Raw genomic sequence first — 72,089 nt, 5'->3', positions numbered from 1 at the left:
TGTAGTGACAAGCGAAAACCTATCGTATATGCAATAGAAGAAATGGTAAGATGATTATAAACAGGGATATTCAGACAGACTTTCTAAACTGGCATACCTGCTGCACTGAGGGGTTTCTCCATATCAATCTAGAAAAGTGTCCAAAAGCCAAGTGTCAGCACCTGGATTTAACTAAGCAAATAGGAGAGTTTCCCCACTCAGTTATGGATGATTACATTTCAGCTGGCAACAGGTTATTTAACCCCAACTGATGTGGTGAACAGCAGTTTCATTTTCCGTCCCCAATGGCACGAACATATTCCAAGATAACGCACAAAGTCTTCTCCCTCACTGAGGTTAAGGTCTGGACTATCCATGCAACAGCTCGACTCTCACGTCATCAGTATGGGATCTTGATGAAGCATTAATGCAAGTCTGGACCAAAGTAAATGTTGGGCCATTGCAGAAACCCATCAGAGCAATGCCACAGCCAATGTATGCCATAATTAAAGCTAAAGGCCGCCCAAGGAAATATCAGTGTTTGTGACGTTTTTCGACAGGCGTATCTAGCTTTGTGCATGATTATAAGACTACGTTCACACTGAGGTTTCCAAGTGACCCAAATCCGATTTTTTGCTCATATGTGACTCAGATCTGATTTGTTTATGACAGTGTGAACAGCACAAGTCACATGGAATCTGATCTTTTCAAATCAGATTCAGGTCGCTTCCATATGTGGTTCTAAATCAGATACAGGTCTGATGTTTTGCAATGCGACCTCAGTGTGAACAGCCAGGTCGGAATTAATGCGACTTTGACGTCACTTGAGAGCGACCGTTGTCATAATACTGCGCTGGCGGGGGCGGGAGTCACTCGGAAGAGATCGGAAAAGGTCAAGACAAACATGGAGGATAGCGGATAACATCTCTGTAAAGATGTTCATCACATCATGATCCCACCACTCCTGACTCCGAGTCCGCATCCACACCCACACACACACACACCTCTCTACAGACGAGGCAACCATCGCTCCACCAAAAAAGCCATTATTAAAAATGCGGCTTTCTTTCTCCTCCTTCTCCTCTTCATTAACACTTGCTCACAGTTTCGTCGGCTTCCACCACACAACAACTTCAAAATATCCCCATGTACGCTCACTTCTGTTGCCTGCATGTTTACCGCCGTACGACGGCGTGCTGCGTGTGACGTCTTTGTTATTGTTCCTCTGCGCATACGGGTCAGTTCAGGGCCGCGATGCGTTCACACTCCAGTCTGATATAGGACACATTTTAAAATATAATGTGAACAGCCACACAAAAATATCGGATATGGGAAAAAAAAAAATGGAATTGAGCATTAAGGCCTGCAGTGTGGACGTAGTCTAAGTGGCTTTAATGATCTCTGCATCTGCTGCTCTTGAACCCATGAGCCCTTGTTAGTGTTCACTCAAACTGTTGCTATCAATGCGTTAAAACATCCAAGTTAATGTACGTTTCCCAATTGGTACTTTATATATAAAGTACAGTTTATTTATATATAAACTGATCAGTGAAACTAAGCTTCTCTGGAGTTAGTGTTGATTGCACAAAGCAGCTATAAGTTATAACGAGGAGGTGATCATGTGACCATGCTTGCTCACATTCCTCAGCTTGCACTAGCGACGTCTCCAGCTTTCTCATATTAGTTTGCCAACACGTCAGCAGTGAATAGGCATATTTTCCTGCGTATCAAATAGACTTGGCTGGCCATTGATTTACATCAATTCAATCCAAGGAACCTCTTTATTGTGCAGCTCTCTTTAGTCAACTCACCCCCTACATCCGGTGGGCGGTCGCAGACACACACAAGTTCTTCTCAAATATCTCTGTGTGCTGCTGAGGAGCCTATCAAAATGTGAAACAACTCTAAAGCCCAGCATTAACGCTTGTAGGCATCATTCTATCGATGCTGCCGACCTACAGTACAGCTCAGGGACAAGCTCACAACATCTAGAAACCATGAGGTCCCATTTGACAACTTCAAAAAGGGATTTCTGATCATAATTTTGAATAGGGCTGGGGATCGATTCAAATGTCAAGAATCGATTCCGATTCAGAATCGATTATCAAGATTTGATTCGGATATTGATTTGGGTTAGTGTTATTAAAACTGTTTTTTGAGCTGTTGCATGAATTATATGACTGTAGTTCTGCAACATGTTAATACTAGTATTATATTGAGATTCAACAGCAAGTATTGCAGCTAATGATGCTGTAAGGACCAATCAGCTCCCAGAATGCTGATAGAACTGCTTTCAGAAACATCATGTGGGTCAGAATTACCAAACAGATCCAGGGAGGAAACAGAGACGGAGGAAATCGCTTTTATTTTTTCCCACATTCCGTTTTTATTTGTCCCATTTTCGGTCTATTTTGGTTTTTAATTTTTGGGCATTTGGTTTTTATCATTTTTTGCAAATGTAACCCCAAGACAGTATATAAAGTAATGAAATATAGACAATTTATGCAATTATAACTAGGGATGTTAACAATTAATCGATTTTCGATTAATTGCCGTTATCAAATTACCCGATTAAAAGTAACGATTACAATTAATCTATTTATTTATTTATTTATTTCTTTCGTTTAATTTCACCAGCTGGTATTACGCCCGGACCACATTTAATGCGACACAACGCGCTGCGCCGCGCACATAAAGTAAGAAGAAAGAGACGGCGGATATGTTTGGTTTTAGTAACATGCTCAGTCAATGAGTCTGCAATGGCCCAGACGGGAGACACATGTAGCTCAGTGCTTAACTTTTATTTTTAATCCACTCTATATTCTTCTGGTTGTTCTCCGATATGTTCCCCCTCTGAAGCCTGAATTATGGTTCCGCATTAAATCGACGCAGAGCCGCCGCCGTAGCCTACGGCGTAGGCTCTGCGTTGTTGTAACGCGGAACCATAAATCAGCCTTCACCCGGTACATACATAGGTTTCTCTAAACATCTGTCCCCGCTACAGTTTTAACTAAAAGAAAATGTGCTCCAATACAGCAGGTCTCATAATTTTATTTTGAACACTGCCAAAACTCTAACTTAAAACGTAACTAGAACTTAAAATTTGCTTGACACAAATGACACTATTATGGCTGCTGCTACTACTAATAGCCTTGAAGTGCACTTTATATTATATTCCTTGTGGTACAAAAATGTCTTTTTGTTACTTTTGTATCAAATAAATATTTGATTAAGGAATACATTAAAATGTCCTTTGTATTTTATATAAGCAAAAAAATTATGTTTGTATCTCAGATGCGGAAAAAAACGCCGCTTATCAACTAATCGATGATCGATCGATAAGGTTATCAACTATCAATTATGAAATAATCGATAATTTGCATCCCTAATTGTAACTTAACACTTTAATGTTTTCATATCTTTAACATATTTAAAGGCAAAAACATGGCACCAGTCATTATCGTGTCCAACAAAACATTACTTTTTTGGGGATATACAAAAAAATAACCAAAAGTTGTAATGTAATGATGAAAAAGAAAAAAAATAAATAAATAAATAAATGAAAAAGAAAAAAAAAAAAAAAAAAAAAAAAAAAAAAAAAAAAAAAATCGATCTTTAGACATATGAATAGATTTTTAGGAATTAATATGAGAATCGATTTAGAATCGGAAAATCGATTTTTCTCAACACAGGCCTAATTTTGAAATGAGATGATTAAAATGGAATAATAATGTCTCAGTTTGTCCTTTTACACTGATCTATTACAAAGTGCACGAGGAGGTTAGTGGGACTCTGCAGCTTTAATTAAAAAGTATTGGAAATGTGAACTACTCAATCATAGCCCGGCTATCCAGTCATGGGTTATCTGAGAGCAACAAGCCAACGGTTTACAGCGGGCAGCATTTACAGATCCTCCACTACTGGACTCAGGCAGTCGGGTAAAAATAAGTGGCACGCAAACAGAATTATGCTGAAGTTAGAAGTTGGCAGATTAAATGTCAACCATCCACAGGGCCGTGTGCACGTGTGAACACAGATTACACGTCAAGCCCCAGCTCTTCCAAACGCCCATTTCATCCGTTCACACGGTTCTGGGAGAACTCCAACAGCACTCCTCATCCTCAGATATATCTGTCTGGACAAATGAATACCTAAATAAACAGAAATGCAGAGGAGTGTCCCGCAGGAAACAACTGACTCCATTATCAATGTGTTTGCATAAAAACCTTCTTTACGAGTCACGACAGATCACATCTAAAGGCAAGGCAAGTTTATTTGTATAGCGCAATTTAACACAAGGTAATTCAAAGTAGTGGTGGGGGAGGAAAAAAAAAAAAGATATTGCAATATATTGTTGCGCTCTCTGTTGCAATAAATAATCGATAACCTGTTGGCAAATATCAATATTTTATTACAACACACATAATAGATTTACGCAGTTGTCACCGCACTATTGTTCATGCACTTTAATTTGTCCAGCGTTTACATTTACAAGACTAGGAGGCAGTGAGGAAATATAATATACTTTCTTTGTACATTGTATGAAGTTTTGGCATTGAATAAATGCATAACTACAGACGTTTTCCTTTTTATGGGTATTTCTTCTTTTTCAGTCACATATATCGTTGATGAAATTTCTTACAATATATCAAATATCGTAGATATCGTGTATCGTGATATTATCGTTATCGTGGGCCACACATATCGCCACAGTATTGAATCGTGAATGGAATAGACTTTATTGTCATTGTGCTCAGATTACAACGAGATTGGTTAGGATGTTCCCGCCAAAGTGCAAAGGAAGCAATCAAAATAAGAGGAATAAATAAAGTATAAAAAGCACAGTATAAAAACATAAAAGCAATAAAAACAATGAATGGATAAAGTGCAACAAACTGTGACCCAAACATAACTCCCACATCATTCAGAAAATACACATGTTCTGTAATGTTATATATGTTACCCGTATCGTCCCACCCCTAATTCAAAGTGCTTTACATCAACATTAAAAAGCAGCAAGACACAATTGAACAGTAAATAACAAATTAAATGATAAAAAAGGAGGCAATATAAAAAGCACCAGTTGTTAAAAAGTAAGGGCAGTAGATCCAGCAGGTACATCTCATTCTTAAAATGGCAAACATTACGTTTCTATACGGTCAAAACGTTCAAAGCCGTGGAAACAGGAAGCGTTCAGGTCGTGCTCGGTGTTGAGGTTAAGGGGAGTGAATGAGTGAAGTAAATGTTTCACCACAGCCAGGTAACCGGTTTATTCCCTCACCTGGCGGGGAGCCAGCAGACATGCAGGAGAAACGGGAATGTTCTGATTCAGCAGGGATGACTCGTGCAGGGAGTCCAGCAAGATCCTACAGGACTGTCTCAGAAAATCAGAATATTGTGATTGTCTGTAATGCAATTACAAAAACCTCATACATTCTGGATTCATTACAAATCAACTGAAATATTGCAAGCCTTTTATTATTTTAATATTGCTGATCATGGCTTACAGTTTAAGAAAACTCAAATATCCTATCTCAAAAAATTTGAATATTCTGGGAATCTTAACCCTTGTGCTGTTTTTGGGTCAAGGGAGGGAAAAGAAGGAATGAAGGAAGGGAGAAAAGATGGAAGGAAGGGGGAAAGGAAGGAAAGAAGGGAGAAAAGGAAAGAAGGGAGGGAGGGAAGAAAGAAGGAATGGAGAAAAGGAAAGAAGGTAATAAAGGAATGAATGACGAAAGGGAGGAAGGAAGAAAAAGGAGTAAAGGAAGGTAAAAAAGGAGGAGAAGAGGAAAGGAAGAAGGAAGGAGAGAGCATGGCAGGAGGAAAGAAGGAGAGAAGAATTGGGTCATTTTGACCCAAAGACAGCACAAGGGTTAAGCTGTAAGACATAATCAGCAATAAAAGGCTTGCAATATTTCAGTTGATTTGTAATGAATCCAGAATGTGTGACATTTTTGTAATTGCATTACAGAAAATAAAAGAACTTTATCACAATATTGTAATTTTCTGAGACAGTCCTGTAGAATAGATGGTGAGAGAGGCTGCTGTCAGCCCGCACACGGGGCTGATCCCCGGATCCCCCGGGACCAGCAGCTCCCCTGATCCGGCCAGCAGCTCCTCAGCCCCGGCCAGCAGCTCCACCAGCAGCCGCTAACAACAAACCTCCCCCGCAGGTGAGCAGCTCCACCAACCCCCGGGACAACAGCCCCCCAAACCCCCCCAGGACCCTCCTGCCGTCCCTGCTGCTCCAGTGCCCGGTCCCCCCGCTGTGAGGAGGAGAACCTGCACATTCACAGCAGGAGCGGAACGATGAGGGATGCGATTATTCAACAAAGCGAGGAGCCTGCACAGTCATTTAACAGCGTTTACCGCCTATACAGCAGAAACAAACCCTGGACTGGCAACACCGACCCGAACACGGCCCCCTGCCTTGGATCCCGCCGGTAACATCCCTGTGTGTGGCCGTGCTGCTGCTACCTTCTCTGGAGAATCTGTTGTTCGGCCGCCGCTGCTTCAACCTGCTCTCCTCCGCCGCCATCTTTCCCGACCTGCTGCTGTGACGTCACCCACCGCGCAGCCTCCGCGGCGCTTAAAACGCTGGGCAAGCCCCGCCCCCTCCCTCGGCAAGCCCCGCCCCCTACACTCAACAAACCCCGCCCCCTCCACTCAAACCACTCAGCAAGCCCCGCCCCCTCCAATCACCCATTTACCCCCTGGATTTCAGTCCTCATGCTTTTACTTTTATGAGTGTTTACTTCTGGTGAGAAGAAACTATCAGGTCCAGGAGGAGAAGCATCGCTTTGAAGGATTAAACAACAATGCTTTATATCACTTTTTCCATTTTTTTTTTCATTTTATTCTTTATTTCATTCAAAAAATAAAACAAACAATTCAATACAAATACAAATCTTCATAAATTGTGAATGAAAAGGGAGCAGAAAGAAGAAGAATCTATAATAATAATAAATTCACAAATAACATAAATTAAAACTTAAAAAAACAACAACTAAGTGAATAAATCACGATCACTGTTAGTTTCAGAATAATAATAATCAAAGTATATGCCATAATCGCCTGAACAATATGTGAATGTCTTCATTACTGTTTTTTTTTTTACCCCGCAATACTTTTTCCCGGCCTATATTTGCAATATTTCACCACATGTGTAGTTATGTTATTACCTGTAGATAGGATCTCAGGTCTTGATTTCACCATTCAAAACGCACTTTAACCTTTTATAATTTTTTTTATAACCTTTTTATATTTTTATATAATTTATATTTCTTATACTTCTTATCTGTTTGCACTGTCTTGCACTGGAGAGGTGATGCTGCTTTTAATCTCACTGTACCCGTGTATAATGACAATAAAAGTATTTATCTATTCTATTCTAATGATCAAAATAACATCTACTTACCCAAATGCATGTATACTATTATTTATCTGAAGAACCAATTATTTGACTGTATGTCTTGTTTTTATTATTTTTTTAAATTAAAGGAGCTTGAGGCTCCTTTTAAGAAATGAGACTCTCTAGCGCCACCCTTCACCAAGACGGCCGTCGGGGGTACTGCAGCCAACAGTGAAGCCAGCACGGGAGAACGGGGAGAACGTGCATGCAGCGTCATGTGACGTCACATCCGCAGGGCAGCGCGGGAAATTCCGGCCCGGAATTGCAGCATATTTTGCAGCACACAGCCTGTTCAAGGCAACGGAGAGATACACTAGAGGGCTCATTCTTTTTGGTATGGAACGCTTCATCTGACATTATTACTAGAAAACTTGAAACATTTACGAATTATTTTCATAAATCCTGCCTCAATCCTGCCTCATGCTCCTTTAATGAATAAGAATTATAAAAAACAAAAAAGACACATACACATACTGTCAAACTTGGTGCATTGGAAGGAAGAAAAACTTGTCTCGTGGTCTAATAATATAAGTAGATACTACACCGTGTGTCTGCGTGTGAGTGTAACTTGGGTGAATTGTGGTGTGCTTTTGTCTGTCTGTGTGTGTGGGGAGGTTTGTATTTGTTTTATGTAAAGCACTTTGTGCTGCATTCTATGCATGAAAGGTGCTTTATAAATAAAGTTTGATTTGATTTGATTTAGATGTCTGATGATGCACAATCACGTTTTTTGCAGGTCAAATTACAAAGAATGTCTCTTACAATGAATGCTTTATTATTTTCCTTAAGATAATTAAACACACACACACATTCTGAACTTATTACAACAGCTTTCACACATTCCAACTGTTCTTCAAAGCTGCTCAGATTAAGTAAAACATTTAGTTCACCACTGACCTTCTCAAATCATTTCAGAGGAAAGTGAGTCCAGTTCTGGACAACTTGAAGAGTTTGAAAATCCAAACCGGAGCAAATCTAGCCTGAATGCCAGCTCTTGATTCTGAAGACATGGGACTTCAGCAGAAAACACGTGTTGTCAGCTGATTCCCTCTTGCCTCTTGTTTAATGTTTATGTGACCCCTGTCACTGAAATAAATCCATCTTGACTTGGGACAATGTTCATACTTTTGAAAACAGAAGAAGCCATTGTTTTAGGCACAGGCAACTGCAAACTCTGGCTCTGATTTCTGCTGATCTCTTTTCCCATGTTTGTTGTCACAGGGCATCTGCAGCCAGTTTGGCTCTGATAAGAATCTGTAAGAGCACCTGAGGTTACCTGAGAGCAGTCCGGTCAGCCTTTTTGCTTGCATTCCATCATATTTGAAGCCGAACAAGCTGATAATATCCATAGTTGTCATACCTGCAGCTGGAGTTGAACCACACCACAAACCACACTGTTAACTGTCACTTTACTGTAGTACAACTGGAGTTTTAGAGATAGGCTGTGTTTTGTCTCTGTTATCTGCTAATTTCACCAACACACAGACCTGGGTAGTAACGAGTTACATTTACTCCGTTACATTTACTTGAGTAAGTTTTGGGAAATGTTGTACTTTTAGGAGTAGTTTTGAATCACTATACTTTTTACTTTTACTTGAGTAGATTTGTGAAGAAGAAACTGTTCCTCTTACTCCGCTACATTAGGCTACGTTGAGCTGTTACTTTTCTTTTATCCCTTTTATCCGCGTACGCGTCAATCTCATGACATCACTGGGTGATTCTTTGGGAAAAATGTTTGTTTTTACATGTTTTGTCACATTTACACAGACTCAAACACACACAGAGTTTCTATGAGTTCATGTTTGTTCTAGTTCTGCCTGGTTAAAAAAGTACAAACGCTTGACATTTTGTGCTACTTTTGCTTAATAAAATTTTTTTATTCTGTTATTATTTTATTTATTTTATTATTTATTAAAGTACTTGAATTATTAAGATTATTTTAATTTAAAATATTTTTTATTTTTTATTAGTTTTAATGTATTTTATTGATCTAATTTGATTGATCTAAGATGATTATTTTGTACTTTTGTCTGTTTGAATGGTTGTGTTAAAAAAAATAATTCAGACGTTACTCAACAGTTACTCAGTACTTGAGTAGTTTTTTCACCAAGTACTTTTTTACTTTTACTCAAGTAATTATTTGGATGACTACTTTTTACTTCTACTTGAGTCATATTATTCTGAAGTAACAGTACTTTTACTTGAGTACAATTTTTGGCTCCTCTACCCAGCTCTGCCAACGCAGCACATAAAAAGTAAGAGACCTTTTACAAATTTAGAATAGAACTCTGCGACAACTTAAAATGGATTTATACTGCAGGAATGTAACAGTATAGGCTTTGGAGCCGGTCTGAAAGCATTTAGGCTGCATATTATCATTACCAGCGAGCAAGCTGCAGAGTCATGCATGAGCAGCGATGAAGACTAGTCACCGTCCTGCAGCCTGGAGCCCAGAGAACCAGGCAGTAATATAACCCAACACAAGTGCCAGCACTTTAAAATTATAGAACAAGCAATGTTGTTACACGCAGTTTCATCCACAATGCATCACCATCCATCTCCCTAGCTTCAGATTGTGTAATACATAAAACTGTGAGTACTATAAGTATAACTATGTGCAACCGTGGGAGGTTGTGTTCGTGTTTCAAGGACATTTGATGTCTTTTCCATTTTATACAGTACATTAGCACTGGAAATATAACAACAGTGAACACAAACAGTACTGAAGTGAGACCGGTGGAAGGAACAGGCTGAGACTGCTGGAGGAGGACATTGCTAAAGCTCATTTCAAAGAAAGAAAAAGACCTAGTTTCAATAAATTAGAAGACTATTTTAGACTTTTTTCATAGTTTTAAAAATTATCCTCAAGAAAAATGTTCTTTCACCATTTGAAGAGATATGTTTGTCTAAAATAAGACAGTTTTGACAAGCTTTAGGAACATTCAGCTTATTTGTATCGTCCGGCTTGATGCTCGTATGAATGTGTGACTGGTGGTAAAGAAGGATCAGCAAAGGCAAACTATAGATAAACTCTGTTCATTTTTTCTTTGAGAACTTTAGTTTGTCAATATACTTTCTTTCAGATTACAGATAAGTATTTAGAGTAAACAACTACTTGTCAATATACACAACATGATGCCCAATATTTACCTCCTACTGTATTTCAAATTAAATTCCAATCTTTTTTCATCTTTATTTGAACAGATGCAGTACAGTATGTACAACTGATGCACTCCTAGCACCATTAGCTCATTCATTCACTATTGCAGTAGGACATTTGTGGAGAGACAGGAGATTAGCATGCAGCACATACAAGACTGTCTCAGAAAATTAGAATATTGTGATAAAGTTCTTTATTTTCTGTAATGCAATTAAAAAAACAAAAATGTCATACATTCTGGATTCATTACAAATCAACTGAAATATTGCAAGCCTTTTATTATTTTAATATTGCTGATTATGATTTACAGATTAAGATTAAGATTCCCAGAATATTCTAATTTTTTGAGATAGGATATTTGAGTTTATTAAACTGTAAGCCATGATCAGCAATATTAAAATAATAAAAGGCTTGCAATATTTCAGTAAATTTGTAATGAATCCAGAATTGTATGACATTTTTGTTTTTGTAATTGAATTACAGAAAATCACAATGTTCTAATTTTCTGAGACAGTCCTATAGACCTATCTGTGTGTCTCTGGCTGAGACCTGAGGATTTTGCAGGTAAGATCCAGACCTTCCGTCTGTCTAACATGCCTCATGTAAAAGGTTCAGTCAGAACAGTTTATTCTCAGCTCAACGGAACAGGGTTTGTATCTATTTCCTGCTCCTGAGTAGCTGCAGGGTTGCTGAATACAACGTACCCAGTGAGTGGTAAAGGTTCTCTCCTCATCCCCAGAAGACACAAAAGCACATATTGATCTCTGGGTGTGATACGGGTCGTCCAACAGGAATGCCGTCCAATTATCACAGGTCTTAGAATTTGATATACAGAACTAATGATGTTCCTCTCAACTTAAGTTGTATTAAACAAACTGTGCCATTTAACTAATAATAGCTTTCTAATGATAAATGTATATATTCAGCAAGATTATAATTATACATATATGGTAGTATTATTGATTGTGGATGTTTGACTGCAGATGCTGCTTATTTACTAACCCAGCAAACATGCATCTTCATATAAACCAGATGAAAGGATCTAAACACATGAGTTCCCCCCTTTGGCATGTGGCATATTTGTTATATACAGCGGACACTGTTTTTGAAATCTAATATTATCCTACAAATATCTTGTTTTGACAATATCTTATTTTGACAAATGTAATATGCAGTATGTTTTCGTAGGACATACTACATACCACATAGGACAACCCATACTACGTACTCAGGACGACCGCTTTACCAGTTTGCAGTACATACTGTACTGTATCCTGCTCGTGTATGCAAAACATAATATGCAGTTGTTTATTTCAATTCAATTCAATTTTATTCACAGGACTGTCTCAGAAAATTAGAATATTGTGATTTTCTGTAATGCAATTACAAAAACAAAAATGTCATACATTCTGGATTCATTACAAATCAACTGAAATATTGCAAGCCTTTTATTATTTTAATATTGCTGATCATGGTTTACAGCTTAAGAAAACTCAAATATCCTATCTAAAAAAATTCGAATATTCTGGGAATCTTAATCTTAAACTGTAAGCCATAATCAGCAATATTAAAATAATAAAAGGCTTGCAATATTTCAGTTGATTTGTAATGAATCCAGAATGTATGACATTTTTGTTTTTTTAATTGCATTACAGAAAATAAAGAACTTTATCACAATATTCAAATTTTCTGAGTCAGTCCTGTACATATAGCTTCTATTACAACAGAAGTCGTCTCTAGGATCTTTCCAGAGACCAGAACATAAACCCCCGAGCAATTATTACATAAACATAACATAAACTGTTATGTTTGGCAAGTAAAAAAACTCCCCTAGCGTGCATTTTACAGATATGAACATTAGTTAATGACGACGGGAGTGAATACTAAATTAAGGGTGTGTCATGGCTGAATGCCACAACCTGCTGTTGTGTGTGGTTATCCATTATTCATTTCAAGGGACTCATTAAGGGAACTTATTCATCATTAATGTCATTTAATTAGACCTGCACTTTCCATGCTGTCAAAAACTCTATAACACCAACTCAGTAATATAAGCTGTAGCTGACAGCTGGCCCTCGCTGGTGGGTCGGCTGAAGGACTGAAATAATTCAATAAGGTAGAAAAAACAAGCAGAAAACCAACAGGCAAATCTTAAAACTCAAACATTTCATCATTGAATCTTTTATTGGATAATGAACACATGACATTCTCAGTCTTTTTACACTGAGACATGCAAGAAAAAATACTATGCAAATCTATTACAATAATTTGAGTGATGATTGTCTTTATGGTGTCTATTTGAATTATGTAAGAAGACACCTGAAATACAGCTCCGTCTCCACCCGTCTGCTGGTTTCAGTGAATGTAGTTTAAGCAGCAGAGGTAACGGTAAGTCTTCTAAAATTCAAATGTGTTTTACCTAATATCTGTTAAGAGTTCAAAATAAACAGATAGATCCCATCAAAAATGTACAATTTGCATCTTAATCATCTGTGATTATAATAAACTTGAAGACCTAACATGATCTATTCTCTCCTGATCTAGATGTTGCTATTACATGTTCAATGTCTGTGGAATAAAACGGACTCCAGTGGCAGTTTTCAGTGGCCACCAGAACTCTTCCTTTTATGTCAAGTCCATGCTATTAGCATGTCGTTTCTATAAAGCAGTGCAGTCAAAGCACATCTGCATTAAGACAGGTTAAAATAGCTGATTTGAGGGGATTCTCTACGTTTAGATTTTGCATCATCTTAGCTACTGAGTCATACACATTTTTTTATATCAGTATAAAAGATTTGTGGCCACTAGTTGGGAGCAGGAACACGTGACATTTGGTTTCACCCTTCAGAGCAGTTGCAGCAAACCGGTTGTCGACCAGCAGACTGATTTTAAATCAGTGTTTTCAGACCTGTGGCCCGTTTGTTCCGATTCAGGGGCTAAATCGATAGTTGTTTCTTTTTTCGTTTGTGGCGTTTCTGTTCACAAGGCAACCATCTGTAGCGGTTCAAAGCTGTTAACAAATGCCATGCACGAACCAACTAGGGTTGCCACCTTTCAGAAATAGAAATAAGGGATGCCCTGATTTCAGCAGCGCAAGAGCAAAAAAAAAAAGCCCCAAAACTTTTAAACTGCATAAAAATGTGTTTATTTTATATGAAAAAACAAAATGCTTTGATTTAAAGTTTAAAGTACTTTAATAGCATTGAACTTGCATACCATATAGCAACTGAAATATCCTCCTATGATATGTATGTCCACATCAGCCAAGATGTATAATATAGCCTACAGGTGAAGAATATGGTGTAAAAGTTAATTTATTTCAATAATTCAACTAGAATATGTTGTAAAAGTTAATTTATTTCAATAATTGAAATAGAATATGGTGTAAAAGTTAATTTATTTCAATAATTCAACTTAAAAGGTGAAACTAATATATTACCTAGTCTTATTACATGCAAAGCAAGATATGTTAAACCTTTATTTGTTATAAATAAATATATATATATATATATATATATATATATATATATATATGTTTTGATGATGGAATTGTTTATTGATTTCACAAAATATTCTCTAATTAATTTTTTATTTGGGGTTTTCATAAACTGTGAGCCATAATCACCAAAATCATAACAAATAAAGGCTTGAAATATTTCACTTTGCATGTAGTGGGATATAATATGTTTGTTTCACCTTTAGTTGAATTTACTACGAATGACGTTTGGCAATATATTCAAATTTTCCGACCTTCACCTGTATATTAAGACATCAATAAATAAGAGCATAATGTGTATGGGGCGTTAATGAAAATACGGGACAAATCGCGTCCCGTATTAGTTCAATACGGGAGAGAGAAGGGAGAAGAGAGAGAGTTGTGTCCAATAGGAGAGAAGGGGGAAGAGAGAGAGTTGCGTCCAATAGGAGAGAAGGGGGAAGAGAGAGAGTTGTGTCCAATAGGAGAGAAGGTGGTGGAGGCTGCACCGACTCTTCTTGCGCCGCAGTCGCACATACACATGAATGGAGTTGTGTCGGTTACTGTGTGGATTATGTTCTCACTGCAAACGAACCGCTCCAGGTCTGGAATGGCTCGCTTGTTTTGTGCCGCATCCGAGCGCGATTGCTGTGTTCACATGTACCAAACCAATCGATCTTTAGGGAAACGCTCCCTGTTTCGGAACAACTGCTCCAAACGGGACAGAGGTGGAAGCACCCTTAGACTAAGATTCTGACTTGTTTACCCCTATCTTCCCTAGCTTAGCGATAACATCTCTGCCTTATCATGTTGGGGGTTAGAGGGGAATGGCTGCAGGAAGGTCTACCCTGTGACCCTGGCTGAAGGATGGGTAATACCCTGGACAGGCTGTCAGTCCATAACGGGGAGGAAACAGACCACCACACAATTATGCATGGTTACGTTACTTACAATCACCCAGAAACTTAACAAATAAACTCCACACAAGACAGTGGGAGGACGCCAGTGGTCCTGAAGAACACCCAACCAGCAGCTGCTTTAAAAATACCTTCCCAGTTAGCACACAAATGACTTAATAACCTTGCTGGTGTCAGGCCCAGACTCAAAGCAGAGATATTAGATTACAAAAGGCTTTTATTGAATTCACCGGAGACCTCGGACCGTGTTACAAATGGCTATAAACAAAACTAGACACTCTACTCTTGACTGTAGAGAGAACAATAAACACTCCAAGGAGGGAAAAATAACTAATAAAAAGAAAAAAACAAACACAAAACACTCCGTATGGAGGAAAAACCTGCCTATATAAAATAATTTGGCTACAAAACACAAATCACTCTAACAGCCTGTCCTAACTGCATGCGAGCGTTCGACTGTCGCGTTGCACTGCGTGGCATCGGACACTCTCTGTCCACACTGAACGCGTTATCGGCCCCCAAGTTCTACCACGTTCTTTTGATTGACAGCTGAGACTCGCCTTTTAAAAGGCTGATTTATGGTTCTGCGTTACACCAACGCAGACCTTACGGCGTAGGCAGGGGTTAATTTGTGCCGGATCCTGCCGGAACAAGATCCGGCACCTCTCGATTTTGGCCTCCCTGCGTTCCGGGACTTATTTGGGCAGATCCGGCACCTCTCGTATATATAAAACAATAATAATATTAAAAAAAAAAATGTAATGTATAAAAAATAATAATATGCATAAATTCATTTACAGAACAAATCCCAAGCATTTCATGTTGTTTATAAAGATTTAACGTCATTTGAAAGAGTCGGAGATTTGTTGATGCAATGAAAAGATGGGCCAGCAAACCACGCCCCTGACCAAAAAAACTTTGGAAATTTGCTGGATCTGGGGAGCAAGCAGCGAGCAACGCAAACATGTCAAAAAGACAGCTGAATTTACTGTCTTTTTTCAAAAAGAACGAAGAGTTGCATGATTCTTCAAAACGAATCAGAAAAGCAACAAGCGGCGATGAGGGCAGCTGCAGCACAATCAATGTGGTCCTTGCGCCGTGGAGCACATACACATGAATGGATTTGTGTCGGTTGCTGTGGATTATGTTCTCACTACAAATAAAAAAATGGGCTGAAGCCCCCCCAAATTTGATCTCAGCCCCCCCAAAATTAAGAGGACATTTTTCCCTTTCCAACGATACCAATATTGTGTTTGTACAATTTAAAACGGCGTTATTTTGGGGTTGATGCAGCCGCATCTCTGCCTGCAGTCACTGCACTGCAGCAATGTCCCGCCCACAGCACCATCTGATTGGTTACATACAGAGACAGGCACGGGAAACAGCCAATCAGCGGTGAAGGCTGTGCATGCTCTGTGCTCACACAAACAGAGGGGAGAATAAGTTTAGCCAGGTAGAGAAGCTCCGGAGAGGATATGTTTCCAAGGTAAGTTAAGGCATCAGACACCCTATTATTGTTATTCTAGCTTTCCAAAGTGCACCAGATTGATGCATTTAAATGCATTATGCTCAAAAAATTTCCAGGGGGGGGGGGGGGGGGGGCATCCCCCTCCCCGCCCCCCCCCCCGAAACCCCCCCCCCCCCCAGTACCCCCTCGATGTTCCGGGACCTCTTCATGGACAAATTAAGCACTGGCCGTAGGGTACGCGGCGCACTCACCGAACAGTGCGCGTCGCCGCGTACCCTACGCCGTAGGCTACGCCGTCGATTTTACGCGGAACCATAAATCTGCCTTTATTCACCCGTCCGTGCGCTCCTGAAAGAAACTCCTAAAATTACTCCTAAAAGAGTAAAGGGACAAGTAAAAGACGGGTGATTACTTGTAATCTTCCTATGTTTGTACTTTCTAAACAGAAAACAAGCTTATTGGACTTCCGGTTGAGGGCGCATGGAGTGAAGACGTGTTAATCTCTAGCTCCCGCTTTAATTACCTTTATATACACCCCACCTGTATTTATTGAACTGGAAACCACTGGTATTTTTCTTTATTACTACCTCGATATACACTGACACGATTTAGGACCGAAAATGCCTCCCAAACCCGCTAAATCGCAAGAGAAGTCGGAGCCTGACGCAGCTGCCGTTGGCAAAGCTGAATTGATCGCCATATTGTCGGACCACAGATCAGCCTTGCTGGCTGAGCTCAAAACGTCATTTAAAGAGCTGAGTGAGAAACTGGACGGACTCCAGGAAACGGTCAACTGCCACGACACCAGACTGACATCTCTGGAGGATAATGCTGAGTCCCTTCACCAGCGGTTGGAGACGGTGGAGACTCTTTGCGACACATTGCAGTCCGATAACCAGAAGCTAAAGGCTAAGCTAACGGACCTGGAGGGGAGGAGCAGGCGGAGTAACGCGCGGCTCGTCGGCTTACCAGAAGGGATTGAAGGCCCGCAACCCACCAACTTTTTCTCCCGGTTGCTGAAGGAAGTTCTTGGTGAAGATGTCTTCCCTTCTGCACCGGAGCTGGACCGGGCTCACCGCAGCCTGGCTCCCAAGCCGGGTCGCGGGGACAAACCCCGGCCCGTCCTGATATGTTTTCACCGCTTCCAGAATAAAGAGCTGCTGATCCGGGAGGCCAGGAAGAGAGGCACGCTGCAATACCAGGGACACGCTTTCCGAGTCTACGAGGACTACTCTGCAGAGGTGGTGACCCAGCGGAGGGCTTACACGGCGGCGATGGCGTCTTTATACAAGATGGGACTCAAACCCGCTCTCCTGTACCCGGCCAGGCTCCGCATAACGCAGACGGACGGCACCCGCGTTTGGCTTGGATCAGTGGCCGAGGCAGATAAGTTCATCCAGGCGTTTAAAGACTCCTCATAACGGTGTAATCTACAGTGATTTTGTAAGCCACGGACTTTTTGTTTTTTTATTTATTTATTTATTTTTTTTAATTTAAGGTTTTTCATTGCACAGGTAAAATTTTTACAACCGTGAATTTTTTTTTTTTTTTTTTTTTTACTACTGGTGAGGTTTCTGTGCATTTATAATATAACGCAGTCAGTTTACAAATGATTGTTGTTGGTTTCTTTTTTTTTTTTTTTTTTTTTTGAGGGGGGGGGGGGTTGCTTTCCATGTCTTTTCATTTATACATTTGTAGATGAGTAAGTTTTACTAGTTTTTTCTCTTTTATAGCTTGTCTTCTTATATTTGTTCAGGTCAGTTTGATACCCAGAGCATTTGCACTACCTCATTTCATTTACATATGTATGAGGGTTCTTTTTCTTCTTTTTTCTTTTTATTTATATTTTATTTTTTATTTTCTTTTATTTTTATTTTTTATTTCCCATTTTATCTATATTTTTGAAAATGAGCGAGCTCCACTGGTTTACTACCCTGTTCTATGGGTCTTTATATTGAGGCCGTTTTATTTACACTCCCTTTATCTGGTTTACAAGTAACAGGCTGGGCTGAGCTTGGAAGGTTTTTAAAGCACCATAGTTATTTCAACTTTTAATGCCGGGGATATTATGCAGTTCCAATTGCTTTACTTATGTCTGGAATATGCACAAAGGGAATTATGTATCGGTATGTATCCTTTTTTTTTTTTTTTTTTTTTTTAAGTATTATTCTTTTTTATTTATATAGTATTATTATTATATATATATATATATATATATATATATATATATATATATATATATATATATTCTTTTTTTTTTTTTTTTTTAAGTATTATTCTTTTTTATTTATATAGTATTATTATTATTATATATATATATATATATTCTTTTTTTTTTTTTTTTTTTTTTTTAAGTATTATTCTTTTTTTATTTATATAGTATTATTATTATTATTATTATATATATATATATATATATATATATATATATATATATTTTTTTTTTTTTTTTTTTTTTTTTAAATATTCTATTTACACTCATCTACCTCTCACCACGTTCAGCTCTCCCCTCTGTATCAGGTGGGGAACTTAACGTATTAATCAAAAGGCGGAATAGAGAGCTTTTTTTATTGTATTTTATTTTTTTATTTTTCATTAGACAAGATAGGTAATCTGGAAGTCTGGAAGTTAGTTAGGGAAGGTGTGTTGTTTGTTCTAACAGCTGAAGTCACCTTAGGGTTGGGGGGAGGTTGTTTTTATTTTACTGTCACTCAGGGTATAATGGTTGTTCATTCTTACCACTTAAGTATCTGGTTTAAACTTTATCGGCGCTGTATCACTTGCCTGATGTATAAATGCCTATTCATAATATATTTCACGCAGAAGCAGCATGACCGGAGACATTAACTTTGTCAGCTGGAATGTCAAGGGCCTGAATCATCCGGTAAAGAGGAAAAAAGCACTAGTACATCTTAAGCATATGAGGACGGGAATTGCTTTTCTGCAGGAGACTCACCTTCGATGGTCGGACCACTCCCGTTTAAAATGTGGGTGGGTGGGGCAGCTCTTCCACTCCACTTTTCAGGCTAAGGCGAGAGGCGTTGCCATATTGGTGAATAAGGACATATCTTTTACCCCCTCTGATACCATTGTAGATTCAAACGGTCGTTACATTATAGTTACAGGCAAACTCTATAACACCAAGGTCATACTGGCTAATATATATGCTCCGAATTTTGACGACGCTCAGTTTTTCGAGCGTCTCATCAAATCACTCCCGGATCTAAATTCTCACCTGCTCATTATGGGAGGGGACTTTAATTTTTGTTTAGATCCTGGGATGGATAGATCATCAACTAGACGTGGTTATCCAGCATTCAAATCAGTTTCCCGGATGCAATCTTTTCTCTCAGAATTTGGTATGTCTGATATATGGCGTTTTCTGCATCCTAAAAGCAGGGAGTACTCCTTTTTCTCCCATGTACACCACACTTATAGTAGAATTGATTATTTTTTCACTGACAATAAACTAACCCCATACATACGTTCTTGTGAATATCAAACTATAATAATATCTGACCATGCTCCCCTTTTGTTGAAACTGAACTTGCCTGAATCCAGAACAACTAGAAGAAACTGGAGGTTCAACTCTTTACTATTAGCAGATGAGAATTTTGTAAATTTTTTATCGGAACAAATTTCTCTATTTTTAGAAATTAACATGACCTCAGATGTTTCCGTTTCCACTGTTTGGGAAGCCCTTAAGGCGTATTTAAGAGGGCAAATAATATCTTTCATGGCCAATAAGAGAAAGAACTCAGGAGCAAAACTATTAAAACTTGACGAACAAATAGCTGAAATTGATAGGAGATATGCACATCTCCCAACTCCTGACCTATATAAAGAGCGCCTGAAACTTAAGGCAGAATATGACCTTGTTTCGTCATCCATTATAGAAAATCTACTGCTCAGGAGCAGAAGTGCTACATATGAGCATGGTGAGAAGGCAGGGGAAATTTTAGCCAGACAATTGAAGGGGGCAAGAGCTAAACAAACTATCAATGGGGTGCTTTCTCAGGACGGGGTGGTCACGGTAGACCAACAGGATATAAACAACATTTTTAAAAACTATTACAGTAAGCTGTACACCTCCAGCAGCCCCTCAGATCCCAACGCCATGCAGAACTTTTTTAAGGATCTAAACACCCCATCATTGTCTCAAGATCAGGTCTCAGATTTAGATAAACCGTTAACACAACAAGAAATAGTGGACGCCATTAAGTCCCTACAAACCAAAAAATCACCAGGTCCGGATGGCCTGCCGTGTGAATTTTATGTGAAATTCTCCACACAGTTAGCTCCCATTTTGACGGCCATGTATTTGGAATCATTGGAATCAGGATCCCTCCCACCCACCCTGAACCAGGCATGTATAACATTACTGGCAAAGAAAAATAAAGATCCCTTGGACTGCGGATCCTATAGACCCGTTTCATTGTTAAACACAGATTACAAAATATTAGCCAAAGCACTGGCTCGTCGGTTGGAGAACCCTTTACCCAGTGTGATATCTCCAGACCAGACAGGTTTTGTCAAGCATAGACGCTCCTTTTTTAATATTCGACGCCTGTTTAACATTATGTACACTCCTTGCCAAGCTGCCTCAGAATGCCTTCTTTCCATGGATGCTGAGAAGGCATTTGATAGAGTACAATGGGACTACCTCTTTGAAACGCTGAAGAAATTTGGATTCAGTGCCACGTTCATCGCTTGGATCAAACTGCTATACTCCAAACCCTCGGCTATGATTCTGACCAATAATTTATACTCAAGGCCATTTGATCTACACCGTGGAACTCGCCAGGGATGCCCCCTCAGTCCTCTTCTTTTTGTCTTGGCTATCGAGCCCCTGGCTGTAGCCATTAGATCTAACCCCTCTATGATGGGAATAAATAGAGGGAATATAGAACATAAACTGTCCCTTTATGCTGACGACCTTCTCCTTTATGTGTCTAATGCAGAGACTGTAATTCCATTCATACTTAATTTGTTACAACAGTTTGGTGAGATCTCGGGTTATAAACTAAATTTGAATAAAAGTGAGCTGCTGCCTCTAAATGTGGACGTCTCATCACTAGAGAAAATTAGGTTACCCTTTAAAGTCACAACGGACAGTTTCAGTTATTTAGGAGTTACAGTAACAAAACATTTTAAAGACCTTTTTAGGCAAAATTATGGAAAACTGTTCACACAAACCAAGCAGGATCTGGCTAACTGGACCCCCATGTACACCTCACTTATAGGCAGAGTCAATGCAATTAAGATGACTGTGCTCCCAAAATATTTGTACTTGTTTCAATGCCTGCCTGTATTTATTCCTGGCACTTTTTTCAAAAAAATTGACTCAATGGTGTCATCATACATTTGGAATGGCAAACAGCCGCGCTTGCGCAAGGAGTTTTTGCAAAGAGCAAGACATGATGGAGGCATGGCCCTTCCAAATTTACGGTTTTACTACTGGGCTGCCAATTTGTATTGCATGTCACACTGGACATATTACCATCTAGATCAGGAAAGTCCTACCTGGGTGAAATTGGAGACACATTCTTGTGGCTCTGTTTCCTTACCAGCCCTAATGGGTGCAGCACAGCCTTTATCAATAAACATAACCAATACTAACCCTGTAGTCAGCCACTCGCTCAAAATCTACTCTCAATTTAGAAAACGTTTTAATCTGCAGGATATGAGCCTTTCCAGCCCAGTGGCCTCGAATCACTGCTTCCCACCCTCAAAGCTTGACACAGCTTTTAATTTGTGGCATCGAAAGGGTCTGAAATGCTTTAATGATCTCTTTATCGACAATATATTCGCCTCTTTTTCGGATCTGTCCAAGAAGTTTAATATACCCAGCTCCCATCTATTTAGATACTTCCAGATAAGGGATTATGTTAAGAGTGTTCTTCCACAGTTCCCAAATAAACCCTCTAAATCAATCACAGATGACATCATATCATTTAACCCAACGAAGAAGGGAGCAATCTCACAGATTCTCGGGTTATTCTCAGAATTAGACTCCCCCTCCTTGGCTAGAATTAGGACTGCATGGGAAGAAGACCTCCAAACAGCAATAGATGACGGAACCTGGTCAAAAATTGTGAAAAGAGTTCACTCTTCTTCGATGTGTGCACGACACTCACTAGTTCAATTTAAGGTGATACACAGGGTGCACCTCTCAAAAGCAAAACTGGCTACAATATATCCACAAATTAATCCCATATGTGACAGATGTAAATTGGACGACGCAACATTAATTCACATGTTCTGGCTCTGTCCGAGGTTACAGGGGTATTGGAAGGCTATTTTTGAAGCTCTCTCCACGGTGTTAGCGGTTAAGATCGACCCAAACCCTCTGATGTCTTTATTTGGGATTATTCCTGATGGAATGAAGCTACCTGTAGGGGGACACAAAGTGATCGCTTTTACCACCCTTCTGGCACGCCGCCTGATACTTTTGAGGTGGAAGGAGGCTGTCCCACCCTCAGTTTCCCACTGGATAAGGGATGTGCTGTCAAATTTGAAACTGGAGAAAATCAGGTATACACTACGGGGCTCTGAAAAGAAGTTTTTTAGAGTATGGAGACCTTTTTTGATAAACCCTCCACACAAGTGCAGTAATTAATCTTAGTCAGATACCCGTATGGGGTTGCTGGCGTCTCAGGTCTTGTCATGCTGCTTCTGCAATATGTTTTAGTCTTTAATTATACTGTGTTTCACTAAGCGCCTTGTATTAATGGGTTACTCAGTCTTGAGAAGTCTTTGTTATAAGAACATATGTTGTAAAATCTCACTAAGTAAAATAAGCCTAAAATCATTGAGTGACAGTAGGGGTAAGGGAAGTTCGTTGTGGGGAGGGAATGTTTAGTGTTTTGTTTATGTGCAAGTAAAAATCAATAAAAAGAACTATGAAAGAAAGAAAACAAGCTTATTGTTCGGTGGAATAAGTGGGGAAAAAACCGAACAGTGACGCAATCAAACAGCGAACAGGGTGAGTGAGCGGTGTGTGGTGTTAACGCAGCAAACATGTCAGCATGTCAGATCATTACTGGGATGTGGGGAAAAAGCAGAGGAATCCGGCAGGATCCGGCACAAATTAAGCCCTAATAAGATTAAGATAAGATTCTTATTATATCTTATTATCTTATCAGAACCTTCCAGCTCCCTGGCGTTCTCCCTCCAGCAGCTGCCACTTTATTGAGGTTCTTGTATTGAAATGACTGTTTCCTACAGCGCTTTCAACTTTTTTATTCAACTTTCAACTGGCTTTCAACGCGAGCGACAGGAAGAAAATAGAAGCAGGGCGTGCGACAAAAGTCCAGCTCAAAACGGCGCGCCACGCCGCGCCGCATCGCGCCGCATCGCACCGCTTCGCTCGCAACCAGTGTAGACACTGCAATAAAAAATAAAGCAATGGAACTGTTTTTGACGCTCGCTCGCGTCCCATGCAGTTAGGACAAGGTGTTAAAGAGGAAAAAACCAAGAACTACGAATCTAAGCTAGGATATAAACCAAAACAAAAAAAAAATCACTCTTGAACGAGGAAACAAAGGGCTATGAAATTCAGATAAGGAAAAAATTACAAAAAAAAAAAAAAAAAATCATTTGTCACGAGGAACAAACGGTTACTATGGCGATTGCTAGGCTGTGGACGTGGACCAAGGCTCTGGTGCAGGACAAGACGAAGACACTCTGGCACAAGACAAGGGGAACAGACTATTAAAACACATGGGGGGAAATAGAGGACAGGTGGAAACACGAGGACAATTACTTACCAAAATAAAACAGGAAAAGACAGGACAAAGCAAACCCAAGACAAGACAACCTCACCACGGCGTGACGGCTGTTACGACGTCAGAGTAGCCAATGTTCCCAAGAGAGGCCTTTGTTTGAAGGACAGTTGGAGCCAGACACCTCATCAATCAGGCTTTTTACTTTAAGCCAATAAAAGATGTCTCCTATAAACCATCTCGCTGGTTGAACTGCCCCCGCACAGAGGAGTCTTCAGTATTCACATTCATTACTCAGGTAGAAGTATAGATACTAGAGTTTAAAAATACTCCTGTAGAAGTTGAAGTATCAAATCAAGTTTTTTACTCAAGTAAAAGTATAAAAGTACTGGTTTCAAAACTACTTAAAGTATAAAAGTAAAAGTAATGTAAGGGGGAAAAAGCCATTGAAAATGAATGCATCTTAGTATAATGCAAATATATTAAAGAAGCATATATGTGTACTATTGAGCATTAACATGTGTTTCAGAGAGCAGCAGATATGATGACTAGTTGCCTATAAGTATTGTAATGGTGCAAAAAGTCAAACTTCAGAGGCATGTTATCATTTATCCTAACCTTTATTGGAATGTACATCCAAGTTTAGTTGCAGAATGTAAGAACAAAACTGGACAAGAACATCTGAAACAACCACAACCAAATTCACTCTATCCGGATGGAGCAATTTAACTGGATAGTTTTGTTTTAAAGGCTGAAATGAAATAGAGTAACAAGGCTGTTTTTAAAATGTAAGGAGTAAAAAGTTCAGATAATTGCGTGAAAATGTAAGGAGTAAAAGTAAAAAGTCGTCTGAAAAAGAATTACTCCAGTGAAGTATAGATAACAAAGATTTCTACTTAAGTAAGGTAACGAAGTATTTGTACTTCGTTACTTGACACCTATGCATCATTGTTCTATGCTGCCATGCTGAAGGCCCAGACTCCACCTCCCTCCCTGCACCTCCACTCTTTCTTTTTCAGTCTTTCTGCATATTTTTCATGAACTGGACTGAGTCTCTCTCCCACAGCTTCCTTTCTGCTTGCATGTTTCTGTTGGCGTGTGGTATGTTTTTGATCTGCTGATACGCCACTGTAGACACTGTTACGAAACAAAACCATGAGAGAAAACAACTGGAACATCGAGACAGCACCATGACCTCTGAGAGGACTGTGGACATCAGTGATGTCATGCAAGATTAGAAGCTTTTCTGGAGTTCTGCCCAGCAGCGGAGATCTTGATTTATCATCAGTATACCCAGTACTCCAGTTGTAAAAAAAAATCAGGGGGATGGTGGATTTGATCATATGGGGACAGATAATTTGTGCTGATTACAAATAATATAATATATTACAAATAATAGCAGTGACCAAAACACCTGCAGAAATACTGCAGGAATGACATAGCAGCAGTTAAATGCAGCCTTCTGTAAGCTTTAAATATCCACTGGGCTTACATCAAATACATCAAAACACAACAATAAAAAACACTTTTTCTGAATTTATCAATATGACTCTGTCCTTCACAGGATAAATAAAATGGATCACTGCAAAAACTCACAATCTTAACAAGAATATTTGTCTTATTTCTAGTTAAAATGTCTCATTTTAGTAAAAAAAATCTCATTACACGTAAAACAAGACTCATCACTGGAAAAAACAACAATTTTCACCTGAAAAATAACTTATTTGACAATTTTCACCTGTTTCAAGTAGATTTTCAATTGAAATAAGTAGAAAAATCTGCTAGTGGGACAAGATTTTTTTTGCTTGTAATAAGAAGATAAATCTTGTCCCACTGGCAGATTTTTCTACTTATTTCAAGTGAAAATCTACTTGAAACAGGTGAAAATTGTCAAATAAGTTATTTTTCTGGTGATGACTCTAGATATTGAAATAGCAGTAAAACCACATTCATTGATGAAATGACATAAGGGATGGAAAGGAGGGATGACAGTTTTACAGGGGGGATGATTTGGACCGTTTTTATTTCAGGGGGGATGATTTGGACTGTTTTTATTTTAGGGGGGGATGCCATCCCCCCTCATCTCCCCTCAACTCCAGTACTGACTATTTACCTGCAGAGGAGCTGGTTTAGTGACCGGTTGGAACAACTGCTGGACTGGAATTTTACTGTATGGCACCTGGATTATACACCTGGATTATACACAGGGGTGCACACAAACCGGGACTCCAGGGCTAGTCTACTGCATGTTTTAGATGTTTCCCTGTCTTCAACACACCTGATTCTAATCACTGGTCATCATCAACATGTCATCAAGGTTTACACAACTCTGTTGGTGACACAGCCTTGTCTATCAGGGTTGTGTTGAGTCTAGGAAGCGCTCAACCAATAGAAGAGCCAGGATGACGGAGTGGGCGGGTGAGACCCGTTCAAAGGCCAGGGAGAACATTTTAAAGCCCAAGGAAGATTTTTTAAACGAAAGGGAAAACGAGCTGGTGAAAAAGTTAGAAAAAGAGATTGAAAAAGGAGACGCGATGTCAAGAGAGTTGAAAAAATTGAGCGGGTATAAATCTGCTTTAATGCGGCGTAAGGATGAAAATAAGGCACTAAACGGATGTATTCTATTTCAAAATACTGAGATTGAAAAAAAAGACTTGAAACTAAAAGCGATGTCAGATTATCTGTCGACACAATTGGACGAGTTTAAGTTTAAAGTGAAGCGGCTTGAAAATGCAAATAAGGCACTACAGAAACAGAATTCACTTCTAAAGACCCAACCCACTACAAACGGGAAGGATGACAAAACTAATCCAGAAGAGAAGGTGACAAAATTTATCCCATTTCCACGTACATGTATTTCTAAGTGCATGTCAACTAATGCCACAAAAAGGGATGGTGATCCTGCAGAGCCTTCTCCCGGAGAGGTGACAACGTTAGGTCCACAGACACATACGTTGGAACTAAAGGGATCAAGGTTTGCCATACTTCCACCTATTAACACCAAGCCCGAACGTGAACATGAAACTCTACATGAATGCCCAGCAATGTCAACTAAAGCCACAGAAAGTCCACAGAATCCTGCCGACCCTTCTCCCGGGAAATTGCGGCCCAACAGACAACTCTTTAAGCTGGCTACTGTTGAGCCGTCTTTGGACTTCACAACACACCCTCCTCCCAAGCCCTGCCCGCAGCCCCGAGGACCCCCCAAGTAAGATTATTACCTGGACAGTATGGAGCAGATCTACCTCCCATGTCTCCTTAAATGTTGCTCATGATGGAGAAGAGTTCTGTTGAATTACCATGTCCAAGGCTGACCTGCCAAAATCTATATGGGCATGCCAAGTAGTGCTGTTAAAATGTATTGCTGAGAAACCCTCCAAATTAACATTTTCAAACAGATTCTCTGAGTAATATTCAGAACTTAAAGCAGCACAACGGAACTTTCAGCTTTTGTTGAGTTTGGCGGCATCTTTTGGACAAAAGCGGTAGTGCTTTACCAGAAAGAACACTACGTTTCCCATGAGCACCAGCGCGTACTGCCGGAAAGATCCTGTCCCGTCGTGTGCATTTGTTTTGATGAGAGAAGACGGAACGCTTTTCTGTTTCACCAAGTGAACAGACGGAACGCAAAAAAAAGATGTTAAACTGCTGGAAAGGAACTGGAATTTACCGGGATACCTTAAACAAGGAAGCCAGGGGGCGGTATATGTAGAAAATAATGATTATTAACCGTTTGGATCCATATGAAATCCCTACTAAAGAATGGAGCTCCTCGTCGGAGCTCCACTCTTTAGAAAGGATTTACTGCCGCAGTTCTGCACAACCCACGTCTTACTACCTTGTTTAGGAGTGTTTGGCAGCTGCTTTGGTAAATGTTTGACTCACCATGTGTTTCAATAAATTTGTATAATAGTACAACATACAGTACATGTTTTGTATCCCTCTTACTTCTCTTTTCTTTTTTTTTGACTGCTATATTATGCTGAAGAGGCTCCGAGGCGTGAGCAATATTTTTGTTTTACTCGTGAAATTATTTTTTTCCTCTGCAGCTACAAATAAGAGTTAATATTTTTTCCTCAACAAACTAGTTTTATCTGAAGATTGGGGTTAATTGCACCGCAGAGAGCTGGCCAGCAACTGCGTTTAGCTGGAGAAGTGGGGAATAAAACCCGTGTTTTGATCCGACCCGGTCTGTGTCTGTGTTTGTGGTTTACTGTGTGGAAGGTGTTTGGTCGTTACAGCCGCGATCCAACCGAGCTGACGACTCTTTTACTCTTTTACTCTTTTATCTCAGATACTTGGTCTCCGTGGTTCTGCCTCCGAGCAGGAAAGCGGTGAAAAGTTAAACCATTAGCGATCTTTTCCCCACGTCTGTTGTGTGGAGCTGCTGCAGCCACAACGCAGCAACGGGTTACCAGCTCCTCCTGAGCTCTGAGCTCCAAGCCCCGCCCATTTTCGCCTCGACTGCGAATCGGGAAGGAGGGGGAAGTGACGTATGCCGTAAAGCAGTCAAAGTCGTAACTATTTGTAGTTTTTTAGTGTGGCAGGGTTCCTACCATGCTCCTCAAAGTTACATAGTGCCAGTGAAGGCGATACAGATCCCTCAGACCATGACAGAGGTGTCATTAAACCTGTTGGAAGTTGATGTACCATCACAATGATGATGATGATGAAATATTAGATTAAGGTGGAAAAGTGCCGCTTTAAATGATATTCATCGTATAGATTTTCCTCAGGGTCAATATTGTTCTCATAACTAAATAGTTTATGTTCAGTTAGACTGAAAAAGTGTAGCTCCTCATTTACATTTTCAACTTGGGAGTTTACATTCCTGAGGAGAACGCTATCTTCCTCAACAGAAAAATGAGAATCTTCAGTCATTCAACAGAAAGTAATTTCAAATTAAAGCTGCAAGCAGCGATGAACAGTCCTCCACCCTTGTGCACATTCAGGCTGCAGTGGAAGCTTGTATGACTTCATGTAGATTCTTCAGATCTGGACATTTAGTGGATGAAACCAGCCACGACTCTCTAAATCAAACCATTCAAAAGTTATGGCAGAAAGTAGGAACTATCAGATATCGACCAATCAGATGAATGGGCGGGGCTAATTTGCACCAATTATGGTCAAGGACTCAAAACCGAGTCCGATGACACTACCCACGAGTCTTTATGTCAAACCATTCAAAAGTTATGGCAGAAAGTAGGAACTATCAAATATGGACCCATCAGATGAAGAGGGGGGGGCGCTTTTTGGCATCTAGCGTCGCAAAAAAAAAAAATAATGCACATCGTCGCAGGATGGAGACGCACATTTTGATGTATAACACACCTGGGTGCACTGTGTCCTACTCCAGAGAGAGAAGTCCTCAATCTTCCTTCTACATGAAGAGGTAAAATGGAAGGGTTGAGCTATGCTTCTGCAAATAATGTGCTGTACTTGGTAATTTTTTCATTTGCTCATACATATTGTTCAAATGACATTTGAAAATCTTTTCTGAATTACAACTTTGTAGATGACAAAGTTCATCTGCAAGTTGTGTGCAAAGTTTCTGAAGCTTGCAGCTCTGCAGAACCAAGAAGTTCATGAAATCCAATACAAGGACCCATCAAACCAACTGCCAGGTAATATTCCCAAGTTTCTCATAGGCAGATACACATACAATGTCCACCCACTGACCACAAATAGACTGTTTGTGAGAGTACTGCTCATTCAGTTATATGAGACTGATGTCCCTGATGTCATGGGATATAAATGTACGAGGGTTATGCAAATTAGCAGTTGTGGTTGTTCTTGGTTGCTAATGAACTCTGTTAAGGAAACACATAGAAAACAACTATTATTGTGAACTTACCTGTTCCTAAGGGTAAAGTCTCTTATTTACTTTATCTCTCTGGTAGGAGAAAAGCTGAACATTGGCTTCATAACTCGAGCTACGCTCAACAGGCTCCTTGATGGGAGACATTACCCCACAGCAAGTGGAGAGGTTCCAGCAGGCTGCACTGGCATTTCTGTTAAGGGCTGTGGAGTATGCCATGAATAAGCTACCCCTGAGAGAGACCCTGCTCAAACATGCTAACTCTGTTGATGTCCAGCAGAGGACAGAGTGTGGAGTGGAAGATGCTCTGTACTTTGTCCAAAGGTAAGGGTTTCACATTTTGAATAGATTGTGAAGTTTGATGATCACATCTGAAAAACAAACCTTGTTGTTTCTCCTACTGTAGCTTTATCAATTCAGTACACATTGTGTTCTTTAGGTCTCCTGAACTGCTTCCATTACACAGACCCCAAGAGCATGATCAGCTCAGTAGGAGTTCCTTGACTATCAACTGATGGACATCCCTATACCCCAAGACCCAGCCACGTTTGACACTGAGGCTTTCTGGGGGAATATGTCATCACTGAAGAACAGGGTAAGAAATATTCTGCACCATCTGACACACACATTTACTTTATCAACTTTATAAATGCAAATATGAGTGTAATAAGGCCTCCTTGGTACATTTTTTCAAAGGTGACTGGTTTGAGCAGATTTGCTGAGATTGCCAAACTGGTGTTAGTGCTTCCACACTCCAATGCAGATGCGGAGAGAGTGTTCTCCATGGTGGGACTGAACAAAACCAAAACAAGGAACAGTTTGGCCCTGGATGGAACGCTCTCATCCATCATGACTGTGAAAATGGCTGGCCTTGAGCCACAGTGCTTTAAATGGGAGCCCCCTAGCTCTGTCATCAAGGCATCAAAATCTGCTGCAAACACTTACAACACAAAACACCATTCATAAACTGAAATCTGCACACACACACACACACACACACACACACACACACACACACACACACACACACACACACACACACACACACACACACACACACACACACTGTTAGGGTTTGGCATACCCTTCCTCCACCAGATGGCGCCAAAATCTGGTCAGGCTTGGCCAGAGCACCACAGCTGATCCCTATCTTCGTCCCCACACCTGACACCCCTCAGCCTCGTCACCCAGTCTGCTCTTAAGCTTGCCTCCCACAAGCTGTGGTGTCGGATTATTCTCTCCAGCTCAGAGCCCTGTATGCTGCCTGTTTTCCTGGTCTTCCATGGTCTCCTGTTCGTGGGCCTTCCCTTCCTGGGTCCTTGGGATTACTTTTTCCAGCCATGAGTTTCCCTCCGGTCTGCGCCTTTTGTTTGGATTTTCCAGCCGTGAGTTTCCTCCGGTCTGCGCCCTTTGTTTGGATCCTCCAGCCGTGAGTTTCCCTCTGGTCTGCGCCGTTTGTTTGGATCTTCGAGCCGTGAGCTTCCCTCCGGTCTGCGCTTTTAGTTGGACTTTCCAGCCGCGTTTTTTCGGTCTGTGATTTTGTGTTTGCATTCCTTCCCTCCTCTGGAGCGCCGTTTGTTAAATAAACTTTATTACACCTGAACCTTGCTCGTGTTGTCCTGCATTTGGGTCCGCCCTCCTTCCCTCGAGCCTAACACACACACACATACACAAATGTTGAGCACTGCTGTTGTGAAAAATGTCTTACTTGTTATCCATTTGTTGTTGGGTTTTTTCTTAAATGTATAAATAAAACAATTTATTTCATTTAGCTGGATTTGTCTTATTGGATTAACCCATTCTTTTCGTTTTATTTATGCTGGTCAATTATAAACAGTATGTAAACTTGAACTGGTTTTTAAGTAGCAAAAATAATTGGGAGTCTGGATTGGGCCAAGGGGCCGCTGCGTCCAAAACGCACAGAATTTCAAGTCGCACCAGCCCTGATAGATGTAATCTCACTCCAAACTTTTCATAAAACTTGAGAGCCCTGCTCTGTGTATTTTGGTTATTGTTAATAATTACGATGTAATGGTGAAAATATTTTGGGTGGGGGGGATAAATTTTGTCCCCACCGAGGATAAAAATAATTCAGCAGAGGGTAGGACGTGTAACCAGAGGGGGGAAATCCCCATCATCCCCACCGGCAAATCACACCCTGCCTATAAGTATTGTAATGGTGCAAAAAGTCAAACTTCATGTTCATGTTATCATTTATCCTAACCTTTATTGGAATGTACATCCAAGTTTAGTTGCAGGAATCTGAGGGAACGGATGTAAGAACAAAACTGGACAAGAACATCTGAAACAACCACAACCAGATTCACTCTATCCGGATGGAGCAATTTAACTGGATAGTTTTTATTTAAAGGCCGAAATGAAATAGTAACGAGGCTGTTTTTTAAAATGTAAGGAGTAAAAGTAAAAAGTCGTCTGAAAAATAATTACTCCAGTGAAGTATAGATAACCAAAATGTCTAAGTAAGGTAACAAAGTATTTGTACTTTGTTACTTGACACCTCAGTTTAGTACACATACCAAGCTGGAAAGCCCTTAAAAAGGATTTGGAAAAAGAGCAGCGCGTGAAGTTGAAGTATATTATCACCATCATAGATGACAAACCTGTCAGATGAAGAAAACCCTCCACGTTGAGCCAGAAGAAGAGAAATAGGCCTTTGGTGCGTGTCTAACGTCCACCCATGGCTGCCAATAGATTACTTAATGATTCAAACTTTCATGTTTTGGCCTGATAGTTTGGAGCCTGACCCAATAGTTGTCAAGCATCCTCATGCAACTGAGATCTGGAAAACCATGTGGGAATCCAGCTAGGTCTAAGATAAGATCATATAAGAAAAGAAATAATCACAAAATTAAAGCTGCAAGCAGCGATGAACGGGCCCTCCACCCTTGTGCACGTTCAGGCTGCAGTGGAAGCTTGTATGACTTGCATGTACATGTATTCAGGCCTGGACATTTAGTGGATGAAACCACCCAGGACTCTCTATCACACCATTCAAAAGTTATGGTAGAAAATAGGAACTATCAGATATGGACCAATCAGATGAAGGGGGGGCGCGCTTTTTGGCATCTATCGTCGCCGCGGTAACGCTTTTGACTGAGAAAAGTAATACGAAAAGTAATACCCATCGTCGCAGGATGGAGACGCACATTTTGATGTATAACACACCTGGGTGCACGTTACGGTATGAAGAAATGGCATAAATTGCGCCAAAATTACACGATTAATTCAAAAATGTCCGACTTCCTGTTCAGTTTCGGCCATTGCGCCAAGAGACTTTTCTTTAAGTTGTGACATGATACAGGTGTGTAGGGATTTTCGTGCATATATATCAAACCGTATTGTGGGGCTTGAGGCACAACGTTTTCTAGGGGGCGCTGTTGAGCCATTAGGCCACGCCCATTAATGCAAATCATTAAATATCAAATTTTTCGCCAGGCCTGGTTTGCGTGCAAAATTTGGTGACTTTTGGGGCACGTTTAGGGGGGCAAAAAGGCCCTCGCAATATGGCCTTCGCACTGTCAGTGCTTGGGCCCTAATTTAGGGCCCCTAAATATGACGACTTGTAATCCAAACAATTCAACCCACTAAGTCCCAAACATGCACCCTGCAAGTTTCAAGTGCACGGTGGACATTAAAGTCAAAGAACTTGGGGGGCGGGTCTTGCTGGTGGGGGGTTTCCTCCCGTCCTCCTCTGGTCCTCCGTGGGCGGCTGGTGACCCGGGTTCAGGTTCTTCCTTGTCGGCTTCTGGTCTCTCAGGTAGTGGGGTTGTTCCCTCCCTCCTCCACTGTAGTTACAGTTCAGGTAGAGCATCGTTTGGTCTCTACACACACAGACATACACACCTGCTCACTCACCTACACACATAGGGGACAGATAATGGCAGTAGCTTAGCTTTGGTTCAGTCTCAGGGACCTGGAACGGTTGCTGTTTGTGTCTCTGCTTGTTTTTCTCTCACAGATCTCCAAGGCTTGTGTGCTCGTTGTGGGTTTCCCTGGGTTTTCCACGTTTTAGACTAGCGTATTTTCCGCACTATAAGGCGCACTAAATATATGATAAAATACCGTACTATAGTGGCTGGGGTTGAGTTACGTATCTACCTGATGGAGCTGCTACAGGAAATGCTACAAAATCCTACAGGAAACAAGAAGAAAAGTACCGTATGTCAAACTTTATTAACAAAATAAAAACCAGCTTTGCTCCGTCTCCTCAAAGTCTCCATTATGCGAGTCAGCGTCGCTGCTGTTGTCTTGAACGTCTGTAACGATTCCTGACGTTTTTAGCGCCATTACTTCGGCGACACCAACTACATTACCCACAATCCCCCTGACTACATTACCCACAACCCCCCTGACTACAGTAACAGAAATTACCGTAATGATCATATATAAGGCGCACTGCCGGTTTTTGAGAAAATGAAAGGCTTTTAGGTGCGCCTTATAGTGCGGAAAATACGGTAGCAGCGGATGTCACCCCCCCTCCCCTTCACATTTAAACAAATACAATATATATATATATATATATACATATATATATGTATAATATATATATATATACCTTAGGTTTTAACCAACATGGTATTAACCATTAATATATATGCAGACAAAAAAAATAGTCAATGAACAGACTGAGATGCAGAGATTCCAACTAGAAGTTTATTGTTTTTCTATTGCTAGTTTTCTCGTCCCCACTCCTCCCAAGGTCGGGCAGCTGACTGCCCTCCCTGAGTTTGTTCCTCCGCTCTCACCCCAGTGCTGTTTCTGAGGGAATCAGCGGTTCCTCCATGTACTGTCATGTCTCCACCTCACACTGGCTCACAGTACGCTGAGATCTGACACCATACTGTATTTACAGTCATGTGAACTAGAAGTACACTCTCTTTCAATGTCAAGACTTTATAAGATATAATAATAAACCATCTGGCCCCTACCAGGTCTTAAAGTTGGGTAAGTAGTTGAAGAGAACATATATAATAGTTATTCTATTTAAAAATGCAGTATGTGAATCAGATCAGTAGCTTGTGCCACGTTCAGCAGCAGGAACCTGAAGCAATGATGTTCTCCATGATTTCATAAATAGTTCATGGTCTATTTGAATAAGATGAGCGAGTGTAATGATAATAGACGCAGGATTCCAGGTCCTGACCTGGTTTTGGGATTTCTGTTTTTCAAATGCAAATTTCCCCGTTTACACGTAACAAAAACGGTGGCGTTTTAATGCGTTTCGTTTACACGAAAACAAAGCTCAAAGTCTCCAAAAACAATCATTTCTGAAAACTCCGGCCAAAGTGGAGATTTTTAAAACCTCCGTCTTCATGTTTGCTTGTAAACGGAGGGAAACGGAGATTTAGGCTTCAGAACGTCACATTATGAGACAGAAACGTCACCAGCGTCATGAGTGACACCTGTGGTTACAATTAGTTTGGCCACCGTCAATATTTTCTTGTATTTTACCTGTTTTATATTCTAAAGTCACACTTAAAAGTAACTCCACTTCTCTGTCACTCCAAACGAAAGACTCTCGTTCATCTTGGAAGTAACTGGAAGTTACTCGTGTCATTTGTTGATGTTTTTTTCCAGGATTCTGATTGGCTAGCATGACTTTATCTTCTCGTTACACTGCCCCCTGCAGGTTTGGCTGCTCATAGCACCTTAACAGCTATTTATGCAGGTTCCTGGAAATGATGGGATTTTTCAAAACGTAGAGGGGGAAATATCCGTTTTTGTAAATACCCGGCTATGTGGAAACGTGGCCTGAGATCTTAGCTGAAGTCTTTATTTCCTTGGCATTGTGCTGACAACTCATTGGCTTAAAATCTCTTGAGAAAAATTGCATTGTGTAATGTGTCATGTTATTTCAGTTTGCCTATTGACATATATATATTTATATATTTGGACCAGGTGAGGACCAGATCACCTATTATTATTTAGAGTTTTACATCACTCGTCACCGACTAACATCCCTCACAGCAGCACTGGGGTGTCTTGTGAATCACACCGGCACAACAATCACACGTTTTTCTTTTTTAGAGATACACAAAGTTTCTAGTTCACAGTAACATAAAGAAATATTTCTTTTAAATTCAATTTGTAAATTAATGTTAACATGTTCCATTTTAAATAGTCAAAACATTTGAGAAATAGCTAGTGCAATCTTTGAAAATAAGCAGATGTTTGAGAGCAGGTTGAATCAATCCTCGGAGGTGGATGATGGCAGCGTTTGTCAAAACTAAATAAGAGATATTACTGTTCATGCGTCGTCAGTCATGGTGCTAACAGCATTAACACAAATTAACTTACTATTATTGCAATATAACTGCACAGTCTCACCAGTTTGATTTATACAACCACGGGAAAAGCAAAAATGAGCACATGACAAAAAAGCTTAGTTACTCAAAAAAGTCACAATTAAATACAATCACAAAGAATATATAAAAAAAAAAGACTTAACCCCAAAATGATGTGACGTTATTCTCTAGCGGATCACCAACAATTGTGCTTTGATGATGAGGAGAGCAACAATTATTTTAATTTTCTTTTGTTGTCTTGAACCAGTTTGGACTCATTTTAGTTCCAAAGTGCAACTGCAAAGAAAACATACATTTAATTAACAACCGAGTCTTAGATCGACCTGAACGATGCTGTTTCCCTTCCCAAGTCATCTGAAAATACCTAAATACACAGATAATGTGATAATGGTTCAAAACAAAACTACACCGAAGAAAAGAAATGAGATTAAACTATTGAATATAGAAATGTGTATATTTTAGGATTCTTTCCTCCCGCCTGATTTTTGTGATTTGAGTCGTTCCTCCCTGAGTTTTGAGATATTGTTTCTATTTTTACAACCACTAATACTTTATCATCTAAATATTGCCTGACTGTGACAAATTAGGCTTTAAGTTAAAATATTGATATCGGTTTTTAATAAAACTGTAAATCTGGAAGAAAGCGACAAAGTTGGGGAGATTTAATGTGAGGCCACAGATAAAATACAGCATAATACAACAATTTCAGAAATCTTCTATCAGTCTGAGACAGTGAGGAAGAAAACGCTGACAGTTCTCCGTCTCAGTTGAGTTAGAGTAGAGACGATAAAGGGAAGGACAACTGCACGACCTAAAGAACGGATGAAACAACATCTCCAGGCTAAATTATCCTCATTTAAACAAAGATAAACTAACCAAAAGTTTCACATTTAATCACATTTTCCTATAAAATGGGGATAACATGTAGTGTTATTAGAGGGACGACCTGTTTTTTTTTTTTTTTTTTTTTCTTGTTTTAATATTAATGTTTAAGAAATCCCCTTTTTAAAATGTTTAAGTTGAAGGACGTCACGTTGCACTCACTGGGTCAGGGATATCAGTCTTTTTTATGGAATGGAAAACCTTTTAACCTAATAATTTGGGCTGTAACATGAGTTTCAGCAGGATAGAGGGCTTCACTTTTAAAGGAATACTCTGCAATATCTCAAAGAAAACCTGACTCAGTCATTTTTCAGTGACTCAGCGGAAGTGTTTCTCCACAGAGATAATCTGTCTTTTCCTAAAGGGTCGTAATCTTTGAGCAGAGTTGGCAAACAAGCAATTCAATCAGCTTTATTTGGGGTTTAAGTATTAAACAGAACCACCGTGAAGTTATACATTAATGTTCTGTTTGCCGTTGGAAGGATGCTGTCAAGCAGATTTTTCTAGATATATGTATGCCTTTTTAAAACATCCGTTTTGATCCTTTTAGACGTGATTTTAGCCGTCGTGTCCTCGGTTTGACATCATGATATGACTTGTGAGGTTTTGGGTTTACGTTTTCGAGGCAACTTTGCAAACCTAAGCAACTATTTCTCACAGACGTTTGCTGATGTATTTCCTCCTTGGCGTTGTGTAACGCCTCATTGATTGAGATTTCATAAAGCAAAATTACATTGCATCTCCTTCTGGTGGACAGTGCTGCCAACTCAGGTACGCTGGAGCTGGAACAGGCTCGTCTGTCCCAGTGGGGCTGGTTTATGGAAGAGTATCAGGGCCAGACAGGAGAAAAAATATTTGAGAGGGGAAGATTTTTTTTTATTGTGCACTTCGAGAAAAAAGTCGAAATGTCGAGATTAATGTTGAAATACACTGCAAAAACTCAACATCTTAACAGGAATATTTGTCTTATTTCTAGTTAAAATGTCTCATTTTTAGTTAAAAAAAAATCTCATTACACTTAAAACAAGACTCATCACTCGAAAAAACAACAATGATCACCTGTTTCAAGTAGATTTTCACTTGAAATAAGTAGAAAAATCTGCCAGTGGAACAATATTGTTTTGCTTGTAATAAGAAGATACATCTTGTCCCACTGGCAGATTTTTCTACTTATTTCAAGTGAAAATTTACTTGAAACAGGTGAAAATTGTCAAATAACAAGTTATTTTTCCAGTGATGAGTCTTTTTTTAAGTGTAATGAGATTTTTTGACTAAAAATGAGACATTTTAACTAGAAATAAGACAAATATTCTTGTTAAGATTTTGAGTTTTTGCAGTGTACAACATTTTTTTTTCTCAACATTTCAACTTTATTCACGAAATTTTGAATTTTTTCTACGTTTTCCTTGAAATTTTACTTCAACATTAATCTCGACATTTCAACTGTTTTCTCGACATTTCGACTTTTTTCTCGAAGTGCATAATGAAAAAAAAATCTTCCTCCTCTAAAATATTATTTTTTATTTTTCTCCTGCCTGGTCCTAATACTCTTCCTCCTTGTTAGCGGGTTGGGTTTTATGTTTCCATGTTAAATTGCTTAGATTTGCTTTTGATTATAAACAGTGACATGAATGATTTTTTATTTTTTTTTTAGAGGAAAGGGGGATAAAATGGTCTTTGTCTTCCTGATAAATGATATGAATGACTCATGAGTCCCCCGGGAGCGTCTTCTGGGAAAGAATCTTAAACTATTCTAACCGAGCATACATTGTGTTATAGAATGAAAGCTAAAAGAAAGATCTGCCTAAAAACCCTTCCGTCATCCTCCGTTAGGTTTACTGCCATGTCATTTAGTTGCTTCACTTCTGCATATTGTAAACATGCAAATGTAATCTACTCAAACACATTACAGGAACAACTCCGATCTTCCGCCCGTCTCTGTGAAATGAACCACCTTGCTCTCTGCCGTGTCCCGGGAGCGCCGTGTCCGTGGCAGCTGCTCCTCTCTCCGTCACAGATGGGAGGAGGTGGAGAAGCAGAGTTTGAGGGTGAAGGGGTTGGAACTGCCTGCAGGTCGGAGAAATAATAACCCTCTTTTATTCACATGACTTTGAGACAATGCACTTCTGAATCAGTTTTAGGAACAAGAAACACAGTACAGTAATCCCTGGCTACAACGCGGTTCTCCTTTCACGTCTCGCTGCTTCACGGATTTACATTGTGCATCGTGTTCTGCATTCTGATTGGCTAAACAGTCTCCCCGCTTCTTCACTTCCTGTGTCAATAACGTTGGTTGCTTAGCAACAAGCTGAGAACGGCCAATGAGCTTCAGCAGCAGCTGAAGAACCTTGAATCATGAATTGATGAATCAGTCATTACAGTCTCAGATATAATCCATGGTTTCATGTCGGTTTAGAAGAATCTTTTTGCCCAGGAGAAAAAAGAGCAACAACAACGACCCATAACTATGTTCTTCTCTGGAAAAAACACACCTGCACCACGGCTTTAGGAGAAAAACACTGCAAAAACTCAAAATCTTAACAAGAATATTTGTCTTATTTCTAGTTAAAATGTCTCATTTTTAGTCAAAAAAATCTTATTACATTTAAAACAAGACTCATCACTGGAAAAAACTACAATTTTCACCTGTTTCAAGTAGATTTTCTCTTAAAATAAGTAGAAAAATCTGCCAGTGGAAAAACATTTTTTTGCTTGTAATGAGAAGATAAATCTTGTTCCACTGGCAGATTTTTCTACTTATTTCAAGTGAAAATTTACTTGAAACAGGTGAAAATTGTCAAATAACAAGTTATTTTTCTGATAATAACTCTTGTTTTAAGTGTAATGAGATTTTTTGACTAAAAATGAGACATTTTAACTAGAAATAAGAGAAATATTCCTGGTAAGATTTGGAGTTTTTGCAGTGAAGACGCTACAGAGCGAGTCTGGATGCAGCTCAGTCAGAAGAGCAGGGAAATACACACCAGTCACTATTTGTCCTACTGTTATTGTATTTTTTTTCATAATCATTTTTCATTTTCTCCCGTTCAAATCCAATTAATCGGGTCGCGGTGGGGCTGATCTCTGCAACTTGAAGCCTTGTATAATAATTGTAAAAAAAAATAAAGGTTGCTACTTCGCGGATTTCACTTATCACGGGTTCTTTTTGGAACATAACCCCCGTGAAAAAGCAGGGATGACTGTATATCTGATCTTTAATACTCCAGACAGCATCTATGCATGCTAAATGGTCCTGTGAAGCTTCATGCATCAGTGTCCCGGTCACTTACTGGGTATTCTGATCTGGTGGTGGTTGAGGACGGTCAACGCCTCCACAGCTTCAGTCTTATTGTCAAACTCTAGCAGGCCGGACAGAGTCTTGGAGCTGGCTGCAGGAGGAAACGGGGGGAAACAGGGAACGGAGGTGAAGCAGCAGGAGAGGGACGTGTCCTTGTTGGGAGAGCTTTCAGCATTCACACTTACGTTTAGCATCGAAGACCTTGAACTTGGTGAAAGCAGGAACGTTGTGTTCGGAGCAGAGCTGTGGATGAGAGAGAGAGAGGGGGGTGAGGCTGGATCTGAGCAGGTTCAAGTTTGCTCACAGGGGAGTGTAACTCACCTTGAGCAGCTGGTGCTGGCTGAGGGTGGGGGGGGCGTTGTAGAAGTGCAGCACGGCGGCGGGGGGCTGGATGATGTTCCTGCTGCTGTGAGCGCTGCTGAAGCGGTTGTTTCTGGTCAGGCTGAAGTCCTGGTAGCTGCTGCCGCCGTCGGCCAGCTCAAACACCTGGCTGGGGATCACCGCCTGCTGCTTGGACACGCTGGGGGGGGGGACACGTCAGGGACACGTCAGGGACACGTCAGGGACACGTCAGTGACACGTCAGTGACACGTCAGGGACACGTCAGGGACACGTCAGGGACACGTCAGGGACACGTCAGTGACACGTCAGGGACACGTCAGGGACACGTCAGGGACACGTCAGGGACACGTCAGTGACACGTCAGGGACACGTCAGTGACACGTCAGTGACACGTCAGGGACACGTCAGGGACACGTCAGTGACACGTCAGGGACACGTCAGGGACACGTCAGGGACACGTCAGGGACGTCAGGCACTGAAGGAATGTCAGAGGAGCCGTTCAAGGTACATATTATGAACAGAGCTGCAACGATTCGCCGACAAAAATCAATAATCACAATTGTTGACAATGAATTCCATTGTTGACAATTGTCGCCAGACGTGTTTTTCCAACGGAGTGAGGCGTCTCACTTCAATACAATCTCTGTCGAGAGTCGTCAGGCATGATAGCGTCTCAGCAGCTGCAGCTAATAAAACTTCAAAAGTTTGGGAGCATTTTAACCTCGATACGGCGAATAAAACGATGACTTGCAAGGTTTGCAAAGCCGACGTTGCTTTTCACAGGAGCACGTCGATAATGCATTTGAAGAGAAAGCTTGTCGGAGTGCTGAACGAAACGGACTCGCCTTGGTAAGATATTAAGGCTATTTTCATTTGTTAACTGATTTGATTGTTAAAAAAAACTAATATTTTTTCCTACTGTTCTTATTGTATTTTTCATTTTCTCCCGTTCAAATCCAATCACTCGGGTTGCGGTGGGGCGGGGCTGATCTCCACAATTTGAAGCCTTGTATAATAATTGTAAACAAAATAAAGGTTACTACTTCGCGGATTTCAGCTATCACGGGTTCTTTTTGGAACGTAACCCCCGTGAAAAACCAGGGATTACTGTATAAGGAAAATGTTTTCAAGAATTTGAAAATGTAAACATGTTGTGTGAAGCAGATAGAAATCAGAACAAAGCAGGTAAAAGAACAGAAAAGATCCAAATTTGACCTCTCCAAACTTGGAGAATAGGAGTTCTAAAAGGACGTGGGAGCTTTACCCGTCATGGACAAGCATGTTTAGGAAACGAGTTCCTTTTCTCCGGTGCAGCTGTCTGACCCCAGACCTCTCCCCGACCCCCGATCCCCACCAGACTCACCAGACCTGACCCCAGACCTCTCCCCGACCCCCACCAGACTCACCAGACCTGACCCCAGACCTCTCCCCGATCCCCGACCCCCACCAGACTCACCAGACCTGAGCCCAGACCTCTCCCCGACCCCCACCAGACTCACCAGACGTTGAGCTTCTTGCTGAAAACCTTGATGCTGTTCAGGTGAGTGACGGCTCGGTCCACGGCGTACTCGTCCCCCATCTCCACCAGCGCCGTGCCAGGAACGCTCTTCATGAACTTCACCTGTGGGGGCCATTTAAAAAAGGCTTTATAGTTTTGGAGGATGGTGATGATATATCTCTCAAATTATTTCCGCCCCACTTCCTCTCAACCCTAAACCCCTTATCTCTGAAGCCAAAGGACCAGGTAAAAAATCTTGGCGTTATTATTGACTCTGATCTGAACTTTAAAGGTATTATCCCTGATCCCTGATCAGCTAGCAAGATTTGAAAGAGGCACCTCTAAGCCCCGCCCATTCGGTCCGAATGAAACGGATTGGTCCAGGACCAGAGGCTTGGCAGGAAGGGAAAGAACCAATCAGATGCCTTCATTTTAAACCACGCCCCCCTCTGTCCCATGCGCGCACTCGCTTCCAGCCCCCCGTGTCCACTTCCCACGGGTCCTCCACGGCTCACAGTGTCCCAGTGTAACCTCCCTCCCTCCCCTCTGCCACGGACCCCCAGTATGTAGTTATTTCCAGAGCAGCTCGGTCCCCGCTGTGTGTGTGAGAGCGGGGAGCAGAGCCGTTAGTCCGGGCTGCTGCTGCAGGACTCTCTGCCCAGCAGCAGCAGCCCGCGGGGACACGTGAAGAGCCGCAACAGCTCCGGCTCGGAAGCAGTATGGGGGTCCGTGGGGATGGAGGCGTTTCCATCCCGGCGAGAGCGGAGAGCGCCGGTGCGGCTGGCAGAGCACTGCGGTGCCGTGCAGGCTCTGTTGCCACAGCTACGCCGTAGGGTACGCCGTAGGGTACGCCGTAGGGTACGCCGTAGGCTATGCCGTAGGGTACGCCGTAGGCTATGCGTAGGGTACGCCGTAGGGTACGCCGTAGGCTACGCCGTAGGCTACGCCGTAGGCTATGCCGTAGGGTACGCCGTAGGCTATGCGTAGGGTACGCCGTAGGGTACGCCGTAGGCTACGCCGTAGGCTATGCCGTAGGGTACACCGTAGGCTATGCGTAGGGTACGCCGTAGGGTACGCTGTAGGCTACGCCGTAGGCTATGCCGTAGGGTACACCGTAGGCTACGCCGTAACCGTGGCTCTAGAGCCTGCAGCGCACCGCCAGCCGCTCTCTGCTCTCCGCTCTCGCCGGGATGGAGACGCCGGTGGGCAGGATGCACGTTTGGGTGGGCACAGCCCCCCCCCTACCCCCCCTAAAACCAGCCTTGCTTAGAGGTGAATGAGACATGGGGTAGTTTTGCTGAAAAAGTGCTATCCAAAATGTTTAAAAATCGCTCTCCTCTGCCTTGTTGAATCCTGCAAATGCGCGTTCGTGTTTGTGGGGGCGTGGCTTTGGACGGAGCGCTCGTGGGTGGAGGCGGGGGGGCGGGGCTTAGAGGAGGCGCCACTTTCAAATCTTGCTAGCTCTCAGAAGTTGCATAGAATAACTTTAACTCCCACATCAATTCTATAAGAAAAGACCTTAGATCTGCCCCAACTTTGCCTATTTTTAAAACTAAGCTAAAGACCCTTATGTTTACTTCTGCTTTTAACTGCTGCTAAACCGCAGCACTTTTTATCGACTTTAAGCTTTTATTTCTTATTTCTATTTTAATTTTTAACTTTATTTTTTAATCTTACTGTTAATGTTTTTATTGTGTTCTGTATGATGTTGATTGTAATTCATTTTTGATTGTATTGGAACGTTTTTATGTAAAGCACTTTGAGTTGCTGTGTGCACGAATTATGCTATACAAATAAATCTGACTTTGACTTTGACTTTAAATCGTGTGTTTTGAGATCCTACCCGGACAATTGCACTTTGTCCAATAAGGAAAAAAAAATGGTTGACCTCTGCTGACTACGAGCTAGATGATCAATAGCCTTGTGCTGGAAAAGTGTTAAGGGTCCAAAGTTAGGTCTCTGGCTGAGACGTCTAACGTAACGCCTGGATCTAGAAAAACTCACTACTGTGTCAAGAAAAAGCCCTTTGAATTTGATGATATATGGGGAAAGTTCTTAGCTTTTCTTAAAAATGCTGATATTGATGAGGCCTAGTAAGCATGAATATACGGTGAGGTGACCTGAAGAGGCGTCGTTGAGATAATTTATACTTTTTATAAATACTTACATTTCAATTATGCCTTTTATTTTATTTATTTTTTCTATTTAGATTGTTATTATGATTTTTGTTATGAGCTTGTTTTCATTTTGTCAATGTGTTTCTTTTTAATGTCATGGCCCTTGTCTTGTTTTTGGTTGTGTGTTCTTGCGTTGTGCTGCCAAATGGGGTTTTTGTATTGTTGCATATTATGTGAAAATCTAATAAAGACATGTTTCAAAAAAAAAAAAAGCTTCTTGCTGCAAAAGTGATCATTAAATCCTGCAGCTGATCTACGACAAAGACACCGTTAATCAAACTATTCTGAAAAATGACAGTAAAATAAGAAACCAGGAGAAACCCAAGAGGCTTTACACTTTTATCATAACAGAAACTCTGTTAAATACGTAAATAAAACGGATAAAGCTTTATGTACCAACTCAAAAGCGGTTTAAAACGCCTGATTATTTGCAAAAACATCTTTTTCAGCTATCATTTCACAGCATTTCTGATCCCATGCCCTCTAAACGTCCTAGTGGACCCCACACACACACACACACACGCACACACACACACACCTTTTCCACGTTGCCGTAGAGACAGAAGAGGTTGAAAATGCGTCCGCAGTTCATCTTGGTGGGGTGGAGGCCGCTCACCATGGCGACGGAGCTGGAGGCGAGCAGGGAGGAGGAGGAGGTGGAGGGGAAGGTCTTTGGGAGGAGAGGAGGGTACGAGATCATGTCCTGGACCTGCTCACCCCGTCTGTACCTGCTGTTGGCCGGCAGGGGCAGCAGGGGGCACTGTGGGCCTGCAGACACACACACACACACACACACACACACACACACACACACACACACACACACACACACACAGAGCAGTGAGGTTAGATGGAGGGACAGGCCGGTACATAACCAGAGAGGACAGGAGACGGAGCCGGTACCGTAGCCGTTGGACGGGTGCTCCCCCAGGATGGCTTGGCGCTGCCTTCCCTTCCCCCGCTCTGTAACACACATTTATACCAACATTTATACAAACAGGAGCTGACAGGGCGGTTTGCAGCGTCACATACACCACAGTCGTGTGCTCCAGCTTTGATTTAGTGTTTGGTTGGACCAATAACCCGCCCAGATCCAACCAGCACTTGCCTTGCATTAACCCGACACCTGCAGCATCTGCCTTCACTGTACATACTCATATACAACACTGACTACGTTTACATGCAGTCAGAATTGGGGTTATTGCTAATATTCCGGGCACTGAAACATTCAGAATATTCCGTTTACATGGTAATTAATCATTTAGGATATCTGGATCAAACCAGCGACGCACGGAGAACGTGATGACGCAATTCCCATCATTTCTGCTTCTTCTTCCTGTATCCAAATTCAAAACAAATGCTGCTTCCTGAACTTTTCTCTCACCTTCTTGTAAATCTTCTATCCCGGTACTTTCTACCGTCTACAAATGCTGAAATGTTCATATCCTTCATTACATTTATGAAGTGATTAGTCTCCTCCTGGTCTTGTGTTTCTCCGTGTTTATAAGAACTTCCTGGACTCAAAAGACCAAGATTCCTTGTGAACAGAGCATGTGCAGAAAACAGATTCCTGTTCCGTTTGATGGGGATATTCCGTTTGGCGTTTACATGACCCAATATTCGGGTTTTAAAAGGAGTAACCCAGGAGTCATATTCAGGTTTTTAAAAACCTGAATATGAGCAAATTCCGGTTATTCAAAGGGGTTATTGGTGTTTACATGGCCGTGCAAATATTCAGGTTTTAAAAGGGTTATTGACTGCATGTAAATGCAGTCACTGTCTGTCATGATCATTTGCTTTTTGCTCCACAGAACCCGACAGACAGAACTGTCCATGGACGGCAGCGCTCTGAACCGAGGCAGAGCAGTGAGACGGAGAAGAGAGCCTCGCTTTTTCTTTCTCTGATAATCCTTCTCTGCAGAAGAATATTGCTATATTTAGCCTCCGCGGGAGATTGAACACATTCACCATCCACCTACAGGCTTTTGAAGCTCCAAGTACAACCCACAGAGCTGCATGTACAGTAGCTTCACCTTCAAACCCGCTGACGAGAGCAGTGCGTGGTGACGGGTGGATTCACAGGCCAGCCTGGATACACAGTATGTCTCACTGCCCTCCAGAGCAACACACCAAACCGCTACCGAAGAACAGAAACTTTTACTAACATTTACTCTAGGGATGCCCCGATACCGATACTGGTATCTGTTATCGGTATCGGGGCCGATACTGCTCTCATATACTCGTACTCGCAAACATTCTCCAATACCACGCACCGATACTTCATTGTTGTTGTAGTTACTGATTAGTGACTCTAGGGGGAGATGTTGAGCCACAGTCAGTGGTGATGAGAAGAGAGTGATACATGAGTGAGAAGAGAGTGATACATGAGTGAGAAGAGAGTGATACATGAGTGAGAAGAGAGTGATACATGAGTGAGAAGAGAGTGATACATGAGTGAGAAGAGAGTGATACATGAGTGAGACATGAGTGAGAAGAGAGTGATACATGAGTGAGAAGAGAGTGATACATGAGTGAGACATGAGTGAGAAGAGAGTGATACATGAGTGAGAAGAGAGTGATACATGAGTGAGACATGAGTGAGAAGAGAGTGATACATGAGTGAGAAGAGAGTGATACATGAGTGAGAAGAGAGTGAGACATGTGTGAGAAGAGAGGGATACATGAGTGAGAAGAGAGTGATACATGAGTGAGAAGAGAGTGATACATGAGTGAGAAGAGAGTGATACATGAGTGAGAAGAGAGATACATGAGTGAGACATGAGTGAGAAGAGAGTGATACATGAGTGAGAAGAGAGTGATACATGAGTGAGAAGAGAGTGATACATGAGTGAGAAGAGAGGGATACATGAGTGAGAAGAGAGTGATACATGAGTGAGAAGAGAGATACATGAGTGAGAAGAGAGTGAGACATGTGTGAGAAGAGAGTGATACATGAGTGAGAAGAGAGTGATACATGAGTGAGAAGAGAGATACATGAGTGAGACATGAGTGAGAAGAGAGTGATACATGAGTGAGAAGAGAGTGATACATGAGTGAGAAGAGAGTGAGACATGAGTGAGAAGAGAGTGAGACATGTGTGAGAAGAGAGTGATACATGAGTGAGACATGAGTGAGAATAGAGTGATACATGAGTGAGAAGAGAGTGATACATGAGTGAGAAGAGAGTGAGACATGAGTGAGAAGAGAGTGAGACATGTGTGAGAAGAGAGTGATACATGAGTGAGAAGAGAGTGATACATGAGTGAGAAGAGAGTGATACATGTGTGAGAAGAGAGTGATACATGAGTGAGACATGAGTGAGAATAGAGTGATACATGAGTGAGAAGAGAGTGATACATGAGTGAGAAGAGATTGAGACATGTGTGAGAAGAGAGTGATACATGAGTGAGAAGAGAGTGATACATGAGTGAGACATGAGTGAGAAGAGAGTGATACATGAGTGAGAAGAGAGTGAGACATGTGTGAGAAGAGAGGGATACATGAGTGAGAAGAGAGTGATACATGAGTGAGAAGAGAGATACATGAGTGAGACATGAGTGAGAAGAGAGTGAGACATGTGTGAGAAGAGAGTGATACATGAGTGAGAAGAGAGTGATACATGAGTGAGAAGAGAGATACATGAGTGAGACATGAGTGAGAAGAGAGTGATACATGAGTGAGAAGAGAGTGATACATGAGTGAGAAGAGAGTGAGACATGAGTGAGAAGAGAGTGAGACATGTGTGAGAAGAGAGTGATACATGAGTGAGACATGAGTGAGAAGAGAGTGATACATGAGTGAGAAGAGAGTGATAGATGAGTGAGAAGAGAGTGAGACATGAGTGAGAAGAGAGTGAGACATGTGTGAGAAGAGAGTGATACATGAGTGAGAAGAGAGTGATACATGAGTGAGAAGAGAGTGATACATGAGTGAGAAGAGAGTGATACATGAGTGAGAAGAGAGTGATACATGAGTGAGAAGAGAGTGAGACATGAGTGAGAAGAGCGTGAGACATGTGTGAGAAGAGAGTGATACATGAGTGAGAAGAGAGTGAGACATGAGTGAGAAGAGAGTGAGACATGTGTGAGAAGAGAGTGAGACATGTGTGAGAAGAGAGTGAGACATGAGTGAGAAGAGAGTGATACATGAGTGAGACTGCCAGCGCCGTTTCAGGCAAGATAGCAACAATTAATGCAGCGGGACGTCAGCAGTGTGGACATATTTCAGAATAAGGGACAAGGACAGAAGCAAGACAGACTGAAGCTACTGATGCTAAGGAATCAAGAGGAGGGAAGGAGAATACGTCGTTTAATACCAGCAACTTGATAAAACATCTCAAGACGCATCATAAAGCTTAGTATATGGAGTTTGCTAATGCTACTGCAAGAACACAACAGCAACATTAGCTCAGGTTCTGCAAAAGAGACAGACAATCAGGCAACAGACAATGTTAAAATAACGGAGGCTCTAACCCGTTATATATTATATTATTATTATCTAGCGCTGGATGAGCAGCCACTGTCAGCTGAAGAAGACGAAAGGATTTCACCGTCTTCTCAACGCATTCGAGCCGTGATATGATGTTTCATTGATATGTTATGTTTGATATTTTCTTAAATGTGAAGACAGTGCCAGTGTGGAGACTTGTTGTTTTATTTATTTTTATTGAATTTATCTGTTGCAAATAAAACCTGTCTTCCAATTCATTGCATTTTTATTGCATTTTTAGCCTAGTTATTTTTGTGGTAAAACTATCGTGTCGGAACTCAGTATCGGCAAGTACATAAATTAAAATACTAAAAAATGGTATCGGGGCATCCCTAATTTATTCCAGATGTAGATGGAAGGCAGCACTATCTTGGTAAAGCAAGGCAAGGCAAGTTTATTTGTATAGCACAATTCAACACAAGGTAATTCAAAGTGCTTTACATCAACATTAAAAGCGGCAAGACATAATTAAACCGTAAATAACACATAAAATGAAATAAAATGATAAGAAAAGAGGTAAAATAATAAAAAGCACACTGTGGCAGGGTGGAGGAGCAGCCACTCAGCTGATTGGGCACACCTGTGCCCAATCAGCCTCTCCACCCTGCCTGCCTTCATAAAGAGCAGCTGCACTCCAGCAAGAGGTCTGCTGGAGGAAGCTGATGGCACGTGTGTCTTGGGTGAAAGAAGAGAATAAAGAGTTCCTGCACTAAACCCTGTGTCCTCTGTCCTGTCGGGTGACCCCCGTAGCACTAGCCTTGCTACACACACCCTGTTAAAAGTAAGGGCAGTAGAGTCCAGCAGGCAAGTATTTAATTTAAGAGTACGTTTCAGTGAACAGTGCTGTTTTTAGGCCAGATTTAAAGGAGTTGACAGTTGGAGCAGATTGGTAGATTATGATCTGGTTCTGAAAACACCTTGACTGACAACATTTAAGAGAGCAGAGCTGCACCCGGGCTCCGGCTGCACCACACATGCCAACATACAGGAAGTGGCCACCTCACTCCTCTAGTCACTACCTGGAAATAATCAGACAAGTACATTATTCAGACCAAGTGAAACCCACCCCTGGCTGGTGAAGTGTAATCTGGTTTTGTGAGAGGTCTGACAGCTCAGGGCTATGAGAAACTAGCCTCATACTAAAGCTCTTTCCTGTTAATGTTATCAGCAAGTAACTGATGCTTGATTCATCTACACATCCAGCTCCACACGCAGCATGAATACACCTGCCACCGACGGTGCAGTGGTACAGAAGTGCACAGAAACAGCGTACGTGCACAGAAACAGCAGGGCGGCTTTCAGACACGCCGGGGGGAAGTGAGAAAGACGTGTTTACAGGAGCCTCTACAGAGCAACGCAGCTCCACTGCAGGAGCCGACGCTCGCTTCCATCTCCCACTGTGGGTCTGAGTTGCCATGGTAACGGAGATGCTGTGCTTTTCAGTTCTCAAAGTAAGAGCAGGTAATCTGACCCGGATGGGAGGGGATGTTTCCTTTCATCCGTCCTCGTCAGACCCTGGTCCCGTATGTGAATAATGCAGATCAATCCCAGGCTGACGCATGCTGAATGGACATTTAGAACAATCTTATGCTCTGGTTTCATGCGTGACCAGATTTACGGAGGGAGTCGGTGCCTGAGCCCTCCGTGTTTGGACAATGAGATCATGTACAGAGCTTTAAATAATGGCTACCCTAGGGTTTGAGGGCACTCCGTAGCCGCTACAGGACGCAGGAGCCCTGCTTGTGGGATGTACACTTCACTACAGTGAAGTGAGATGGGATGACTAATAATATTTATAGGAAACGAAACCCAATAAAAGAGAAGGAACCAATACACCAAATATTTGTCATATTTTAAGATTTTTATTCTAATATATGGGTTTTTGTGCTCTTTTGCAACAGAGTTGGCAGCTTTTTCTTTTCAACAAATAACCCACAGGGAATATATTAATGTTTCATTATCAGTCCCAACGATCCCCTGTCCCTCACTAACCGTCAAATGTGAATGTGTTGTTTGACTTCTGAGCATTCTGGGAGTCTGTAGGTCAGACAGATGTGGAGTTAAACCACTGCATGACATGGCCCTGAGAAAGATTCACAAAGGTCTTGCTCCACATGGGGACCACGTTCACCAAACCTGTCTAGTGGAGGGTAGAGACGGGGCTTGTCCGGTTCCGGGGAACAAAATATGCGTCTAGCTTGGGCAATTTGGCTTTTTCTTGCTCCCTTTTTTCTTTTTCTGCGTTTTATGGCCACTTTTGTGTTTCTAACTCCCACTCATGTTTAGACTGTAGGATTACTGCTCTGTTGACAAGTGATGGATGATGACGTTGATAGACGGCTGTTGATGACGAACGATTTTACCCAAAATACATTTGGAGATTCACTTACAATTTTTGTTTTAATGTTAACTGTAAGTTTGAAAATCTCAGCACAACATATTATACAATGCTTTATACCTACAGTAATATGAACCAAGTGGTGCCACAAAAAAAAAAAAAAAAAAATCTTGAGAAAAAGCTGAGATATGAACTTTGGTCTTTTCGGCGGGAGCCATTTTGAATTTTCTGCAAACCGGCAACTAGTTTACCGGCCATTTGTTTGCAGTGGTTTTTGAAAACCTTATGTCCATACCTAACACCATGCCAAATATCAAAAACTTGTCACCAAGTGCACAATCTTTATGATCTTTGACATATTGGAAGAGCTGGAGGAAGAGATGGAGGAAGAGCTGGAGGAAGAGATGGAGGAAGAGCTGGAGGAAGAGATGGAGGAAGAGCTGTCTCTGTTGAGACTGCTGCCCCCGCGACCTGGGAACGGATAAGCGGAAAATGGATGGATGGAGGACTTGGTCCACGTAGCTCCTCCGTGGACACATCTCTAAAAGACAGGTTGTCTCCTCCTCAGACCTGCTGCTTTGCTGCATCCAGATTCATTCTTATTTGAAAATGTCTCCGTCTCCCAGTCTTGCTATTGCCATTGGTCTTAACAACCCCGCCCGCTTACGTAGCGGATCTTTCGTCTAGATCAGCAAAGAGTTGGTGCTACCTTGGAACCGTTTTTTTCTGCCAGTTCTTTGTCAGTGGGAACAGAAAGCCCGGTTCCAAAGTCGGCACTGGCCCAGAACCAGAACCAGAACCAGAACCAGAACCAGAACCAGAACCAGCCTGGAACCGGTTAAGTGGAAAAGGGGTATCAGTGGATTTAGAAGGAGTTGCTGATGGAACCAGCTGCCTCCCCATCCCCGAACACTTATCACACTCACATCGGGGCTGAATCATTTAGCAGCAGTGAGGCGGGTTGTAGACTAGAAGTCCAGTTCTTGAGTTGAACCAGTTTGAGGGTTTTGCATTTATTAGTAGTTTTGAACTAAGGCTCCACTGTGGACGACGTTATTCAGACTTCTTCAGAGGAGCTGCTGGATCCGTGTTCAAAAGACCTGATGGCAAACGTCTGGGACTATTTTAAGATGCAAGCAACTGAAAGAAACTGAATGTTAGTTGAACTTTAAGATTGTATCAGTGGAGGATGTGGTTCACGAGGCTGCCGTCTCTCACGTAACAACCTCTCCCAGACATTCTGGATCATTGCAACATGATGAAACACAGACACATTTCAAACTCTTGAATGTGATTCCTTCCGTCTGAGACGGCTGAACTCCTCCTGATCGCTATGTGAGGTTGTTAACTCTGTCTGCTTCCTCTTCACAGCCAGCACGTATTGCATCTGGTGACATTTGGGGTTGTTTTATCTTATTTTGCGTTTGCAAACGTCACATATTTCCACATCTGTGTGCAGCCTGATTATGATGAAATGAGAAGGGCCAACTGTACTGTCACTAACCCAGCTGTGGTTTAGCCCTGAGTGAAGCCAGTGCATGACCTTGAGATGACCTCTACACCCTGATACACTGCAAGGGGGGGTCATGTGTGTAGTAACGTGCAGCTCTGACCATCTTTAGAAATGATTCTCATTCTCTCTCCGAGCTCATCTTACATGTGCGTCAGCCAGTTACTCTGCACCTACAACTACGCATTTTAATGATATCATTGGTCAACTATCTGATGTTTGTGTGTCGATCCTGGTTTCACTTTCTGCTCATGGCCACAGCTGTGACATCATGTGTAGCTTTTGGGCCTGATATTAGTTTTAGCTTAAAATATATACTGTGATGTTTCTGCTGAAAGCCTTCTCTAATCATGATTCATGCCCAGTCCAGACTGAGAGATCAATTCATTACGTCAGCCTCTTTTTAAAGGGTATAATGATGACATTCTTCAGTAGATGTCCTCTATTCGTGATGTGCAGACTGCAGACTTGTAGCATCCTAGCCATACCTGGGTAGGTTGATGTTTGACTGATTTCATGGGCATGGGGATCATATTATGTGCAGCTTTTGAGCCTTTAGTGATGTTAAATGTTGTTCCTCTTATGGCACTTTCTATTAAAATGCAACATCACATGTCAGAGTTTAGTTGCTCATCAAGACTGTTGAGATTGGCTTTAATTTTTTATGTCTGTGTAACTTAAATGGCTCTTAAATTGTCATGTCTTAAAATCTTCTAACACTTCATCCGTCCATCCATCCATCCATCCATCCATCCATCCATCCATCCATCCATCCATCCATCCATCCATCCATCCATCCATCCATCCATCCATCCATCCATCCATCCATCCATCCATCCATCCATCCATCCATCCATCCATCCATCCATCCATCCATCCATCCATCCATCCATCCATCCATCCATCCATCCATCCATCCATTTTCCTCCGCTCATCTGTTATTGCGGGGGCAGCAGTCTGAGCAGAGATGCCCAAACCTCCCTCACCCCAGAAACTTCCTCCAGCTCTTCCAGGGGAGTCCGAGAGACATATGGCGCTTTTCCACTAGTATCTACTCAGCCCGACTCCACTCGCCTCGGCTTGGTTCTTTCCCACCAGGGGTCTAACATGCTGAGTAGTTACTTTTTCTGTAACTATTCTGCCGAGGTTCTAAGCTGCTGAGTCGGCTGTATCTGACATCATCACACTACAGACCACCGATTGGTCGGGGGGTTGGAGTCAGACGTCTGAGTCAGGAGGAGGAAATCAGAGAAAGAGACTCTGATGGATTCTTGTTCATTTTATTCAACCAGCAACGGCAGCAGAAGTCTGTTTCATGATCCAACTCTGAGGGTCAGATGTTCATAAACCTGGTGCTGAGGAGAGAATTAAAAAGATCTAGACGGAGATAAGGAACGACCAGATCTACCAGGAGCTCTGTCTCTTCATAGCTGCTCACGGCTCCAGATGACTTTTCAGCAGCGCCGAGACAAACTAAAAAATGTAAAAGCATCGCCGCTTGAAGCTTCTCTCACTCAAATTTTTTAACTTGATATCAAACACAAGCCACAGACCCAGCAGCACATCTATCATCTCCTCCAGGTTCTACATCTTTAGTGTTGTTGTCTTCTCCGTTTAGATCACACAATCAAATACGTCACAGCAGCTTCTCCAACCTCCTACTTCTGATCTGGGTGCTGGATGTAGTGGAAAAGAAACCAGGCCGAGTTGAGATGAGTAGAGCCGAGTAGATACTAGTGTAAAAGCGCCAATAGTCTCTCCAGCGTGTCCTGGGTCTTCCCCGGGGTCTCCTCCCGGAGGGACATGCCTGGAACTCCTCCCTAGGGAGGAGGGACATGCCTGGAACACCTCCCTAGGGAGGAGGGACATCCCTGGAACACCTCCCTAGGGAGGAGGGACATGCCTGGAACTCCTCCCTAGGGAGGAGGGACATGCCTGGAACACCTCCCTAGAGAAGAGGGACATGCCTGGAACTCCTCCCTAGGGAGGAGGGACATGCCTGGAACACCTCCCTAGAGAAGAGGGACATGCCTGGAACTCCTCCCTAGGGAGGCGTCCAGGAGGATCAGGTACAGATGTCCAAGCCACCTCAGCTGACTCCTCTCAACGTGAAGGAGCAGCGGCTCGACTCCGAGCTCCTCCCGGGTGACGGAGCTTCTCATCTGTAAGGGAGCGTCCAGCCACCCTGCGGAGGAAACTCATCTTGGCCGCTCTTGTACTTTCGGTCATTACCCAGTTCATGACCACCGACTTCAAGTTTGTGTTCAAGATAAACTTAAGTATCAATGTGAAATTGCTGAAATTGACATAACTGCATGGACTGTGAATGGGAGGCCACCTCGCTGCTCTGTGACGCTTGTGGCGCTAGCACTATCAGCTTTTACTGCAAATGCTGCTGTATTGTAAACAGATGTTTCTACACCAGCAATCTGAGTTCACTTTGAGTCTAATACACAGATGCCATCAGGAAGGACATTGAATAAATCATTGAGCATTAGATCCCACTGTCACAGTTTTGGGGGTTTATGTTCCTGTTTTCTTTTGAAAGTGTGTGTCCTTGGGTTTTAGTTTTTAGTTTGACTTCCCTTGTTCCCATCTGCCCTGATTGTTTGCACCTGTGTCTTGTCAAGTCCAATGCGTACGTCTGGTCTTGTCTTTCCCTTGTTCCCTGCTGGTCCGTATCGTATCGTTTCCTCCTGACCGTTTCCTCCTGACTGTTTCCTCTCTCATGTTCTTGTTAGAGCTCTATTTTTCCTCAAGTGTGGGCTCTTGTTTTGTTTTTCGTTAATAAATACTTTTAGTCTGGAACTCCTGCCAGCTCTGTCTCCTGCGTCTGGGTCCTACACCCCCCAATCGTGACACTTTTCAGTGCTCTAGTCTTGGCGTCTCTGCTACTGCATTTGCATTTAACTTCTCTGCCTTAGAATTCATCACATTAGTATTTGTTATGTACTATCAAATGTGATTAGTCATGTCTTATGTTAAAGTAATAATTAAAGTTAAATGTGTGGAATATATTTGGTCACCATAGGGATGGGGATCGATTCAAATGTCAAGAATCGATTCGATTCCGATTTTTAAGATTCAGAATCGATTATCAAGATTTGATTCGATCCGATTCCGAAATTGATTTGGGTTAGTGTTATTAAAACTGTTTTTTGAGCTGTTGCATGAATTATATGACTGTAGTTCTGCAATGTATTAATACTAGTATAATATTGAGATTCAACAGCAAGTGTTGGCAGCTGATGATGCTGTAAGGACCAATCACCTCCCAGAATGCTGATAGAACTGCTTTCATCGTGGAACATCGTGGGTCAGAATTACCACTATTTCAATTTAACATTTTTGAGAATTTGGTTTTTAGCATTTTATGCAAATGTGACCCCAAGACAATATATAAAGTAATGAAATATAGACAATCTATGCAATTATAACTGAAAACTTTAACATTTTCATACCTTTAAACATATTTAAAGGCAAAAACATGGCACCAGTTATTCTCGTGTCCAACAAAACATTCCTTTTTTGGGCATAAACAAAAAAATGCCAAAAGTTGTAATGATGAAAAAAAAAAAATCTTTAGACATACTAATCGATTTTAGGAATGAATATGAGAATCGATTTAGAATTGGAAAATCGATTTTTTTCAACACAGGCCTAATAAAAATACATAGTAGTAATGTATTTGGAAATGACTCATAAGGAAGTTGATGAGATAGATGGCTCTGATTGGGGTTTGGTCTTGTGCAGGGTTTTGTTTTGCAGGGTTTTGTTTTGCAGGGCTTTGTTTTGCAGGGTTTGTTCTTGTGCAGGGTTTTGTTTTGCAGGGTTTGGTGTTGTGCAGGGTTTTGTTTTGCAGGGCTTTGTTTTGCAGGGCTTTGTTTTGCAGGGTTTGGTCTTGTGCAGGGTTTTGTTTTGCAGGGTTAGGTGTTGTGCAGGGTTTTGTTTTGCAGGGTTTGGTCTTGTGCAGGTGCGTTGGTGCGTGTCAGGCTGTACCAGTGTGTGAGCAGAGCTTAGGGGGGGGTCCTACCTCGGTGCAGGAGGAAGGGTTTGGTGTAATCCCAGCTGGTGTTGTCATTGCGGACGACGTTCAGTCTGTTGGGCTGCAGGGGGCGACAGAGCACAGCACCTCTGGGTGGGTGTGTGTGCGTGGGCATGAGAATGAGGGTGCAAATGTGTGCGTGCACCTGAATGTGAGTTTGTCAGAGAGTGTGTGTGCGTGTGTGCGTTTACCCGAGCATATTCGATCTTAAGTGTGCAGCAGCCGGAGTAAATATCGGCTCCGTTCAGAGCCAGCTTGGCCTTCTGAGCGTCTTCCACTGACTCAAACGTTAATACGCTCGTTAAGGATGACTCATCAGGGAAACAAGCAGGCAGCCAATCAGAGGAGAGAAACAAGACCCGCACAGTTGCACAGACCTCAACTATCGGCTCAGTTAATCTACACGTGATCAGTCATTTTAGCTCAAATCTTTCTCTCACCTCTGATTTCTTCATCAAAAATACAACAGCAGTCCTAAAGAGTTTATAAACGTCTGACTGTCAGCTTGAAGGAAACAGATTTCATCTGCTGACACATGAAACACACTCAGTCAGGATATTCCACCATGGCCTGGATGCCGTTGCGTTTGAAGATGACGATGCGGAGGACGTTACCGACGGGGTTGCAGACGGTGTACAACACATCCTGCAGAAACACAGAAACAGAGAAGCTGCGCTGTAAAAATGGAACTTAACTCTGATCTTTTGCATGAGGAACAATGATTAGTAAAAATTATTAGCTCATACTGAAATGGGAAGGAAGCATTTTTTTTTTTTTTTTTTTTTTTATCAGTTGGTTTTTTCAAGCCTTGTTGGTGAAAAATCCCTTTTAGGACTTAATTATTGAAATAACTTAACCCTCGTGCTGTCTTCAGGTCAAGGAAGGAGGAAGAGAAGAAGGGAGGAAAGAAGAAAGGAAGGAAGGAAGGAAGGAAGGAAGGAAGGAAGGAAGGAAGGAAGGAAGGAAGGAAGGAAGGAAGGAAGGAAGGAAGGAAGGAAGGAAGGAAGGGAGAAAATAAGGAAGGAAGGGAGAAAATAAGGAAGGAAGGAAAGAAGGAAGGAAGGAAGGAAGGAAGGAAGGAAGGAAGGAAGGAAGGAAGGAAGGAAGGAAGGAAGGAAGGAAGGAAGGAAGAAGGAAAGAAAGGAGAAAAGAAGGCAGGAAGGAAGGATGGGAGAAAGAAGGGAGAAAAGAAGGAAGGAAGGAAGGAAGGAAGGAAGGAAGGAAGGAAGGAAGGAAGGAAGGAAGGAAGGAAGGAAGGAAGGAAGGAAGGAAGGAAGGAAGGAAGGAAGGAAGGAAGGAAGGAAGGGAGAAAATAAGGAAGGAAGGGAGAAAATAAGGAAGGAAGGAAAGAAGGAAGGAAGGAAGGAAGGAAGGAAGGAAGGAAGGAAGGAAGGAAGGAAGGAAGGAAGGAAGGAAGGAAGGAAGGAAGGAAGGAAGGAAAGGAGGAAGGAAGGAGAGAGCAGGAGGAAAGAAGGAACAGGAGAATTAGGTGATTTTGACCTGAAGACAGTTCAAGGGTTAATAAGACAAACATTGCAGCATCAATTGCATGTAATTGTTATTTTTCTCAAGTTGACAGACGTTGGTCTGAACCAACTCATCAGGAGTCTCAGATGAGTCAGATTTAGCCAACCATGATTCAGGTTTCAGCAGAATCCTTCTTATGTATTTAATAATAACGTGTTGGAACAGGAACAGTGAACAGTAACAGTTGGGGAGGTTGATTCCGGCTGCACTCACGGTGGTGATGGGGTACAGCGGGTTCTGGATGGACAGCAGCAGGACCTTGTTTTTGCTGGTGGGGTCGTCTGCGTTGGTGGGCCGGGTGATCCTCTGGCTGGTGGAGAAGTTGAAGAAGGCCTGCTGCTCTGCGATGTAGACGGCCTCGCGGCCCCCGCAGGTCACGCAGCGCGTGGCGCTCTCCACGCCGTCGAACTCCACCAGGGCCTGCCGCTTGAACGGCATCATCATCACGTAGCTGGAGGAGAGGAGGTGAGAGGAGGCCACGTTAATACTCTCAGATACTCAGGGCTCAGGATCAGGACAGCTTAAAACACGGCTTCGGATCAAATGAGCACAAAGAGATGCAACATCCAAATGATCTCCTTTTTACATTTAGTTTTAATATTCTAATGTACTAATCCTATTTCGGGTTCTCCCTGCCCTCCCTGTCTGACATCTACAGCTCCCGCTGCCTCAGCAGGGCCAGGAACATCTTAAAAGACAGGCAATTACTAATCTTTGTATTCTATATTTTTAAGTCATGGACTTTTTATCCGTCAAAAATGTTTTATAATGGCCAGAAAAGTCAAAGAAAAGTCTCTTTCTGGGCGTGATGTCACGGCCGTGTCGGTGCCGTTGATGTTGCCCCGGCGTGATGGGAGACCCCAGAGCACAAAATATTTTGTGCGTGTGCAAAAAATATTTGTACTTGGCTCTCCAGAAACGCTTTGAAACCCGTGCCAAAGATCGCTGATTGGCTCTTATTATTGGCACGTCAAAACAGTGCCATAATTCGCCATAATTCGTAGTTGTAAAAAAAGTTTGTAGCTTTGTATATCCAATGTTGCACACAGACAAATTAATTACACAGCTACAAAAATGTTTTACACATGCACAAAATATTTCTACAAGTACAAATATTTTTTTGCAAGTACAACATTTTTTGCACACGCACAAAATATTTCCTACAAGTACAAATATTTTTTGCAAGTACAAATATTTTTTGCACACGCACAAATATTTCTACAAGTACAAAGTTTATTTACAGATACAAAATATTTATGGCTTTAATTTGAGCCCATACAGAAGTAGTTTTAAAAACAAACTGAAAAAGATGATTTTAGAAAGGTGTGTATAATATCTGACTAATATCTGACTTTCTTGGTAAGCTTTTGTTTTTGTTGTTTTTTGTTTTCATAAGGTTATCTTAATATTGTAGTTTTTTCGGTGTTGCTACCATGTATAATTCTTTATTGTTTACTTACTTTATTGTTATTCTGTATGTTTTTATCATGTACAGTATATCATTGTGTCCTGTGTCCAGCAAGAACAGCCATTACTCCCACAACGGAGTGATGGCTAATGGGGAGTAAGTTCTTCAGAGCGTTTGTTTGGCATTATTTAGAAGGAAAAGTGATGAGAGTGCTGTACAGAGAATCAGCAGTTGTCCGTGTTGCTATGACAACTGCTTCCTAAGTTTCGGGGGCTCGGGTTCTTTCCTGCCTCTCCTCCGTCCAGCTCTCGTCCTCCGCCCTCAGTCCCTGACACAAACCCGAATCTCAATAACTGTCCTCGTGGAGAATAATATGCTGCTTAGGTGTGTGGATTCCAACGTTGTAGCTGTGGTGGCGTAACAACCTCCCTCCTTTCACCTTCACAACTCCTTCCACTTGCTCTCCGTCTCTGCTGGCTCCATCTTGCACTTGCTTTTTGGCTCCCCGGCTAAAAATAGTCCTGAGCTCTCCCACAGATCTGTGCTGGCGCTGGACGCCGTAACAAACCCACTGGACGAGGGAGAGGATTACGAGCAGCGGGAGACGCGTCCATCGCCTTCTGGAAGCCTCGGTTAACTGATCCCAGCGCTGCGTTTAACTGATCCCAGCGCTGCGTTTAACTGATCCCAGCGCTGCGTTTAACTGATCCCAGCGCTGCGTTTAACTGATCCCAGCGCTGCGTTTAACTAATCCCAGCGCTGCGTTTAACTGATCCCAGCGCTGCGTTTGACTGATCCCAGCGCTGCGTTTAACTGATCCTAGCGTTTAACTGATCCCAGCGCTGCGTCTAACTGATCCCAGCGCTGCGTTTAACTGATCCCAGCGCTGCGTCTAACTGATCCCAGCGCTGCGTTTAACTGATCCCAGCGCTGCGTTTAACTGATCCCAGCGCTGCGTTTAACTGATCCCAGCGCTGCGTTTAACTGATCCCAGCGCTGCGTTTAACTGATCCCAGCGCTGCGTCTAACTGATCCCAGCGCTGCGTTTAACTGATCCCAGCGCTGCGTTTAACTGATCCCAGTGCTGCGTTTGACTGATCCCAGCGCTGCGTTTAACTGATCCCAGCGCTGCGTTTAACTGATCCCAGCGCTGCGTTTAACTAGTGCTGCGTTTGACTGATCCCAGCGCTGCGTTTAACTGATCCCAGCGCTGCGTTTAACTGATCCCAGCGCTGCGTTTAACTGATCTCAGCGCTGCGGTTAACTGATCTCAGCGCTGCGTTTAACTGATCCCAGCGCTGCGTCTAACTGATCCCAGCGCTGCGTCTAACTGATCCCAGTGCTGCGTTTAACTGATCCCAGCGTTTAACTGATCCCAGCGCTGCGTTTAACTGATCCCAGCGCTGCGTTTAACTGATCCCAGCGCTGCGTCTAACTGATCCCAGCGCTGCGTCTAACTGATCCCAGCGCTGCGTCTAACTGATCCCAGTGCTGCGTTTAACTGATCCCAGCGTTTAACTGATCCCAGCGCTGCGTCTAACTGATCCCAGCGCTGCGTTGGTCAGCGATGTGTGCAACCCCGAGGTTGCTACATGACAAATCCCCGGCTCTGCGTGGTCGACTAGATGTGGTGGATTAACCGAGGATGAGGTTTCCTGCTCAACCGCGTTAGTGGCACCGCTGTGCCACAAAAACAACAGAAACAACCACCATGGAGCTACTTTGGCAAACTAGGAACGCCGAGCCCCGTCAAGCAAGAGTGCAGACAGGAGAGCAGATAACCTATCCTGTCTTACTTTGGTTTTCTCAGATTAATGATTTTTGCTTTGAAAAATAATTTCATAATACACATTTGTGGTTACAAAATTAGGCCTGTGTTGAAAAGATTGATTTTACGATTCTAAATCGATTCTCATATTATTCCTTAAAATCGATTCATGTGTCTAAAGATTGATCTTTTGGGGATTTTTTACAGATTACAACTTTTGGTATTTTTTTGTTTATGCCCAAAAAAGTTTTGTTGGACACAAGAATAACTAGTGCCATGTTTTTGTCTTTAAATATGTTTAAAGGTATGAAAACATTAAAGTTTTCAGTAATAATTGCATAAATTGTCTATATTTCTTTGCTTTATATACTGTCTTGGGGTTACATTTGCATAAAATGCTAAAAACCAAATTCTCATAAATGGGAAAAAATAAAACTGATTTCATCCGTCTCTGTTTCCTCCCTGGATCTGTTTGGTAATTCTGACCCACAATGTTTCTGTTTCAGTTCTATCAGCATTCTGGGAGCTGATTGGTCCTTACAGCATCATTAGCTGCAATACTTGCTGTTGAATCTCAATATAATACTAGTATTAATATGTTGCAGAACTACAGTCATATCATTCATGCAACAGCTGAAAAAACAGTTTTATTAACACTAACCCAAATCAATATCGGAATCGAATCGAATCAAATCCTAATAATCGATTCTGAATCTTAAGAATTAGAATCAAATCGATTCTTGACATTTGAATCGATCCCCCAGCCCTATACAAAATACAACTTTTCGGTAACTCAGGATTGAAGCAAAAATGCCACAAAAGTCAGGACAGGTTGTGTGAGCTTCCTGAGACTGTAGGGGGCGCTGTGCATGTTCAAATCCATACTGTTAATGGATTTGACTGTTTTAAACTATAATAAGCTGTGTTCTCATCTGTGGGGGAGTTTAAAGCTACCACACGTACCACACGTTGGGTTTCACTGCAAACCCAGGGACTTCAGAGCCAGGCTTTATTTTAAGAAAGTAGGCTAAATGGTGACAGTTCTGTCCCCTGAAGGGGAGGGGAGGGGGGGGGGACAACACAAGAGACCACAGGAAATAGTGACGACCTGCATTACGACTGCACTGGCTACAGGAAGTTACTTAACGTGCTGCTAGACGTTGTTAAAATGCACAAGATGCAGAACAACGAAGCCTGCAGAGGTCTAGATGATTTACTGCCCCGTCTGCAGCCCCTGCAGCATCAGAGATTATACTGCAGAGCAGCGGCGGCTGGTCAGTAGGGGGCGCTAGGGGGGCACCCCATCAAATCAAGAGAAGAACAATAAAATTAAAATTAAAAAAAAAACATGCTGTAAGATGCAAATAATTATTAAAAGAAGGTGTTATTTCAGTCTGGGTGACTGTCAATAGTAATTAAATGTTGTTTAATATTTATTTGGTTCAAAAATGTTTTTTATTTCATTTTTCATGTTAGCTCTCCAACATTTGATAAGCACGTGACCTGAGGATCTTTTAATTGGTTTGAATTAGATTCCTAAAGGGACGCAGTCTTGTTCGTCCCAGTTATCAGCAACGAATCAGCGATCAGTATCATGACGTACTCATATGTTTTTTTTTTAATGTAATGTGATTGGACAATTCATTCCTCATCTTTTTTAGAAAATCTAACTGAACTACACAAACCAGATTTTTATGTTTCTTTTAATTAGGTTAAATAACACTTGCTTTTGAAATAATATTTGTTGATCAAATATCTGAAAGAAAGGAACGTTATCTTTTCAAATAATATACATTCCAGACAGAACAATGGAAATATTTATGTTTTTCTTCTCTCTAATGTGTAAAAATAAACTGAACCCGAACCAGGAAGAAAAAACAATACAAAATACCAGTGGACTGTTGAAATGTTAAACCCCTACTTTATGTTCAGAACTGCTTCACTAAAACTTATGACCAATAAGACATTGTTGGCTGGTTACATTGTTCAAAATATTATGTTCTACCTTTCTTTTTTTCCCATTGTACCAAGCTTGTACCTAACCGTGACTTCTGTGTACCGTTACACCCCGTTGTATGCCTAGGTACATTGGACCCCCCACTGCTGCAGAGTGCTGGTTCACTCCTCCTCGCCGTGAAAGTCACTTCTGAACTTTTGGCAAAGCTCTTTACAACTTACAGCTTCGATAAAACACACGTTATTTAAACCTGCTATAATGCAGACGGTATCTAAACCTAGTATACCAGTGGTCCTCAACCTTTCTTCAGTGATGTTCCCCTGTGAAATATGTTTTCAGCCAAGTACCCCCTAACCAGCGCAAAGCACCTTTGGTTGTAAAAAAAAGACCTAAAACAGAGCACTGTGCCATCAGTAACTGATTTATTAAACATAAAAATATTGCTGCTACGCTTAAACCACGACTCCATCGTTGGTCCAAGTGATTGACAGGTGAAGCAGGTGATTGACAGGTCAGGTGGAACCATCCTGGTGTGGGGATACTCTGGGGTTTTAGGATAATAAGTGGAATAGCCTACTCCTGAAGATAAAATTAATTTTATGAATTTAGACTTATATTTTCCTCAACTATTTATGAAATATTTATTTTTAAAGGATTTTTGCATGGATGCTACTTTTTAAATATATGTATATTTTAAAATCTCACGTACCCCCTGGAGTACCTTCACGTACCCCCAGGGGTACGCGTACCCCCATTTGAGAACCACTGTACAATACGGTATCTAAATCTACTATAGTGTATCTAAACGTGCTATAATGCAGACGGTATCTAAACCTACTCTACGGTATCTAAACCTGTTATAATGCAGACGGTATCTAAACCTATTATACGGTATCTAAACCTGTTATAATGCATATGGTATCTAGAGCTGCAGTCTGGTGAAAGACAGTATATTAAAGGTAGAGTGCTACCAGATGCTGCCGAACTTCTCCAGCGCCTCCACCAGGTCGGCCTCCACCACGGCATCACACAGTCCTCGGACATGGACCACCGGGGACGGGGCGATGCGGTGACTGTCCTCCACTCCATCCTGCAGAGAGAGAGAAATAATCCTTCAGAACCGCTGACACAGCAGGACCAGTCTGCTGGGCTCCTGGGGCCAAACCTATTCCCCTCCAGACTCCCACACAGCCCAGATCAGCAGCTTTCTGTGCAGATCTGAGGATGAGATGGTGAAATGCTAAGTAGTACTTTACACGCTTGTTAATGATTAGTTTCACAGGTTATAATAGAGGACAACTCGTTGTTTTTTCTGTTAATTTATGTGCTGTTTTGGACTCGGTGAGTTAAGCAATTGGTTTCATTATAATTTCCGATGAGATATTTTATTATTGCACTACTGTAACTTTTACAGCTTATTCACATTCATCTTTTTCTCCCTGTAACAAAAAACCAACCCGTGAAGTTGTTTCTTCTCATGCTACAGATGCATTTATTTCTATAAACATTCACCAATTTAAAAAGAAAACTCCTGCACACCTTCTTCTCCCCAGACTAGTGTTTTATTGGGCCAACGTTTTCGGTCATAGATCTTTCTCAAGGCCTGGATGCCTTTTTAAATTGGCTGCAGCTTTCCTCCTCCGACGCACCTTTCTGCATATCCGGTGTGCAAAAAGTTTTCTACTTTGTATAAACATTCACCAAACAGATGAAGTGCTGAATACATTTCAAAATCCTGAAGAAAACAATGACTGTTGAGACTTAGGGCCCCCATTTTGGAGCTTGATGGATTAAAAGTACATTAGCTCCAACTCAGTTAAGACGGCTACATCTCTATTTACAACCTAATATTTAATGTTAGTTGTTCTCCTTTAGAAATGCATCTATAGCATAATAACGTCATATATCTTATTGTTTATATAATGTAGAATATTTCAGCCAGAGAAAGTGTAAGGGCTTGAACTGATAACAGGAAACTACGATGGAAAAAGGTCTTCCTGCTAGTTGCAGACATGACTAAAGGGGTGTTGACGTCAGCTCAGTCTTCATAAGCTCTCAGCAAGCGTGAACGAGGAAAAAACAACAACCCACAACGGTCACAATCGGAAAATCTCATGATGAGATAGAGGACAGAAGGGTGTTGACTGTCGTTGTGAGGACAAGTCTAGCGCGCCCTGCAGCAGCTGCAGCCTGTTGCACGTTGCAGGCTGCGCCATGCCAACCTATGTAGGAATCGGGTCACACTTTTCTCATTTGGATTTTGCAAACTTTAAATGTAGACAGTGCCTAGAAGAAAAATCACAGTATACTTAAGCCACCTTTTTTATTTGTGACATACGGAAGAGTATTGGGGCCATGCAGGAGAAAAAATATTTGCGAGGGGAAGATTTTCTTATCGTGCACTTCGAAAAAAAAGTTGAAATGTCGAGAAAAAAGTTGAAATGTCGAGAATACTGTTGAAATACAAATTCAAGAATAAAGAAATAAAGAAATTTTGTGAATAAAGTCGAAATTTCGCCTTTTTTCTCAACATTTCAACTTTATTCATGAAATGTTGACTTTTTTTCTCAACATTTCAATTTTTTTCTCGAAATTGTACTTCAACATTATTCTCGACATTTCGACTTTTTTCTCGAAGTGAATAATGAAAAAAAAAAATCTTCCTCCTCTAAGATATCATTTTTATTTTTCTCCTGCCTGGCCCTAGTAGTTTCAAATCAATATCGTAATCAATATCGTAAAGCCAATTCTCAACATTTCAACTTTATTCTCGACATTTCGACTATTTTCTCAACATTTCGTCTTTTTTCTCAACATTTCAACTTTTTTCTCGAAATTGTACTTCAACATTATTCTCGACATTTCGTCTTTTTTCTCGACATTTCCACTTTTTTCTCATAATGAAAAAAAAACCTCCTCAAAAATATAATTTTTATTTTTCTCGTGCCTGGCCCTAATACTCTTCCGTAGTGACATGATTTAAACCAACCGTTCAATTCAATTTCAGTTTTATCCACATAGCATCTATTACAATGCACTTTGAGAGATGCAGGGCCTGGTTGGTCCTTTTAGAGGCCCTCCAGCAGCCCACACCCCCTTCTGTGTGCAGAGGTGGTGACAGGATAATCTTCAAAACATTACTGGCTTCAGAGTCAGCATTTCCTTTAGTAAAAACAGTCACCTTGGGTTTACATGAATCCACTCAGAAGAAAATCCTGTGTCATGTCTGTGGCAGGCCTTTTCAAGGCCGGCAGTATGGGACTGCAGGATTTGCTGTTGTGTGCTCTTGGAAATATATCTATCTAATAGCTGAGTCAGTTCGGAGGTGAGCAAGCTCATCATAGTAGCTTTTAAGTATGTATCCTCCTTGGTAAATGAGACCTGAGGGGAGACACTGGGAGGCACTAAAGCAAAGCCCTGCTTTGCTGTCAGCAGTCGACGATACTCCGGCCGGCATCTTTACAAGCATCTCACAAACCTGGAGGGTTTCCACTAAAGGGGACAGAGAATGTGAAGTCTCAGCTGACTCAGCTTATCCCAATAAGGCCACAGTCATGGTCTACAACAGGGGTGGCCAACCCGCGGCTCGCGACTCTTTGCCTGGTGTCATGCGGCTCTTGCGACTTTATTTAATAGGTGCAGTGAGAGACGGACACGTAGGAAGTGGGGGCAAAATATGCCGCAACTGGAATCAAACCCGCGTCGCTGTACAGGGGAAGGTTTACATAAGTCGCCTGCTCAACCCGTTGAACTATACGGGCGCACGCTTGTGTTGAATTTTGCGTTTGTGACGCAAATAACTTGGAAGGAAAAAAACCCACTTCTAAAATGGCAGGGAAAAAATGCACGGCCAAACGAAAATATGAAGATGAACACGGGACGTTTTTAATAGAGTGGGAGAGTTTAATACATATAACATAAATATATATGAAAATAAAAAATAAACTTTAACACCAGCTACTTTTTGCTACCTGCTGTAACTGTCAAAAATATGTAACAGTTGGTTGTTGTCATGAATACATTGTTGCTTCACTGACACGGAATGATATGCTGTGATGAGGCTTTAGAATAGAAGCCGTGGTATATGCTCATTATACCACAGTTAACAACCAATCAGATTGCAGGATTTCACCTTTCTGTTTTATAATGGGATTTTTATGTCTCAGAGAGAGCAGGGAGTGAGGGATCATGGGTAGTTGATGTGGCTCTTTGCAGTAACACAGTAACCAATTGTGGCTCTTCTGGCTCTCTTAGCCTCTGACTGGTTGGCCAGCCCTGGTCTACAAGGACACAGGTGGGTCAAGGTGCAGAAGGTGTTTCTGCCTTCACAGAGCAACAGAGCTGAAGACATGGTCATTTAGAAGCTTGGGTTGCTCAACACTGCCTCCTTCTTAGATACGTTGTGTTATGGCCAACCAATCTGTGCAGGAGGACACCGTACACGAAGATGCCATGTGCTTCTGAATAACTCAATAAATCAAATTAGTAGTTGGTGGTTGTTCTCTTTATTGCATATTTCTGCGTGTACACGTGTCCTGGCTGCGGCGGGCGGAGGCGAGCTCCGGCACATACCTGTCAAGTCTCCTGTTTTGGCCGGGAAACTACCGTATTTCACCCTTCTTTCCCGCCGTCCTCCCCTATTAGTATTTTCCCGTAAATTTCCCGTTTTATAATATAATTATTTTTAAACTGCAAACTGAATTGTCTCTAGCCTCGCGAGAACTGCCCCCTGCTGTGCTCTGGGTGGACGTTCTCACGAGGTTAGTGGCAACAACGGGAACAAACTCGGAACAACAAATAGGAGATGGATGTATGTAACGAGAGAGAAGGCATTTCTGCCCAAATAGCAAAGACTTCGTTTACATATCCCTAAAAATGCGAAACCAAATGTATTTTCCTAAAGAGGAGCAGGACGGGGCTCAGTTACGCACAGAAACATGCGTCTGTCATCAGTCATTAATGCCAGAGAGCCACATGAGTGAAAATGACAAATTAAAAGAAAATGTAAATCCTTCACTTGAAGACAATCAGTATGTATATAAACTGAAAATATTTAAAATAAATAAATGTGCTTTAATTCCCTTCTGTGTTTTCATTTAGGCTCTATTATAGGAATAAGAATGTCCACAGCATTTCAGTGTCAACAAAGGTCGGCCTATCAGATTCTGAGCACATAATAGTAGATTGTAAGTGGTTGACAAGTAGTTATTTGAGATTTCTCGTAAATCTGTCTCAAAATGTAAGATACTGGACCTCGGTTGGGCTGGTGGGACAGCGGCGGAAAATTTCCTGTATTTTTAAATCCAAAACTTGACAGCTATGCTCCAGCCTGCTGCTCTCACACACGCCAGATGAAAGACTCTCACAGACTGTCCTCTATTAACACAAGTGCACTCTCCACTGCACTCACGCTGAATGTGGTAACCATGGCAACAGGAGACAGTCAGCTAACAGGCAGGGGGAGAGGTGATACCACGGAACTTGCGTTGTACGTTGTGTTGGTGAGTGATGGAATGCAGTTGCCATGGTTACGTCACAGCTTATGACGCAATTTGGATTGAAAACGTTTGCCTCTTGCGCATGATTGCAGAGGAGGTGCAGGACACACACACACACACACACACACACACACACACACACACACACACACACACACACACACACACACACACACACACACACACACACACACACAAGTACAGCCCCGCAGCCATGGAAACAAGGATCTGTTTTTTTTTTTCTCTTCGTGGGCAAGCATGGGGGCGGGTGTTAGGTGACATATAGAATCCTTCCTGTCAGCTTTCTGTATCATTACAGCTCTGTGCCCCTCCGCCCCCCACCTTCGTCATCACTGCTGCTGTTTTCCTCTTGATCAGCTCCTCTTCCTCCTGCTTCCGGACGCTTCAAGGGAAACATTTGCGAGATCAGCTGCTAGCTAATGACTTTCTGAGCACACCAACAAGACGGGGTCTCGACCCATCGACACATGTGGAGAGGAGAGTACTTTTACAAACTCCATCCAGACGCTACTCTAGATGTGGAGGAGCAGTGGCCCGACCCCCGACGACCCAACCTCTCCCTCCATCTCTAAGAGAGTCCAGCAACCGTACGGATTTCAGCCGTTTGCATTCATGATCTCATTCATTTGATCACGGCCCACCATGTGTGAGCCCAGGTGAGCCCAGGTGAGCCCAGGTGAGCCCAGGAACTCAGACTGGCAGCTAAACCGTGCAGCAGGCCTTTAGCATGACTGCAGGCCATCTCTCTGTGATCTCTTGCTCTATTCTTCCTTCCGTTGTGAGATACTGGAATTCCTCCACTTGAAGCGGCACCTCACTCCCACGCTGGGTGGGGGGGGGGGGGGGGGGGGTTATTCACCCTTTTTATGACTAGAACCACTGTGATGTTTCTCCGTTCTGCTGCTTGGCTCTTCGCTGCAAGTCCCTGCAAGGCTCAGTGACACTAGCAGGACCACACCATGTGCAAAAAGCAGAAATCCTGACACCGCTGAACCACATCTACTCCACGCCGTGGCTTCTCTGACGGAGCAGAGTTGGTCACATGGCTCATGTAGACTCAGTATCCCCAACCTCTCCCAGGTTACGGCTCGGCTGGGGCCGAGGGTTAAAGGTCTTTCTCAAGGGCTTGTATTACTTGTGTTTTGGGGGCTGAAGCCTTTTATGCATCACACTGTGGGGCTCATCGCTGTCCACTGTAAGATTGATTCGATTTCAGAGCGCAGACCTGCTTCAGGTAGTGAAGATTAGTTTTCTACAAGTCGGTGCAACGGGGGGTTCAGTCTCAGGGACATGGGTTGGTTATGTTTTCTTTCTTTTCTTAGGTTTCTTAGGTAGGCTTCTTAGTCTTTGCTCCTTTGTCTCTGGTTTTTGTTGGTGGTTGCTTCACTTCTTCTCTGCTAGATCAGCTACTGACCTAATGTGATTTTAGGGACACTTACAAGACGTGATGACCCATAATTTGTAATCCTATCCACTCCCCCGATTCAACGTGCACTCTCTCCGTCTTTCCCTGGCCATCTGTCGGCCCTGCCACCCTGCCATGTTCTCCTGCCCTGCTATGGTTGTTCTTGCCCTTTAGTGGTTAGTTTGCGTCTTCTGTCCTGGACGGCCGGTCCACACCGTGCCTTTGGTTTGAAATGAAGGACTTTGTTTGTTACGTGTTATTTGCTTTGTTTGGGTCTTTCCCTGAAGTCCTGTGGAGGACGGGTCGAACATGGAACAGACAGATACCCAAATCCTTTCAACAGGCTGATCATCATTGCACCTCTCGTTGATGCTGTCATCAAACTGTCACCAGCTAAATGTGTAACACGCACGCCTTGAGAGCATGAGATCATTTCCTCCTTCCTTTAAACCACTTCAAGAAAAAATCCTCCCACGATGGGAGGGAGGACTTTGAAACTTGCAAACCTTTCTGTAACTGGTGAGCAACCATGTTTGATAGCATTCCACCCTAAACCCTAGTCATCCTTTTTTAAAGGAGCTCGCTCCTACTGCCTTCATGCAAACCATGATAACCATGGTCTAACCGCCGGCTGCAGGTTTGGCAGGTTTGGCTCAACAGCCCATGTTCACTTCTTAACTGATTTAGTTAAGAACTGACTGCTGTGTTTCGGCTCATGAGTTCAGCTTTGCAACATTTCCTCCAGTTGAACTTATCTACAACATTATGAGAGCCAGATTATCTGCTTGTGACACACACTTCCCTTTCTTTCACTGGCCCAAGCTGTACACGACCGTATCGTGGTGCAGGCTGAGTTTGCTGCATGCTCCATGAAATGTGGTCATCGTGTTGCTTTTACCTTCTAAACTTAATGACAAAGTAGCCAACATGTACGGTTCTGCAGAAACCCAAAAACAGAGATAAATGAACACTTATCTTCTGCCGCAGATGAGATTTCAAATCTCAGAAGTGACATTTCTGCACATTTAGTACATCTGTGGATGAAATGAGGAAGTTATTCTGAATGCAGGGACACATGGACACCGCATGGACAGGGGATGGTGCTGGACGGATGAATCGTCCAGTGGATGGATCCATGGCTCGGTTTGAGAAGGCGCAGCCATGGAGGGATGACATTTAGCAGTTTGGATGTAGTCTTATGCAGATGAACACATGCTGTCCTGTGTAAAAGCAGTGAAGAGCTCTACACGTGCACAAACCCCTGTGCCCTACATTTCACTACATATATACATCTACATATTGGTCTCAAAAGTGAGCAGCTCAACACTGAGCAGTGAAGCCGTGACCCACAGGTTCCAAACCAAAGCAGGTGTGGTTACTGCTACAAATACATGTACGCATCATATTTAAGAGCAGCTACTCCGCAGAGGTGCAGCCTGGAACCATTAGCTCGCAGTCTGACTTGCAGACGTGCACATTTTGCCATGATGTCACATGAGCTCATGTGTGAATGTGTTTCGCACCATTTTCCCAGCTGCAAAGATAAGGTAGAAATATGAGAGGAAAAGTTGTTTCATTTGATATTTATAGACGAGCATGCGTGCACCTGCAATGAGGTATCTGCAAGGTTGAAACAGTTGTGTTGTGTT

General features: G+C 42.0%; 2 protein-coding genes across 3 annotated transcripts in view; both read right to left on the bottom strand.

Moving 5' to 3' along the window:
- LOC133447506 (atlastin-2-like) overlaps positions 1-6,535 on the bottom strand; it is a 39,600-nt gene extending 33,065 nt beyond the window's left edge. For both annotated transcript variants that reach the window (XM_061726202.1, XM_061726208.1), the window contains exon 1: positions 6,457-6,535. In XM_061726202.1, coding sequence (XP_061582186.1) covers positions 6,457-6,517 — 61 coding nt within the window. In that variant the 5' untranslated portion in view covers positions 6,518-6,535. The remainder of the gene's footprint in view (positions 1-6,456) is intronic.
- A 28,077-nt stretch (positions 6,536-34,612) lies between these two features.
- Positions 34,613-64,605, bottom strand: LOC133447625 (heterogeneous nuclear ribonucleoprotein L-like). Its single transcript, XM_061726351.1, has 13 exons — positions 64,488-64,605; positions 58,597-58,834; positions 57,416-57,501; positions 57,048-57,144; positions 56,845-56,917; positions 45,379-45,438; positions 45,014-45,243; positions 42,300-42,421; positions 40,780-40,978; positions 40,644-40,701; positions 40,451-40,549; positions 39,115-39,227; positions 34,613-36,554 (listed from the first exon to the last, which is right to left on the bottom strand). Exons 2-12 carry the CDS (start codon positions 58,825-58,827, stop codon positions 39,172-39,174), a joined length of 1,311 nt encoding a protein of 436 aa, XP_061582335.1. The 5' UTR covers positions 58,828-58,834; positions 64,488-64,605; the 3' UTR covers positions 34,613-36,554; positions 39,115-39,171.
- Positions 64,606-72,089: the final 7,484 nt, after the last annotated feature.

The sequence above is a fragment of the Cololabis saira genome, chromosome 1 (assembly GCF_033807715.1).
Source record: "Cololabis saira isolate AMF1-May2022 chromosome 1, fColSai1.1, whole genome shotgun sequence".
Lineage (NCBI taxonomy): Eukaryota > Metazoa > Chordata > Actinopteri > Beloniformes > Belonidae > Cololabis > Cololabis saira.
This window is presented reverse-complemented; position numbering and strand designations above follow the sequence as displayed.

Bases quoted from the DNA above. Each gene is read 5' to 3' on its own strand.
- LOC133447625 (XM_061726351.1), bottom strand. From the start codon at position 58,827: ATGATGATGCCGTTCAAGCGGCAGGCCCTGGTGGAGTTCGACGGCGTG. The intron at 57,145-57,415 runs ATATCCTGACTG...GAGCGTATTAAC, and splicing joins GGCATCCAGGCCATGGTGGA to GTTTGAGTCAGTGGAAGACG. The intron at 39,228-40,450 runs GTAAGTGACCGG...TCCGACCTGCAG, and splicing joins CCACCAGATCAGAATACCCA to GCAGTTCCAACCCCTTCACC.